The 72,089-nt window shown below is 37.6% G+C and overlaps 2 protein-coding genes, 1 long non-coding RNA gene, 2 other non-coding genes and 1 pseudogene across 9 annotated transcripts; 5 read left to right on the top strand and 1 right to left on the bottom strand.

Moving 5' to 3' along the window:
• The first annotated feature begins 948 nt into the window (after window positions 1-948).
• LOC133290174 (small nucleolar RNA R71) lies at window positions 949-1,055 on the top strand. The gene has a single exon (XR_009748612.1). It is a non-coding gene; the product is annotated as a small nucleolar RNA R71 (small nucleolar RNA).
• A 1,873-nt stretch (window positions 1,056-2,928) lies between these two features.
• Window positions 2,929-3,035, top strand: LOC133290175 (small nucleolar RNA R71). Its single transcript, XR_009748613.1, has one exon. It is a non-coding gene; the product is annotated as a small nucleolar RNA R71 (small nucleolar RNA).
• A 43,467-nt stretch (window positions 3,036-46,502) lies between these two features.
• Window positions 46,503-47,217, top strand: LOC133290171 (thaumatin-like protein 1b; annotated as a pseudogene).
• Window positions 47,218-51,731: 4,514 nt separating this feature from the next.
• On the bottom strand, window positions 51,732-55,915 carry LOC133290170 (uncharacterized). 5 transcript variants are annotated; one of them, XR_009748609.1, is made up of 6 exons: window positions 55,814-55,915; window positions 55,006-55,300; window positions 53,895-54,476; window positions 53,683-53,738; window positions 52,458-52,556; window positions 51,732-51,973 (listed from the first exon to the last, which is right to left on the bottom strand). It is a non-coding gene; the product is annotated as an uncharacterized LOC133290170 (long non-coding RNA). The 5 variants fall into 5 exon arrangements; XR_009748608.1 differs by lacking the exon at window positions 53,683-53,738 and having other exon boundaries at window positions 53,895-54,293; window positions 54,368-54,476; XR_009748607.1 differs by lacking the exon at window positions 53,683-53,738 and having other exon boundaries at window positions 53,895-54,284; window positions 54,368-54,476.
• A 579-nt stretch (window positions 55,916-56,494) lies between these two features.
• On the top strand, window positions 56,495-57,691 carry LOC133290169 (thaumatin-like protein 1b). Its single transcript, XM_061488227.1, has 2 exons — window positions 56,495-56,546; window positions 57,014-57,691. Exons 1-2 carry the CDS (start codon window positions 56,495-56,497, stop codon window positions 57,688-57,690), a joined length of 729 nt encoding a protein of 242 aa, XP_061344211.1. The 3' UTR covers window position 57,691.
• Window positions 57,692-61,545: 3,854 nt separating this feature from the next.
• Window positions 61,546-62,133, top strand: LOC133290168 (thaumatin-like protein 1a). Its single transcript, XM_061488226.1, has one exon. It carries the CDS (start codon window positions 61,546-61,548, stop codon window positions 62,131-62,133), a length of 588 nt encoding a protein of 195 aa, XP_061344210.1.
• The last annotated feature ends 9,956 nt before the right edge of the window (window positions 62,134-72,089 follow it).

The following is a 72,089-nucleotide window of genomic DNA, read 5'->3' as shown; positions in this document are numbered from 1 at the left end:
CAAACGTTCCTTACTGTCTTGACAACGTTCCTCATGAACAGTAGGTTCAATCTGATGGTAAACAGTTGCTCGCTGCGTTCTGTATGTGGTCCTTCCTGTTTAGAAGAAGGTGAGATAATAACCATTGGAGTTTTTATAAGTACTAAATAAAATGAAATAAAACTACTAATCATTGGTTGAGGGGACGTCAGTGTCCCCTGGTAGTGATCCTGGTGTTATGGTCTGAAGGTTGGCAGCAATCTGCCCCAGATGGGACTCAATGTTCCTGACCACTGCATCATTCCTGGTGACATATTCCTTGACATAATTTTCCAGGGTGTTGATGCGTTGGTCATCTCTGTGGAACGGAACGTAGTTGTTTTTTCTTTTTTCAAATGTTCCACTGCTACTACCTTGCTGATACTGCTGCTGATTGTTGTTGAATGGTCTCTGGTTAATGGGTGGCCTCCATTGGGTGTTGTGGTTCTGATCCTTAATGATAGTTCCTCCAGGGCTTGAATGTGTATTTTGTCCTGCTTGTTGATTATCTCTGGTAAAGTTCCTATTGCCAAAATTTCTGCATAACACACCAATGCAGTGGATGGGCAGTCTGTTGAGTCATGAAGGACACCACAGGCTGAGCATGGATCTGTTTCAGTTGCTGTGAGTTGTAAGACTTCCATCCTTGGTGCTGCTTGGTCAGTTTTCAAGTTCTTCACTTCATTCTTGAGTGATGCCAGTTGGGCTTCCATGGCTGTTTGTCTATCCAGTTCTAGCATGCTTGGCTTCCTCACTGGGCTCACTCTGTCTATTGGCCATTGGAGACATCATTCAGCAGTCCCTTCTATGATTTCGTACCTTGATTCAAGTGTTCCTGTAAAGAAATATCCTTCTACAGCAAAATCTAAGTGAGATTGAGAAGTATGGTCAAGTCCCTTATAGAAAGATTGTAACACTCCCCAACTCTCTACCCCATGGTTTGGACATTTTCTTATGATGTCCTTGTATCTCTCCCATGCTTCATAGAGATTTTCTCCATAAAACATTCTGAAGTTAGAGATTTCAGCTCTAACATCAGCTTGTCGAGACATTTGGAGAAACCTCTCTATGAACTTGTTAGAGAGTTCTTCCCATGTGTGGATTTATCCAGGGGTGAGAGTTTTCATCTATGTTTTAGCTTTTAAGCCCAAGGAGTGAGGGAACAACCTCATTCTCATGCTCTCCTCTGTTACACCCTCAGCTTTAAAATTATCACAAATATCTTGGAATGTTGTGAGGTGTGTGTAAGGATCTTCTGCAGGGAATCCATTGAAGACCCCTGCTTCCCTAATCATGTGGAACATGATAGGTTTTAGTTCAAAATTTGGTGCTATAGGGGGAAGGATTACTCCCTTATCTGGTCTGTTCCTGAAAGGAGCAGCCAAAGTTCTGAAGTTCTGTTCAGGGGGAACCTCTTCATTGTTATTATTGTGATCAGCCATGTTTTCAGGAAATTCTTCCATGAGGTTCTTTCTTCTCCTATGCAGTGTATGTTCTGGCTCAGGATCAGAGAGAAACTCAGGTACTTCAATGGAGTGGTCAGAGTCTGTTTCAAACTCTTCACTCATAAAGCAATAGCACAGGGTATATATATGCACAACAAATTCAGTGATAAAGAGAAAAAAATTTAAAAGTAACGTCAGATATACAGTATATGTGTTAGAAAACAATGATAAGAACAACAATTAGTGTTTCTATCCCCGGCAACGGCGCCAAAAACTTGTTGGGTGGTTTGCTGATGGTGGAAAAATATAAGTTCTGATAGGGGAGGTTCCTTTGTTCTTGCAGAACACAGATTCGTCCCTTAGTTCTAACCCAAGTGCGCAAGTGCACGCATCAAGTAATAAAGGGAGTATTAATGCCCAATTTATCGTTCTCACGATGATAGAGTGCTAATTATTGTTTTATCACTGTTTATAAAGAATGAAAATGAGAAGAAAAGTTAGTAAATGAACTGTCTGGTCAAATGTTCCCTACTGTCTTGACAACGTTCCTCATGAACAGTAGGTTCAATCTGATGGTAAACAGTTGCTCGCTGCGTTCTGTATGTGGTCCTTCTTGTTTAGAAGAAGGTGAGATAATAACCATTGGAGTTTTTATAAGTACTAAATAAAATGAAATAAAACTACTAATCATTGGTTGAGGGGACGTCAGTGTCCCCTGGTAGTGATCCTGGTGTTCTGGTCTGAAGGTGGGCAGCAATCTGCCCCAGATGGGACTCAATGTTCCTGACCACTGCATCATTCCTGGTGACATATTCCTTGACATAATTTTCCAGGGTGTTGATGCGTTGGTCATCTCTGTGGAACGGAACGTAGTTGTTTCTTCTTTGTTCAAACGTTCCACTGCTGCTACATTGCTGATACTGCTGCTGATTGTTGTTGAATGGTCTCTGGTTAATGGGTGGCCTCCATTGGGTGTTGTGGTTCTGATCCTTAATGATAGTTCTTCCAGGGCTTGAATGTGTATTTCGTCCTGCTTGTTGATTATCTTGGTGAAGTTCCTATTGCCAAAATTTCTGCATAACACACCAATGCAGTGGATGGGCAGTCTGTTGAGTCATGAAGGACACCACAGGCTGAGCATGGTTCTGTTTCAGTTGCTGTGAGTTGTAAGACTTCCATCATTGGTGCTGCTTGGTCAGTTTTCAAGTTCTTCACTTCATTCTTGAGTGATTTCAGCTGGGCTTCCATGGCTGTTTGTCTATCCAGTTCTAGCATGCCTGGCTTCCTCACTGGGCTCACTCTGTCTATTGGCCATTGGAGTCATCTTTCAGCAGTCCTTTCTATGATTTCGTACCTTGATTCAAGTGTTCCTGTAAAGAAATATCCTCCTGCAGCAAAATCTAAGTGAGATTGAGAAGTATGGTCAAGTCCCTTATAGAAAGATTGTAACACTCCCCAACTCTCTACCCCATGGTTTGGACATTTTCTTATGATGTCCTTGTATCTCTCTCATGCTTCATAGAGATTTTCTCCATAAAACATTCTGAAGTTAGAGATTTCAGCTCTAACATCAGCTTGTCGAGACATTGGGAGAAACCTCTCTATGAACTTGTTAGAGAGTTCTTCCCATGTGTGGATTGATATATGGGTGAGAGTTTTCATCCATGTTTTAGCTTTTAAGCCCAAAAAGTGAGGGAACAACCTCATTCTCTTGCTCTCCTCTATTAGACCCTCAGCTTTAAAATTATCACAAATATCTTGGAATGTTGTGAGGTGTGTGTAAGGATCTTCTGCAGGGAGTCCATTGAAGACCCCTGCTTCCCTAATCATGTGGAACATGATAGGTTTTAGTTCAAAATTTGGTGCTACAGGGGGAAGGATTACTCCCCTATCTGGTCTGTTCCTGAAAGGAGCAGCCAAAGTTCTGAAGTTCTGTTCAGGGGGAACCTCTTCATTGTTATTATTGTGATCAACCATGTTTTCAGAAAATTCTTCCATGAGGTTCCTTCTTCTCCTATGGAGTGTATGTTCTGGCTCAGGATCAGAGAGAAACTCAGGAAACTTCAATGGAGTGGTCAGAGTCTGTTTCAAACTCTTCACTCATAATCCAATAGCACAGGGTATATATATGCATAACAAATTCAGTAATAAAGAGAAAAAAATATAAAAGTAACGTCAGATATACAGTATATGTGTTAGAAAACAATGATAAGAACAACATTTAGTGTTTCTATCCCCGGCAACGGCGCCAAAAACTTGTTGGGTGGTTTGCTGATGGTGGAAAAATATAAGTTTTGATAGGGGAGGTTCCTTTGTTCTTGCAGAACACAGATTCGTCCCTTAGTTCTAACCCAAGTGCGCAAGTGCACGCATCAAGTGATAAAGGGAGTATTAATGCCCAAATTATCGTTCTCACGAGGATAGAGTGCTAATTATTGTTTTATCACTGTTTATAAAGAATGAAAATGAGAAGAAAAATTAGTAAATGAACTGTCTGGTCAAACGTTCCCTACTGTCTTGACAACGTTCCTCATGAACAATAGGTTCAATCTGATGGTAAACAGTTGCTCGCTGCGTTATGTATGTGATCCTTCCTGTTTAGAAGAAGGTGAGATAATAATCATTGGATTTTTTATAGGTACTAAATAAAATAAAATAACAACTACTAAAACAGAAATAACTATAATCAAGAGACAACAGGGTGGTGATTAAAACAGTTTAACAGAAGGAACAAATTTATTGTTTCACTTTTAAAGGGGCTGTTTTCTCTGCTCAAAACTTAGTACCTTTTGGCTTTGTCCCAGTTTCTTTGCCTGCCAACTCTGATTCCTCAGCTTATGGTCTAGATGGCTCACAAGTTTCCATATTCCTATGGCTCCCTTGACTCCAACAGGTACTTAGTTTAGAACCTTAAAATGGACGAGTTGGCCCCTTATTCCTAAGGTGACCAGTAGCGTTTTTGCCATGACATCTACCTTCCCCCAATGGCTAAGCTGTCTGAAATCCCTTCCTTATGGAAGTTCCTTTCTCAGTATGTACCCAATTTCCATTGGCGCACAATGAATATAGCTTACTTAGCCAAAGAAATACAAAAAGCTTCGGTCAAGAGTTTTGAAAACAGTTCTTTAAGAGTTTCACAGTTTACCCGTTCCACAGATAGTTCAGCTCATGGCTGATAGTTTAAACATAATATTCTTAACAAAGATCACATAGACCCGAGATTCAGTCAAGAGATAATGATTGGAACGAAGAGAAAATCACTTATATTAATTTCAAAGACAGTTTATAAAAAGAAACAGAAAATGGAGAAAGATGGGTATTTGCTCGTGAGGAGTCTTGATGGTTGTTTACAGAGAAGAGAAGAGGGGTTGTCACTTAACTACAGTTACAACTTAAAATTAAACTAAGTTACTAACTACTACTAAGTGATCTCTTCCTTTCGGACTGCAAACCCTCCAGGATTCGATGATGTTTTTGTGTGAGGGTGGTTTTATTTATAGCTGGAAGAGGAGTGACAAGACTGTAATTCCTTTGAGCTAGTTGCTTGAATGAGGAGACGGGATTGTGGCAGCAGAGTGTGAAGCTTGCGTGAATTGCTGGATGGAAAAGGGTTTGGTGATGATTAGCCGTTGTTTGCAGACCTTCCCATGCTTTGCTTTCGTTTTCAGCCAATGAGAAGTCTTTAACTCTACGTTACCTGCAAAGTGTACAGAAGCATTAAATGAATGGAGCAGGTGCATTAAATGCGTCTCAGTCTGTTCCCCTTTTAATATATTTTAAAGGAATACGTTACCATTTGTTCCCCCACTGTGTTTTTGTCACAAATGTGTAAAACAAGTGATTTTCATGCTGAAGTTGCTCATCAGATGATGGAACGTATGGTATTTTGCCATCAAAATGGGCTTAGATGGGAATGAATTTACGTCCCATCAACCCTGCATCTCGAAAGCGTGAGAGGTGTTCATCCACCACTCATGGGCATCGCCTTCCAGCATAAAAGTCGCAAACATCAGCTTCTGCGGATCAGTGCACTGCATGATCCGAAAGATCTTGTCCAACGCCTGCAGCCATCTTACTGCAGTAATAGGGTCATAAGACCCATCAAAAGCAGGGGGCTTATGCTTTCTAAAAGCGTTCAGCCTACGGTCAATCACGTCACGGTCCTCAGCAGGCTCCATAAAAGGTTCCATCACCCCAGTGACATGAGTAGCACTATCAATGTGACTCAGGCTCTCATCCTGAACACTAGGTGGAGGCGGCAGCGATGGTGGCGGTGGAGGTGGTGGCGGAGGATACTGACCAACAGCAGGGCCAGCCCTCATCTCCTCCAACATAACCCGCATCAAGGTCATGTTCGCCAGCCGATTTGCCTCAAGAGCATCCTTCGTGGCCTTCTGCCTCGCTTCTCAAGCGGCTTCCATCATTGCCACGTTGGCCAATCTAGTGGCCTCCTGCATCTCAGCCAATGCAGTCAGGACTGGGTCAGGTTGACCCTCAGCAGTCTCGCGGGTTCTCATGGGTATTACCATGACTTTGCACAAGTTACACACATTATGAGTTGATCAGGCCCACGCAATGTGATCACATGTGCATCATCATAAGAACACTCAACGGAGCAAACACACAAGACAGAAATAACCAAGCATCCTAGTTATTGTAATACATACAGGCTTTTCCCTCGAACCATTGCTCTAATACAATAAAATGTAACACCCCGTGTATACCCGGTTTGTTAACATATCATAGTATTAAGCTGCACTTGATTAAAAATGCGGAATATCTTTTTCTTTTCAATTATGACGTCATTATACTTAGCCAAGTTGATTACTTAATCAATTTCTTAAAAACATCGCCTGTATGTAAATTGCAAATAGACATCTAACTGAAATACCTCATTTAAAAATTAATTCTTTAGGGTTCAGAAAATTTGCAGTAAAGTGGAAACCCTAAGTCGTCTCTCAAGGAAATTGTTTTGGTTAAAATCGCTTATGAGAACAGAAAATTAAAAGGGGGGTTTTGGATTTTGATTCAATAATTAAAAAGGCAGAATATAAATTTGGAATAAAAATTCGTAATTAAAAATAACCAACCTAAGGTTTGGGTTCCATGGACGTCTTTCCTCGGATAAGAAGATATCAGAATCGTGATTGATTTGTCGATCGGATCAGAATCCTTATTTCCAATTGACAACCCTCTCTAAGCGATCGCTTAGCATTTGATCAAAGACGATGCTTCTACTCATACAATCGCAGAGTATCAGCCCGCTTGATTTAAGGTCATAGGGTCAATCAACCTAATCATCAAATCTGATGATTAATCCCTTTCCATAATCGCAATCGCGAACCTCAGATTGAATATCCACGATCGCACGATATCAATCTGAGTTGGGAAGGGAAACAAAACTGATTTGAAATAAACGCAGATCCTCAAGACCAATCCATGGAATCCATTACCCTTAGGTTGATTAAAAGGTTCTTAGCCTCGCATGGCTAAGGTAAACATAATTGAAATAAAAAGAAGAAGAAGAAGAAAAAAAAAGATGAAGAACGCAATTGAATAAAAACTCAGAGAGAACTTCTCTGTTGTAAAAACTGACTCCCAAGGGTTTCCTAGAGTCCCCTTTAAATAGCCGTCACGCAGGACGGCTAGGGTTTCATTGCTTCAGCCCAAACATAAAATAAAAAAACCGAATAAAATAAAATGAAACAATAAAACTTGGCTTTGGGCCACTTAAGTAATTGGGTTTTAATTTAAATTACAAGCCCAATAGTCAAACAAAACTTCAGCAAAACGCGTCCAACTTGGTGTCCGAAATCGACCAGCTTCTAGTCCGAATTGGGCTTAGAGCTCTGCATAAGAATTGTAGCTCTCTGTGTTATCTGAAAAACCCAACAAGAACGGAGTCAATCCGACAACTATGGACCGAGATATGGCCAAAATACAGAAGTAACGTAAAGCTGAAAAATTCTGACGAAAATAAATTAAACCCAATTAAAAACTAAAAACCTAAATTAACTCTAACAATCATTATTTTATTCAAATAAATCCTAAAAATACTAATCAAGAGTAACAAATAAGTGTAACAAAATATGTGTTATCAAATTCCCCCACACTTATCTTTTTGCACTCCTGGGCAAAAACTAAAATTGAAAGTAAATACTAAGATCAACCAATCCTTTCTAACAATTACCAAGCATACAGAAAATATACAAAGATCACAAGTCTTCTACAGATAAATCAATCAGGACAGAAATTCCCTAATCTCAAATCACAAGACCTGCTAACTTCAACTGCAACTGCTAACTGCATAAAATGGTTCCTCACAAGATGCTCTCAATTTTTCTCTCAAGTGTATCAGTTAATTCAGTATATCACTCAAATCAACTCAAGAAAATCATCCTACCATAGGCTTGCTCAAGTTCTACTTCTCCACTGCTCATAACACATGCATGCACAAATCAAGAGGGCTTTATGCAGGGTTGTAATGGGGCTGAGGTAAAGGTATGGATGAATATGGAAGAGAAAGCTAAACACCCCAGAATTTTACAAAGAGCAAAAGTTAAGAACTAAACTAAGAACATAAAACAAAGATACTGAAAAGATAAACATTTTTTTTTTTTTTTTTTGTTTTTTTTGTTTTTTTTTTTTTTTTTTTATTTTTTTTTTTTTTTTTTTGTTTTTTTTTTTTTTTTTTTTTTTTTTTTTTTTTTTTTTTTTTTTTTTTTTTTTTTTTTTTTTTTTTTTTTTTTTTTTTGTTTTGAAGAAGTAAAACCACATAGCAGAAATGAATTAGATAGTCACCCCCCACACTAACACAACATCACAATGAAACCAATGCTCAGTAAAACTCCAGGGTGTGGAATTAATTGGTTTTTCACTTAGGCTTGTAATGCGGCTTAAGAAATAAAAGATATAAAGGCTCAAAGGGGCTCACCAAGGGATAATAATATAAGGGACGACTATCTGGCTAAAGTGGGTACAGAAAAGAAAGAATGCCTCAATCATGTTCATTCATGCAAGTGAAAAATGCAGTTTCAAAAAGAATAAGAGCAAGTTCTAGAGGACAACAATCAAGAGCAGAAACACACAAGAAAGAAAGCATGGCCAGAAGATATGCCATGTATGCAGGCTCAAAACCTCACAAGGGTAAACCAAGTCATGCAATCAACAACACAGAATCAATCAACAGGTAGTTGTAATCCAAGAATCGAGATCAAAGCCCAACAGATTTATGCTATCAAACACTGTGATCTATGTCTACTCTATGTACCACTCAATAATTACCAGAAAGAAAAGGAAAATCTACCTACGAAAAAATCATAAACTAAAAGAAAGAAAGGAAAAGAAAAATAAAAATGCAAATAACAGAAAGAAAAGAAAAAGAGGGAAGAAAACTCCCTGAACTCCCTAAGGAGAATAAACAGCATCAAACAGCCTGATTTATGCCTCCCTGGTTTAACACCTTCAAGTAAAATGTGGTGCATGCACGTGGAAGGACTAATTTCTACATTATCTGCTAAAGTCCATCCAATTGCCTTCTTACTTTCTTTCAGCAATGTCAAAAGCTTTTCCTCTTGCTCAGGTAGAAGGTTCTTGGCCACTATCACATGTAACTGTTCATTTTCCTCCAGATATGAATACTTCAGATGGTCAGGCAGAATATTTAACTCCAATTTCGGAGGCTGCTCAATGGATGGAAGAAGTCTAGCGGGTGCAAATTCTGCAAAAAACAAGTCAGCAGGTATGCCTGTAAACAAATTCTCAGAAACAGAATTAGGATCATCAAAAATATCAGCAGGCAATTCAGATAATGCAGATTCGCACTCAGAATCAGATTCATCAATAAGTGCATCGTTAAAACCAGAAAGATGTGATGTTATTTCAGCACACACAATGCACTCTTGACTATCACTACAATCACAGAAATCAGAACCATGAATAGATGAAAAAACAGCAAGGAATTCAGGAGAAAAATCCTCAACAACTTCATCTATCACATCAATGCAGAAAACAGGATGATCAGATGTATCAGTGCTCTGCTTCTTGGAGCTAGTGTCACTTCCCTTAGATGACTCAGCAGCAGTGTGGTTCGGCTCCTCCATATGCTTGCCAGACCGCAGAGTAATAGCACTCACATTTTCGCTTCCTTTTGGATTTGGAACTGTTTGGGATGGAAGGGAGCTGCCACTTGCTTGTTGATTTTGACTTATTGACGTTGCAAGCTGGCCAATCTGTGTTTGCAGATTCTGAAGGGAATACTCAGTAATCTGCTGGAATTGCAGATTGATTGTTGCCATCTGCTTCACTAAATCCTCCAAAGAAGGACCATCGCTACTGGCTTGCTGCTGCATTGGCTGTGGAGGTGCAAATTGTTGAAAATTTTGCCTCTGTTGAGAAGGTGCAAATTGCTGCCTCTGTTGGAATGGTGCACTTTGCTGGTTCTGATTCCAATTGAGATTTGGATGATTTTTCCAGCCATGATTATATGCATTAGAGAAATGATTGTTTTGCTGCTGGAACTGTGACATGCCAGGAAAAACTGCAGCAACAGACTGATCAACTTGGAAACCGCTCTCTGGAAAGAAAGGACAAGCATCTGTAGGGTGAAAAATTGGATACACAGCAAACAGAAGCAAAACTAAATCTACTAAAAATACTAAATGAACTCAGAATGATATGAGACCAACTCTCCTAAACTCTAAATGACCCTACGGACTCAAAAAATCAAATAAAAAATTTTCGAAAAATAAAATAAAATAGTAAACGAAGGAATTTGGGAAAACCAGGGCCTGATTCGTGAGGCAAACCCTCACGACTTTTGACAGGGATGATCGTCTCCTTCAGCTCACAAATTTTCAGAGCGATCAGAGCAAGTTGAACAAGTTCAGAAATACCCGATACGTCCTGCAACGGCAAAGAAACAGAAAAAACGGTTAGTAAACGAAATAATTTTGCAAAAAAAAGGGTCACCTCACACCCTTAAGGGTGTGACTTATGCTCAGAAGGTCGAATTCCTTTGGGGAATAGAACTCCTGGAACCAATCGCTCAAACTGAAGTTTTACCGATTTCCCCAATTTATTTATTTTTTTATTTTATTTTTTTTTATTTTTTTTTCAAAAACGAAAGTTAAAGAAAAAGAAGATGATCAAGAATCAGAAAGCGATTTAGACCGATGCAATTTCCCCGGCAACGACGCCAAATTTGACACAAGCTGTCGAACTCGCGCAAATTAAAAATTAATTCTTTAGGGTTCAGAAAATTTGCAGTAAAGTGGAAACCCTAAGTCGTCTCTCAAGGAAATTGTTTTGGTTAAAATCGCTTATGAGAACAGAAAATTAAAAGGGGGATTTTGGATTTTGATTCAATAATTAAAAAGGCAGAATATAAATTTGGAATAAAAATTCGTAATTAAAAATAACCAACCTAAGGTTTGGGTTCCATGGACGTCTTTCCTCGGATAAGAAGATATCAGAATCGTGATTGATTTGTCGATCGGATCAGAATCCTTATTTCCAATTGACAACCCTCTCTAAGCGATCGCTTAGCATTTGATCAAAGACGATGCTTCTACTCATACAATCGCAGAGTATCAGCCCGCTTGATTTAAGGTCATAGGGTCAATCAACCTAATCATCAAATCTGATGATTAATCCCTTTCCATAATCGCAATCGCGAACCTCAGATTGAATATCCACGATCGCACGATATCAATCTGAGTTGGGAAGGGAAACAAAACTGATTTGAAATAAACGCAGATCCTCAAGACCAATCCATGGAATCCATTACCCTTAGGTTGATTAAAAGGTTCTTAGCCTCGCATGGCTAAAGTAAACATAATTGAAATAAAAAGAAGAAGAAGAAGAAGAAGAAAAAAAGATGAAGAACGCAATTGAATAAAAACTCAGAGAGAACTTCTCTGTTGTAAAAACTGACTCCCAAGGGTTTCCTAGAGTCCCCTTTAAATAGCCGTCACGCAGGACGGCTAGGGTTTCATTGCTTCAGCCCAAACATAAAATAAAAAAACCGAATAAAATAAAATGAAACAATAAAACTTGGCTTTGGGCCACTTAAGTAATTGGGTTTTAATTTAAATTACAAGCCCAATAGTCAAACAAAACTTCAGCAAAACGCGTCCAACTTGGTGTCCGAAATCTACCAGCTTCTAGTCCGAATTGGGCTTAGAGCTCTGCACAAGAATTGTAGCTCTCTGTGTTATCTGAAAAACCCAACAAGAAAGGAGTCAATCCGACAACTATGGACCGAGATATGGCCAAAATACAAAAGTAACGTAAAGCTGAAAAATTCTGACGAAAATAAATTAAACCCAATTAAAAACTAAAAACCTAAATTAACTCTAACAATCATTATTTTATTCAAATAAATCCTAAAAATACTAATCAAGAGTAACAAATAAGTGTAACAAAATATGTGTTATCAATACATTAATACAACTCCAACATAAAACAAGATATAATCAAGTCTATGTGGCATGGACAATCCCCATGCTCACCAAATCAACAGCATAACCAACAGAGTCTCAACAGAGAAATCCATAAACTGAAGCTAAAAGCATAAGACAGTAAATAAGATCCACATCCAATCATAACAGCATATCAGCATACGCAGCATAAATATGTAACATCTATCAGCTAAGCTCTGGCCTCCTGCCACTAGAGGTCTCAACCCCCGCATTTGGACCTGAAATAAGCATTCCCCAAACGTGGGGTGAGATCTCTAAATCAGAAATCTTAGTAAGACAAGCGGTCCTCAAGGATCTTCCACCCCAAGCTCACTTATATGTGCAATATAAGTTCAAAAGTAGTAATTTCCAATATAAGTTCCAAAACTATGCAGTGCAATAGATATTCATGCCATGTGTGTATATACTATACTACTGGCCATAGAAATGCAGGAATACATCTATTACCTACAGATAGTACAAGGAACACTGCTTGCACCTCACCCACAGCCTCACCATATTGTATGTACTACATACTCAGGCTTACCGTATAGGTGGAACACCACATGCATATCATAAAGGCACTAGCATATAACAACTCAATAGCATTTCCAAAACATCAAAAGCATGTAACATAGCATGCATATAACCATACCCCCATGGGACATGGTGGAACCACAACATGGCTAAACCGAGGACACGAAAGCTTACCTTGCAAGCTAGCTATCCAATGCCAAGAGTCCACACAAGCTCAAGGCCCAAAAATAGCACAATCACAATCTGCCCATACCATAATTAATCATCAATAATCATAGTTCAGATTCCACTAAGTGATTAAGGTTTTCTTACTTATTTTAACTCATTTCATGTTGTTTCTGCAGGAGGTATTCGAATACTCCACGAGTAGTATTCGAATACTCCAGCTCTCTAGAAAGTATTCGATTACTTTCATTTAAGTATTCGAATACTACCAAGTATCTGAATACTTTTCCCCCCATTATCCGAATATCACAGTATCCGAATACCAAACCTCACTGTATTCGAATACTTTCCAGTATTCGAATACTTATTCAAAGGTATCTGAATACTTTTCTTCCCAGAAAAGTATTCCAATACTCCTGCCATGAGTATTCGACTACCAGATTAAAACTACCATTGCAACTCTTGACCAAATACTCTAAGATTTTACTATGTTAAACTAGACATCTCAAGCTTTCCAACGACATATCTTATGCCTCAATCGGAGTTGTTTAACTCCGGTTATGATTTTTGCAAAGTTCCTACAACAAACTGAATTTCCAGCAATAGGGTCTCGACTTCAAATATACACTGAGAGAAATCCAATTATCCAATGGATCTGAAAATTTACAGGTTTGTAGCCCTATGTGTTAGCTTCACATAGGTCTAAACCTCCCTCTATTTAGAGCTCTGAGGCTCGAGATATCGCAATTTTACTAAACTAGGTCGTTGTTGTCTCGTGAAGTATTCGATTACTGCCTTTTTCCAGGAAGTATTCGAATACTGCCCGAAAAGTATTCGAATACTTCTTCGACAGAATGCATAAAACTGAGTTTTAAAGGTAAAATCGACCTCCAATGATCCAAACTCGATCTGGAGTCCAAAAACTCCTTAAACAGATGTTTATTAACATGTTATGAACCCAGAAACACCTTCCTTTTATCAAATGGTTCAAGTTACGATTTTTAATTGCTTAAACAAGCTTAAAACATCAAAATACACAAGGGTGATCATGGTATACCTTCCAATGCACCAAAACTCCGAAAATGAGGTAACTTGGAGCTCCAAACTCAGCTCCAAGGTTCTGACTTGGTTCAAAAACGAAAGTGGCACACCAAACTTGGTCCTTTAAGCCAAAAGATCACTTCTTGGCACCACAAATGACATGAACAAAGGTTTAACCCTCACAACTCAGAATCACAGCTCCTTAAGCCCCACAAATACTAAACCTAAACTCAGAAAGAGGTTCCCTACTCACCACCAAGGCCAGCCCTTACTCACTCAAGTGTTTGGGAGAAGATTCAATGAAGAACAAGGAAGAAAAGGCCACTTGGCTCACAAGGTGCAAGGTGACCAGCAATGGAATAGTACCAAAGGGCTGATCAGCCTCCAAAGGTCACGTAGGAATAGAATAACTTAGGGTTTCGAGCCCAAAAGTCATATATATAGCTCACTTAACCTCAAACACACAGTATTAGCAAAAATAGCTACGCCTAGCATTTTAATCCCAAACTTAGGATTCTGAACCTACTCAATTTTACAAGATTTATCATATTTTTCTTATATTTTTCAGAGTACCTTTCTGGTAGGCGCTTTTCATAGCCAGTATCAGTTTCTGGCACCAGTTCTCATTATTTTAACTTGAAACTCGTTTTACAAGTCCTATATATTATTCTAGGAATTATCATGCACTTATTATAATTTTCCGGGATACTTTTTCGGTACACATTTATACCGACTAGCAGAACCGGTATCCACGCTTTTCGTCCGAAAAACGACTTTCAACATTATTACTCACTTACTATAATTATTAGAGCCTCATAATAATTATTAGGGTCAATTATGGAATTATCTCATAATTATCTAATTAATTTTCTTAATTAGCGGTGCGGGTTCTTACATGTCACCTGCCACGGGGCGAGTTTACACATTAGATCGGCAGCAGCCGGACCGAGCTCCCAACCTTGTCAGAGGTACTGTTTCCATTGGTGGAATTGTGGTTGATGTTTTGTTTGATTCTGGGGCTACGCATTCGTTTGTGGCAACCCCGATTGCTTTGGGGCTTGTGTTGCCCATGTTTGTGCTTCTCCACCGTTGCGGGTGACTACCGCCACCGGAGAAAAGTGTGATGCTACCACTGTACATCGAGATGTCGTGTTTCAGTGGGAGGGTCGTGACTTCTCGGTAGATCTGGTATGATTGTCGATGGCTAATTTGGAAATCATCCTTGGCAAGGATTGGTTGTCCAAGTATTGTTTTTTGATTGAATGGTTGTTGTGCAATGGACAGGAAGAACTCCTGAAGAGTGTACCTGGGAGTGAGAGGACGAACTTCTCCGACAGCATCCCGACTTCACAGAAAGGTATATTCTGATTTTGAGGACAAAATCCTTAAAAAGGTGGGGTGAATGTAAGAACCCGCACCGTTAATTAAGGAAATTAATTAATTAATTATGAGAAATTAGGAAATGATTTCATAACTGACCCTAATAATTATTATGAGGCTTAAATAAACATAGTAAGTGGGTAATAATGCTGAAAGTCGCTTTTCGGACGAAAAGCGCAGATACCGGTTCTGCTACTCAGTATAAATGCGTACCAAAAAAGTATCCCGGAAAATTATAAAAAGTACATGATAATTACTAGAATAATATATAGGACTTGGAAAACGAGTTTCAAGTCAAAATAATGAGAACTGATACTGGCTATAGAAAAGCGCGTACCGAAAAGGTGCTCCGAAAAATAAAATAAAAATATGAAAATTCTTAGAAAAATGAGTAGGTTAAGAACCCTGAGTTTGGGATTAAAATGCTAAGCGTAGCTATTTTTACTAATACTGTGTGTTTGATGTTAAGTGAGCTATATATATGACTTTTGGGCTCAAATCCCTAGGTTATTCTTTTCCTACGTGACCTTTGGAGGTTGATCAGCCCTTTGGTACTGTTCCATTGCTGGTCACCTTGCATCTTGTGAGCCAAGTGGCCTTTTCTTCCTTATTCTTCATTGAATCTTCTCCCAAACACTTGAGTGAGTAAGGGCTGGCCTTGGTGGTGAGTAGGGAACCTCTTTCTGAGTTTAGGTTCAGCATTTGTGGGGCTTAAGGAGCTGTGATTCTGAGTTGTGAGGGTTAAACATTTGTTCATGTCATTTGTGGTGCCAAGAAGTGATCTTTTGGCTTAAAGGACCAAGCTTGGTGTGCCACTTTCGTTTTTGAACCAAGTCAGAACCTTGGAGCTGAGTTTTGAGCTCCAAGTTACCTCATTTTTGGAGTCTTGGTGCCTTGGAGGTATTCATGGTCATCCTTTGTGCATTTTAAGGCCTAAAGCTTGTTTAATCAATTAATAAGTGAAACTTTAACTATTTGAGTAAAGGAATGTGTTTTTGGGTTCATAACATGTTGGGGTATATCTGTTTAGGGAGTCATTGGACTCCCAATCGCTTTTGGACCTTTGAATTTGGCATTTTGCAGAAGTTGGCTCGAATTTCTGCATTCTGTTGGAGAAGTATTCGAATACTTTTCATGTAGTATTCAAATACTTGTCCTTGGTAATCGAATACTCCTTGCAGGAGTATTGGAATACTTTTCTGGGAAGAAAAGTATTCGAATACTGGAAAGTATACGAATACAACAAGGTTTGGTATTCGGATACTGAGGTATTCGAATACTGGGGGGGTAAAAGTATTCGGATACTTGGTAGTATTCGAATACTTTCTGGAGAGCTGGAGTATTCGAATACTACTCGTGGAGTATTCGAATACTTCATGCAGAAACAGCATGTAATGAGTTAAAATGAGTAAGAAAAACTTAATCAGTTAATGTAATCTGAACTATGATTATTGATGATTATTTATGGTATGAACAGATTGTGATTGTGCTGTTTGTGGGCTTGAGCTTTTGTGGACTCTTGGCATTGGATAGTTAGCTTGCAAGGTAAGCTTTCGTGTCCTCGGTTTAGCCACTGTTTGGTTCCACCATTTTCCCATGGGGAGTTGGTTGTATGCATGATGTGTTTTCATGTACTGTTTTCGTGAAATGCTAATGAGCTATTAAGTGCAATTGCTTATGATATGTATGTGGTGTTACGGGTGCAGCGAATGGCTAGTACCGTGTGGGTTTAGATGGATTCCTACACTCTCTGATCAGTAGAAATGTTATAACACACATGTCATGATTATATGCTGCATTGCACTATTTTGAGAACTTATACTGTTAAACTGCTTTTGAACTTATATTGCACATGTAAGTGAGCTTGGGGTGGAAGATCCTTGAGGACCCCTTGTCTTACTGAGATTTCTGTTTAGAGATCTCACCCCACGTTTGGGGCACATATTTCAGGTTCAGGTAATGCGGGGGTTGATTCCTCTAGCGGCAGGAGGCCGGAGCTGAGTTAGATTATGTTGTTATCATACTATCATGTTGTATGCTGCCATGACTGGTTATGGAGTGCTGTTTATGTTTTCTGTTATTTATGATTATTGAGTTGAGACTTATGTTGGGCATGTAGCCTCATTTGGTGAGCATGGAGATTGTCCATGCCACTTTGATTTCCTTTATGTTTGAGTTTATCGGTATTGTATAAACTATTAGATTGTCCGGTCTACGTGTTGTAGTTCTGTGACTAGAGACATACTTATGTTATTTAATTAAGGAGGTATTTCAGTTAGATGTCTTTGCAATACTTATATACAAGCGATGTTTTTATGAAAATGATTAAGTAATCAAGTTGGTAATGATAATGACGTCATAATTGAAAAGAAAAAGATATTCCGCATTTTTTTTAAATTAAGTGTGGCTTAATACGATGACATGTTAACAAACCGGGTTAACACGGGGTGTTACAGCAGACATGCGTAAATTATGTGTTCTCTGGCCAAAATACTTGTTAGCACACATGCATGATATATATACATATATATATATATATATATATATATATATGGAAGGATATTGTGACAACCAAGTTGTGTTACTACCAATCAATCTCACCGTTAGATGGATTATGTTGATCCAACGATTATATTTATTTCCATCTTTGTATGGTCATGATTTCCCATATTTAATAATTTATATTTATTTTCACCTTTGTATGATTATGATTTCCCATATTTAATGCTTTCACTTTAAATATGGGGAATCATGACCATACAAAGATGGAAATAAATATAACCGTTGGATCAATATAATCGATCTAACGGTGAGATTGATTGGTAGTCACTTGGTAGTAACACAACTTGGTTGTCACAATATCCTTCCCCTATATATATATCTGTGTGTGTGTGTGTGTGTGTGTGTGTGTGTGTGTGTGTTGTTGCATCACATGGATATTATTACTGTTAAATTGTAATTTTTGAACTATTATACTGAAGTGAGCTTGGGGCAGAGGAACTTTTCGAGAACCATTGCTTACTGAGATCTCTGTTAGAGATTTCACCCCTTATGGGGCACATTTTCAGGTACAGATGTCCATAAGATGGATGCTTTCTGAAAGAACCCGCACCATTAAATTAGAAATTTAAATAATTTAATTATGAGTTTAAGAAATAATTCCATAATTAACTTTGGATAAATATAGAAAAATTAGAATAATTATCGAGAAGGTCAAATAACGCTTAAATATCTTTTCTGAGGAAAAGTGCGGATACCGATTCTGCTTCATGGTATAAATGCGTACCGGTGAAGTATTCCGAAAAATTATAATAAAAATATAAATATTCCTAGAAAATATCTAGGTCAAGGATAACAAGTTTGGATTAAAAATAATGAGCGATGATGTCAGAACTAATACAGGCTATGTATAAAATGTCTACCGATAAAGTGTTTTGAAAAATTATAATAAAAATATGATAATTCCTAGAAAAATATCAAGGTTAAGAATATAAAATTTTAGAGTTAAACGAAGAGCGAGAATAATTAAACTAATACTGTTAGTTTAAGGGAGTGCACCTAGATATAGCTAAAGGCACTAAACCCTAGGTCATTTTTCAGACTCCAATGCTGATCTTCATGGCTGCCATGTTGGGTTCTTCATTGTGCCACTGTCTTCCTTCCAAAAGCTTGTGACTTTCTCACTAAATACTATCAAGTCTTCATCTTTCTTTATTCCTATTGCATAGAATCATCATCAATCATTTTTAAGCTTCAGTTTTGTTGAAGAAAAACACCAGTTGTGCAGTTTAATTTCTGTTTTCGGACAAGGGTAGAGAGCCACCATCTTTCTTTTTGGTTGAGAGCTATTTTCCACACTTGGGAGCTTCAAGGAACCAAACTTGAAGAGAAAGAACCACCCTTTCCTTGTGATTTTCGTGCACTATTTGGGCAGTGGCTTGGAGCATCTTCAAAGCCCTCAAAGTTCCCTCATTTATCTATTTTTGAAAGCCCTAAGGTAACCTATCATCATTTCCTTTGTAATTTCATGAACAAAGCTTGTTTTGAGTCTTTTAAAAAGGAAAACTTTGATTATTCAAGTAAAAGGTTGTTAAATTAAGTGTAATATGGTAGTTTGAACTTCTGTTTGTGGGTAAATCGAAGGTGGAAACCTTGGGAGGCCATTGGAGCTCGAATTATGCAGAAAAATCTGCATTTTCGCGTTCTGCACAGGTGGTAATCGATTATCTTATAGTGGTAATCGGTTACCCCCTGTATGGTAATCGATTACCTAGTGCAATTGTGACAGCAATGCACTAGTTTGGTAAAATCGCGATATCTCGAGCTACAGAGCTCCAAATTGATTGATGTTTGAACCTATGTGAAGCTAACACATAGGGATAAAACTCTGTAAAATTTCGTAGCCATTGGATAAGTGGATTGATCGCAGTTTCAGTTTGAAGTTTCATCTTGGTTGCTGGAAATTCAATTTGCAGCAGTCACTTTGCGAAAATCATAACCGGAGTTATACAACTCCGATTGAGACATAAAATATGTCGTTGGAAAGCTGGAGATGTCTAATTTAACATATTAAAATCTTAGAATTTTTGTTAAAGAGTTGCAACTAAAGTTTTAAAAATGGTAAAGACAGTTTGTGCTTAGGGGCTTTGGGAGAGGCACGCAGTACGCTAAATGAGAAAGAAAACGTATTTCTTTTGACTTGAAATTACAGAGCATGAGTGTTGGTGATATTTAGGTTATGAAAAGACCTTGATCCTGCTGTTTTATGATCTGAGAGCTACTATTTGGATTTTGAGCTTGATTATACTACTTGACAGGTAAGTTTCGTGTTCTCAGGGTTAATCCCCATTTGTTCCACCATTTTCCAAGAGGGGGATGGTAGTTTTATATGTGCTTATCTGTTATTTGAGATAATGAAATGATGTACTCTTATATATGTATGTTATGTGGTGTATTACACACAAGATGGTAACTGTAACACCCCGTATATATCCGGTATGTTATCATATCATCGTATTAAGCGGTGCTTAATTAAAATTGCGGAATATCTTTTTCTTTTCAATTATGATGTCATTAATCATTACCAACTTGCTTATTAATCAATTAATAAAACATCGCCAGTATGCAATTGCAATAAAACAGCTAACTGAAATACCTCATTACTAAAAACAACATAATGTATGGCTCTAGTCACAGAACTACAACACGTAGACCGGACCAACTAACAGTTTATACAACTCAACTCAAAAGTACTAACAGCATAGTGGCATGGACAACTCCCATGCTCACCCAAATAAGGCAACAAAGCCCAACATAAGTCTCAACTCAAAACATAAAGAGCGGAAAACATAAACAGCATCCAGTCCAGTCATGCTAGCAAATAAGCAGTAAAATCATAATCAGCTAAGCTCTGGCCTCCTGCCGCCAGAGGCATCAGTCACCATACTACCTGAACCTGAAATAAGCATTCCCCAAACGTGGGGTGAGATCTCTAAACAAGAAATCTCAGTAAGGCAAGGGGTCCTCAAGGATGTTTCACCCCAAGCTCACTTACATGTGCAATATAAGTTTAAAAGCAGTTTATCATCATCAGTTCTAAAATAGTGCAATGCAGCAGATAGTCATGTCATGTGTGTCAATACTATTCTACTGATCAGAGAAATGCAGGAATACGTCTATTACCCACACAATATGCAAGACGCTACTTGCACCCACCCACGGACTCACCATCTTGTATGACGCTACATACTCAGGCTTACCGACTAAGTGGAAACAACACATGCATATTAAAAGCCATTACACATAAAGCTCAACAGCATTTCAAATATTCAAAGCATGTGACACAACATGCATATAACCACACCCCCATGGGACATGGTGGAACCACAACATGGCTAAACCGAGGACACGAAAGCTTACCTTGCAAGCTAACTCCCAAAGCCAAGAGTCCACAGCTCAAAGTCCAAACACAGCAGATTCACAATCTGTTATGGACCAATAATACATCAACAATCATACTCTACAAGTATACAACATAAAGACAACGCCTTTTCATTACGTTTTACGTCTTAAGGCTTCTCACCAAGTCATAAGCCCTTAATCACATGATTCTGACTTACATTAATTAATTACAGAAGTTCAACTTCCTCAAACTAGGGTCCACAAACCCATAGATCAGTTCTGGATGAACAGTACGCTACTGTTCCTCGCAAACCCAAAATATTCAGATATTCCTCGGGGACATATTCGGATATGCAATATCCGGATATCTCACAGGCAATATTCGGATATCCAATAGCCGGATATCACTCTGGCAATATCCGGATATCAATATCCGGATATCAATATCCGGATATTCCACGGGCAAATATCCGGATATTTCGCGACAGAATGCAGTTTCTGCATTTCGCGAAGATATCCTTCCAAGGTTCCATTTTTAACACTTCAGAAGCTTAAACATGCATCTTAAGGTTCAATGATGTTCATATGACAGTTAGTTACTTGTTTAATTCATTAAACATGTCATGACTTCATCTTTAAGCAACAAAACTCAAGAACAAGGTTGGTACAACTTACCACAGTTAAAACTCAGCAAAATGGTTGCTCTTGGAGCTCACACAACAGCTCCAAGGTTCTGACTTGAACACCAAACGAAAATGCTACCAAAGCTTGGCCCTTTCCTCACAAAGGAAGCTTCTTGAAGCTTCACAAGCCAAGAACAAGATGGCTCTCACCCAAACTCCAAACTCAGCACTCAAACTGACCTCACCCAGTGGCCAACAACCTAGAAGATGCACTCTCACACCCTCACAATGATAGCCCTCAAGTGTTTACCAAGTAAAAGAGGAAGAAACCAAGTGAAAGATGACCACTTGGCTCACAAATGGAGAAGAAGGGGTGGCTAAGGGTGGCTGACTTCAAGCTCAGCAAAAACTCACGTAGGAGGCATAACATGGCCTAGGGTTTAGTGCCCACTAAGGCTTATATAGGCGGTTTAACACTTAAACACACAGTATTAACTTCAATTGCTACGCTTAGCATTTTAATCCCAAACTTTGGATTCTTAACCTACTCAATTTTACAAGAATTATCATAATTTTCTTATAATTTTCGGAGCACCTTTCCGGTACGCGCTTTTCATAGCCAGTACCAGTTTCTGGCACTAGTTCTCATTATTTTGACTTGAAACTAGTTTTACAAGTCCTACATATTATTCTAGTAATTATCATGCACTTATTATAATTTTCCGGGATTCTTTTTCGGTACGCATTTATACCGACTAGCAGAACCGGTATCTGCACTTTTCTTCCGAAAAGCGACTTTCAGCATTCTTAATCACTTACTATAATTATTAGAGCCTCATAATAATTATTAGGGTCAATTATGGAATTATTTCCTAATTTCACATAATTAATTAATTAACTTCCTTAATTAACGGTGCGGGTTCTTACTGTAACCCCTGAATGTAGTGTGGAGCTGCACAAGATGGTAATCCCTAAGTGTGGGTATAAGGTAGATGCCTTATGCTTCTTATGCATGTAGCAGACGTGCTTAAACCATGTGTTCTCTGGCCAGTAGACTTGTTAGCAACCATGCATGATATATATATATGTTGCTGCATCATGTGATTATGCTATTACTGTTGAACTGTTATACCGAAGTGAGCTTGGGGCAGAGGAACTCTTCGAGAACCCTTGCTTACTGAGATTTCTGTTTAGAGATCTCACCCCGTGTGGGGCACATTTTCAGGTACAGATGTCCATGAGATGGATGCTTCCTGAGGCAAGAGGTCGGAGTAGAGTTTATTTGAGATGCATGTTTTATTAAGAGTATTATGGATATGATTGTTGTACCGTGACATGATTATTATGACGTTATGTTTTACCAGACTATGTATGTTTTATTTGTTTGTGAGCATGAGGGTTGTCCATGCCTTAGATTTATTTGTGTTATTGTTGAACATGTGTACTTTGTTACGCCATGAGATATGGACGTTGGTCATGACTACGCGATGTAGCTTCATGACTTAGTATATATTTATGATATTGGAGGCATTTCAGGAACTCTAGTTTGATTTTGCAATTACATAAGGATATAGATGGTTTTTAAATTGCCATGTTAATAAAGAAAAAATGATCTTGCATGTCTGCACTTAATTTATTTTAGCTTCCGCATTTAATTGAGCTGCGCTTAATACCGTAATATGATAACAAATCCGGATGCATATGGGGTGTTACATTTTCCGAGGCAAGAGGCCGGAGTAGATAGATTACATGTAGACCTGCTTGGATTATTATATGATTTATGCTTATATTGCTGAGACATGATTATTATGACTTTACGTTGTTACCAGACTATGTAAGTTTATTTGGTCTGAGTATGGGGTTTGTCCATGACTATTTGTATATTTGGATATTTTGTTATTAAAGACAGTTTTGTATACACCATAAGATGTGGACGTTGGTCATGACTACGTGATGTAGCTTCATGACTTAGTGTTTATTTATGATATTAAGGCATTTCAGGAATTCTATTGTGGTTTTACAATTACATAAGGATGTAGATGAATTTTTATATTGTTATGTTAATAAAGAAAAAAAAGCAATCTTGCATGTCTAATAACTTGATTTATTTTAGCTTCCGCATTTAATTGAGCTGCGCTTAATACCGTAATAAGATAACAAATCCGGATGCATACGGGTGTTACACATGGGGTGTGTGTTTTAAAAAGGGAAAATTAATCACGCGCAACTTGCAGCACGGGTCAATGTGCAAGTGCGCGCTAGCTCCAGTACACAGTGAACGTATTACTCACAAGTCGCTACTTGGTCCTTAAATGTGTGTTTAAGAGTGCTCATGTGGGTGATATAAAGAGACACAAGTTGTACTAGGTGGGTATGCATTTTTAAGGAAAGCATGGAGTTTATATGCCACTTACAAAGCGTGTCGTGGTGGATGTGTGTGTTCAAGCGCGCATGTGGGTGAGCGTAATACCCAGAAGTTAAAATATAATCAATATTATGCAATATAAATCCGGATGATCTTTAATAGAAAGCTGGATGATTTTCAGTAAGAGTCTGGATAAATCTTAGTATAGACCCGGATAATTCTTGAAATAGTTACATCCAAGTAGCCCGGACTTCCAGACTACCGGACTGGGAGACAACTATTATGGACTCATGTATGAGGCCCATTTAATATACAGCCCAATAAGGGGCAATCCAAATAAGAATCTGATATAATCAAAGGAGAATATTAATCCAAGATATTAACCCTAATACAATAACATCAAATATGGGCTTGGGCTGCTAGAAGAGGCACAAAAGGTCCATAATTCCAATATCCATAGGTATACCCTATAAATAAGAGATAAAAACTACAAGTATGAGAGATTCTCTCTTTATTAATTGTTATGCTATTACTGTGCACACACAACATCTCTTTGGCGAAAATTGTTCTTTACTTACTTGTGCACAGTGAGCTGCTATGCTCAAGTGTTATATATATATATAGATGCCTTAGAGAGAGCACCTCGATCCAAGATAAACACACTAGTCTTTTGGGCTAGACATCTCTATCTTTAAGACGGAACACGAATATTTTTTTCTTATACATAAAAAGCCACCACAGTTTACCAAAAAAAAAAAAAAACGAGGATAAGGTTAAATCATGTTTGAATATAAACCTAATTGATTAGCATGTTGAGGTGATTTTTCATTAATTAATATGTTGAAACTTTCAAGATTTACGGGTATATATATATATATATATGCCACTTGGAGGTGTTTATATATCTTTCTACAGGATAAACAGTTAATGTTATTAGAAGAAAATCACGTCCTAATGTTGATATAAATTTTTTTTTGGGTAACCAATGTTGATATAATTTTATTTGAAGAAAACCGTATTCCTTTAAAATTTAAACAAATAATTATTTTTTTTTTGGTGAAGGAAATTTAAACAAATATTAACTACCTTAAAAAAGCATAAAACATTAGTTTTTTGAATTTAAATTATATATTAATATAATAATTACTGAATCAACGAGGGGGAAGATACTTCCCAACCGAATAAATTTTTAATCATCAATTTTTAATCACCAAACTAAATATTAAAATTTGTTTTCAAATTATTTGTCCCCCTTGCATGTTGTGACGGCGGTAGTTTTTATGGGGATTAATGTATTAAAATTGAGTAATTGGCGGGATCTTTTAGCAGCCTACAGTTTGTGTATTCCCAATTCCACATTAGACAGCGAACAAACTTTACGTGTGATATCGGTGACGGGAGAAAAATAGAAACTTACGTATGTTTTTTTGGTCTTATCCCACTTCTTGCTACCCCTCCCAATTTGGCATTGGGATGTAAATTAATAGCATGTCTGGTTTTTATCATATTTGATAAACAAATTTTTAAGTTTTTCAGTAAACTTTTTATTATAAGCTATATTGAATATATATTGAATTTTCATTTGATTGAGTTAGCATTATATATTAATAAATTTTTATTAAATGGGTAGTCTCTACTATTTTATTTTATTTTATTCAATCAACAACTATTCTTAACTCTTAACAAATTGTGACTAAATTCCGTCATGATTATTCTTACTGTATTAGCCGTTACATTTTGTTTTTAGTTCTTGACAATTAATTTGTTTAAATCTCTAGTAGTTTGTATTAACTAATTTTTAATTTATTTTATTATTAAAATTATTTAAATAATTATTTTATTTAAAATAAATAATATAATACAAGCTGGTATGTAAACTTATAGACCAGACATTGTAAAAGAAAGTCTATAACCTATTTTCTAAATACCGATTTGTTAAAGACCAGAGTATTTGTATTTTATTAGATATAATTGGCCAAGTATGGCTTGATGTAGGGTGGACCGTAAGCCTCTAATTGACCGCCTGATCCATTTACATCCGTGTCCAGATAAAGAAAATAAGATGGAAGAATATTATATCCAACATGGATTTCTTGCAAGAATGTAATCAAGCTACAAACAAGTATGTCTTATTCATTTTAACATATATCATATGACAAATATTGACAATAAAAGTTCACTAATTTAGTTGCAGAGGTCGAATATCGTAAAATAAAAATTCTAATAAAATTCGATAGTTAATTAAAGAGTAAACACCTTTTTTAATTCCAATCTTCTCTAACGCCGCAAAAAAAGTTTTTTTCAACTCCCAAATATGTAGTCGATAGTTAATTAAAATTTGATATTAGATATAAGTTAAACAAAATTTGATTACTAAAATTAGTAGAGATTGTTGAAAAGTTTCCACAATTATGAAACACTATAATTTTGATGCATTGCTAGTAATTTTTTTTTTTTTTTGGTAACTTGAAGGAGAAAAAAACCCCACAGGAACAAGACTAATCAGGCCAAATACACCGAGTTTCACTGAAACCACCTAAATCAGCTAAATACAAAAAGCAAATCCCAGAAGGGGGAGAGTGGAAAATACTTGAATCCTCTACATCCGGATTTAATAAAGGAAAATTAGACAGCCAATCCGCACAACAGTTTCTTTCGTTATACGTGTGCTTGATAACCACAGACCCCTCTTTATTCATCCATGCCCGTATACGAGTAACAATATGAGACTCACAAGCTGGTTTACTCTTAGCAGTAAGCCATGTGACCGCTGTTGAAGAGTCACTTTCAATAACTAACTTCCTCCAACCATTATCCCAAGCCAGTTGGACATCTTTTAAGATACCCCATAATTCTGCCATAATAGCAGTACGATGGCCGATTCTATAGGAAAAACCAGAGAGCCATCGCCCAGCATTGTCTCTAAAAATACCTCCACACGCAGCCGGTCCTGGATTACCTTTGATTGCTTCATCAGTATTTAACTTCACCCATCCTTCGTCCGGAAACTTCCAAGCGATGGGGATCTCCTCCTTTCCAAAGCAAGACACAATAGAATTTTTTTTTCTGGACACATTCCAGATTTCCATCGCTTGATTTTGTGGATTGATTTTATGTTGAACACTCATAATTTAATTAATTTGATTATGTTAACAATTATATGAAATATCAAATTAGTTATATAATAGTATATTATATTATTAAATATAAAAAATTTATTTTCAATAATACTACATCAAAATTAAATTTAAAATAAGAACATATTACTTTTTTTTTTTGTAATAAAGAACATATTACTTTTAATTAGGGTTCTATTAGTCTCATGTAACATAAGATAGTTATCATATGTTGTAGAGAGAAAATATATGGGTCTCACCATTACAAGAAAAAAGGAAAAAAAAGAAAAAGGTGGGATACGGAAATTGAAGTGAGAGAAAATGTGAGATGATATCTCATGTGAAAGGTGAGTAATATTTCTCTTACTTTTATTACATTGAGCACTCTTAAAAATAAAGGAAATGCATGCTTGTATAACTGTCTTACATTTAACCGTGTTAACTATATGAATGCCTCTAATTTACAAAATATTAAGAAATAAATTAGTTTATACATGTGTGATGATTATATTTTAATTTTTTAATTTAAATATTTAGAAACATATATTTAACATGATTAAGTCCCACGGGGTCATGGTAGAGGATAATAACAATTAACTCAATTAATCAACACAGCGAACCGTAGCAGATACGGATCATTGAATATTCAAGCCTCAATGCCTATATAATAGCTACGCACGTTAAAACCCATAATTCACAAGCAACCTCTGTAAACAAGAACTCATCACTATTCACCAACAATGACGATCCCCCGTGTTGCTCTCTGCCTTTGCTTTGCATTCCTCTTCTATGGTATATTTCAATTACATTTTCCATTCCCTTATTCTCTTTATCATAGACATTAAGTTATAATATGCATTTATATATGTAACAAAATATATACATTCCTCATGTTAATGGTACACGAGTATGGAAATAGATTTTCTAATGTGTTATTTGATATCAGCATGTTATGTAACAAGATCCTGTGATAAGAGAGAGTCTCTTATTGAAGAACCAAATCGATTATATGAATGAAAAATACCCAGTTACAATGCTTGAGTTCCTATTTATACTCAACTAACTAACCAATCGGTTGCAAGTAACTAACTACTTCCTATTACAAGTAGCTAACTGTTTAACAAACTCAATGGGCCTGAAAATCCACAGCCCAACTTGGAGCACCAGCCATCCTCTTGGGCCTAGCTGATCCATCTACAATTGCAGCTTGCCTTGCTGTGCTTGCAGTTCCAGTAGTCACGTTCGTATCACTAGTCCCTCCATCAAAAGGGACCTTGACCACAAGGTCCAGGTCAGGATAAAAACGACGAAGGTCTGCTTCATCCTCCCATGTTGTGTCTTCAAGCAGGGAATTAGACCATTGCACCAGGCATTGGGTAGTAGGTGTTCCCTGGAATTGCAGAACTCGAGTCTGCAGAACAGCCAAAGGATGCTGAACTGGTTTATTCTCACAATAGGTAGCAGGCAAATCAAGGGGAGGAACATTGGAATTTCCGTGGAAAGCTTTCAACACAGAGATATGAAAAGAAGGGTGAATGTGTGACTCAGGAGGTAATTCCAATTGATACGCTACAGCACTAAGCACCCTCTTGACAGGAAACGGGCCATAGTACCTCTTAGCAAGTTTCTGGTTCCCTCTTCGTGCAACAGAGATCTGTCGATACGGTTGGAGCTTCACCAAAACTAAATCTCCAACTTGAAATTCTTTTTCCTTGCGATGCTTATCAGCTGTGACCTTCATGCGATTTTGGGCAGCTTGAAAATGGCTCTTGAGACTAGCCAGCAATTCATTCCTTGTAGTCAGCAAGGTGTCAATAGCAGCAAATCTGACTGAACCTGGATTATAAGTTGGAATCAGAGTTGGTTGTTTCCCATATAAGGCCTGGAAGGGTGACATCCCAATTGAAGAATGGCTTGCTGTATTGTAGTGCAGTTCAGCCCATCCCAAGTATAAGGACCACTTCCCATTTTGATCATGACAAAAAGCTCTCAGATATTGTTCAAGATACCGATTGGTAACCTCAGTTTGGCCATCGATTTGGGGATGGTAAGCTGAGCTCATTTTGAGGGTGGTACCACTCATCTTAAACAAGGAAGACCAGAAATGACTAATGAAAATCCGATCTCGGTCTGATACTAAACTTTTGGGAAAACCATGCAGCTTAACCACCAAATCACAGAACAGTCTAGCTACTGATGTTGTTGTGTAATTGGTTGGAAGACCCCCAAAGTGGGCATATTTAGTTAACCTATCCACTGTTACCAATATGGTAGTCCATCCAACAGAGAGTGGTAATCCTGTGTTAAAATCTAGATTGAGATCCTCAAAGACGCCCTCGGGTATTGGCAAAGGATGCAGGAGTCCCAAAGGGGGAGAGGTGGTTGTCTTGACATACTGACAAGTATGACACTGCCTCACAAAGTCAGCAATTTGCGCATATGAGGCCAGTAGAAAGTAGCTGTTAACCGCAAAAAAGTGCGAGCAATGCCAGCATGCCCTCCAACGGGAGAAGAATGAGCTTCTATGAGTAATGTTTGTCGAATGCTAGAAGTTAGACTGATCAAATATCTTCCTTTATGGAACAAAATTCCATCCTTAACAGTAATTGCTTCATCCAAGCAGCTGCTATCACCAAGTTGCTAGTGTAACTCCAACAAGTAACTGTCACTGATATTTTCAGCACGTATCTGATCAACCAACTCATACCTGGGTGAGGAAACTTGTTGTAACAGAGAAGCATCAGTAGTAGGACCATCATCCAAGCTCCTAGACAAAGCATCTGCAACAAGATTAGAAGAACCACACTTGTATTCGATAGTGAAATCAAAACCAAGCAACTTGCAAACATATTTCTATTGTTCAGGAGTGGAAATTGTTTGTGTCAATAGCTCTTTAAGACTTCTATGATCAGTCTTAATAATGAATTTTGATCCCAAAAGGTAGTGCCTCCAACGTGTCACTGCCTCTGTTACTGCATAGAGCTCTCTCACATAGGTAGAGGCTTCCTTCATTCTAGTCCATAGCTTCTTGCTAAAATAGGATATAGGTTTACCTTCCTGAAGTAACACTGCACCTACACCATAGTTGGATGCATCTGACTCAATAGTGAATGGCAACGTGAAATTGGGCAATCGAAGGACTGGAGTTTCACTCATGACAGTCTTCAACTTCTCAAAAGCTTCTGCTGCATCAAAAGACCACTCGAAAGGATCACTCTTAAGCATGTCAGTGAGAGGTGCAGCCAATGATGCATACTGCTGGACAAATCTTCTATAATAGCCAGTCAACCCCAAAAAGCCTCTAAGTTGCTTAAGTGTGCGAGGAGAAGGCCATTGGAGCATAGCCGATATTTTCTTAGGGTCAGCTTTGACACCCTCACCAGATACCAAATGTCCAAGATACTCAATCTCTTCCATTCCAAAGGCACATTTACTCAATTTCACATAAAAACCATTGTCCAGCAAACATTTTAAGGCTGTTTGCAGATGAGTAACATGATCCAACAAGGAAGCACTGTATACAATGATATCATCGAAGAAAACAATGACAAACTTACGCAAGTGAGTTTTAAACATCTGGTTCATAGCAGCTTGGAAGGTGGAAGGTGCATTGGTTAAGCCAAATGGCATGACCAAGAATTCATAGTGACCCTCATGGGTCCTAAAAGCTGTCTTGAAGATGTCTGCATCATGAACTCTTATTTGATGGTATCCACTTCGCAAGTCCAACTTGGTAAACACCCTTGCTCCATACAATTCATCCATTAACTCATCAATAGTGGGAATGGGAAAACGATCCTTAATAGTGATGCTATTGAGCTGCCTATAATCAATACACATTCGCCAAGTTCCATCCCCTTTCTTGACTAACAACACAGGAGAAGAATAGGGACTCCTGCTCTCACAGATGTAGCCAGAGCTCATGAGATCAGTTACCTGTTTCTCGATCTCTGCCTTCTGGTGATAAGCATACCTGTAAGGTGTAAGAACCCGCACCGTTAATTAAGGTATTTAATTAATTAATTATGCAAAAATAGGAAATGATTCCATAATTGACCCTAATTATTATTTATGAGGCTTAATAATCATAATAAGTGATTAAGAATGCTGAAAGTCGCTTTTCGGAAGAAAAGTGCAGATACCGGTTCTGCTAGTCGGTATAAATGCGTGCCGAAAAAGTATCCCGAAAAATTAATGTAAGTGCATGATAATTACTAGAATAATATGTAGGACTTGTAAAACGAGTTTCATGTCCAAATAATGAGAACTGGTGCTAGAAACCGGTACTGGCTTTGAAAAGCGCGTACCGGAAAGGTGCTCAGAAAAATATAAGAAAAATATGTTAAATCTTAGAAAATTATGTAGTTTCATAATTCAAAGTTTGGGATTAAGATGCTAAGCGTAGCAATTAAAGTTAATACTGTGCGCTTAAGTGAGTTTTGGCTATATATATGCATTTTAGCACATAACCCTAGGTATACCATAATTCCTACCTGAAGCACTTGGTGGGCTGAGGGTGGTTCACTGTTCCATTGCCTCCTTTCACCATTTTTGAACTCAAGTTGTCACCTTTACTTGATTTCTTCCCTCTTTGAGCTTGTATACACTTAAGAACATGCATGGTGAGGAAGTGTGAGGGTGTATTCTGAGTTTCCATCCTCTGTGTGTGGGTGAGGGTGCTGGTTTTGGGTGATTTGGGTGTTGAAAGCCATAGTCATGGCATTTTGAGGTCCAAGTGGTGACCTTTGGTGATAAAGAACCAACCTTTGTGAAGCCATTTTCGTCCATCTTCCTTGAGTCAGACTTGAGGGGCTGTGTTGAGCTCCAAGAGCATCTCCCTCTGCTGTTTTTGAGCTGTGGTATGATCACCAACCTTTAACTTGAGTTTTAAGGCTTAAAAATGGTACCTTGATGCATCTAATGACTTAAAGATGATAACTTGTTGTTGGGTAATATTGAACACGCCTAGAAATGCATGATTAGGTGTTTAAAATCGGTAGAAGGGAACCTTTTTGGGATATCTTCACGAAAATGCAGAAACTGCATTCTGTCGTGAAATATCCGGATATCTGCCCGTGTAATATCCGGATATGTTATCCGGATATGTGTATGCGGATATGGGGTTTTAGGATATCTGGATATTGTATATTCGGATATGTGAATCTGTATATCCGGATACTGCATATCCGGATATGGTCCCGAGGAGTATCCGGATATTCTGGGATTTCGCAGAACAGTAGCTGTGTTGTGCATACAGTAGGCTATTGGGGGTTTGTAGACCCTAGATTGATGAAGTTGAACTTCTGTATTTAATAGACTAAGCCAGAATCATGGGATTAAGGGCTTGTGGCTTTGTTAGAAGCTTTAAGACTTGAAAACATAATGAAAAGGCGTTGTCTTTAATTTGTATGAATGTGGTACATGCTATTGATTTATATTTGGTCCATATCAGATTGTGATCTGCTGCGATTGGACTTTGAGCTTGTGGCATTGGATAGCTAGCTTAGAGGTAAGCTTTCGTGTCCTCGGTTTAGCCATGTTGTGGTTCCACCATGTCCCATGGGGAGATGGTATATGCATGCTGTGTTACATGCTTTTGATGTTTTGGAAATGCTGTTGAGCTATTATATGTTAGTGCCTTGTTGATATGCATGGAGGTGTTCCACCTATACGGTAAGCCTGAGTATGTAGAACATACAAGAGGGTGAGGCTGTGGGTGAGGTGCAAGCGGTGTTCCTTGTACTACATGTAGGGAATAGACGTATTCCTACATTTCTCTGGCCAGTAGATAGTGATTACACACATGCCATAGATATCTGTTGCACTACATAGTTTTGGAACTGATAATGATATAAATGCTTTTTGAACTTATATTGCACATGTAAGTGAGCTTGGGGTGGAAGATCCTTGAGGACCCCTTGTCTTACTGAGATTTCTAGTTTAGAGATCTCACCCCACGTTTGGGGAATGCTTATTTCAGGGTCAGGTAATGTTGAGACCTCAGGCGGCAGGAGGCCGGAGCTGAGTTAGATTGCTGTTATACTATGCTGCCTTGATTGGATGTTGGATTTGCATGCTGCATTTATGCTTATAGCTTCAGTTTATGTATTGGAGTTTTATGTTGAGACTTGTTGGTTACTATGTTTATTTGGTGAGCATGGGTATTGTCCATGACACATAGTATTGTCATGTCTTGTTTATGTCTTGAGTCTTTTGGAGTTGTAATAATGTACCAGGATATTGTCCGGATTACTTGATGTAATGCCGTGATTTAGATACACACTTTATCTATATATTGAGGTATTTCAGTAGATGTCTTATTGCAATTTACATACAGACGATATTTTATGAAATTGATTAAGTAATCAAGTTGGTAATTGATAATGACGTCATAATTGGAAAGAAAAAGAATATTCCGTATTTTTAATTAAGCACCGCTTAATACGATGTAATGTTAATATTCCGGGTATACACGGGGTGTTACACTTTATGGTATCAGAGCAACGGTTCAAGGAAAAAGCCTGTATGTATTGCAATGATTAGGATGTTTGGTTGTGTCTGTTTTGCGTGTTTGCTCCGTCGAGTATTATTATGATAATGCATATGTGACCATATTGCGTGGGCCTGATCAACTCATAATTTGTGTAACTTGTGCAGAATCATGGTAAGGCCCGGGAGAAACCGCGAGACTTCAGAGGATCGGCCCGATCCTGTCCTGGCTGCATTAGCTGAGATGCAGGCGGCCCGACTAGCCAACCAGGAGGTCATGAGAATGGCAAACCAGGCCATGTTGGACGCCGTCAGAGAGGCAAACAGGAAGGCCACTGAGGACGTGTTGGAGGCCAACCGTCTGGCAAACATGACGATGTTTAGAGTCATGTTGGAGGAGATGAGGAATGGCCCTGATGTTGGTCATGCTCCACCGCCACCCCCTCCACCTCCACCACCACCTCCACCCAGTCTGCAGGATGACTCTCATAGTCAGATGGGAGATGGCAGTCATCTTACGGGGGCCATGCAGACCGTCCCTATTTTTGTTGAGGATCGTGATGAGATCGATCGCCGGCCGGCTGATGCTTTCCGTAAGCATAAGCCACCTGCCTTTGATGGATCTTTTGATCCTGTTGCTGCGGCACGTTGGCTTCAGGCGTTGGACAAGATATTTCGGGTCATGCAGTGCACAGATCCGCAGAAGTTGATGTTCGCTACTTACATGCTGGAGGGCGATGCCCATGAGTGGTGGACAAACCTTTCTCATGTCTACGAGATGCAGGGTCATGTGATGACTTGGCCTATGTTTGAGGACTTCTTCTTGGGTCAGTACTTTCCATATGACGCTCAGGAGAGGCAGCATGGAGAGTTTGACAGATTGGTTCAGGCTCGTTGTCTGTGGACGAGTACCTGGCCAAGTTTAACCAGTTGGTGAAGTTTGCACACTTCAGGATGACGAGGCCTACTCCTACATTTCTGGCTGCTAAGTTCCGCAGGGGACTTAGTGATGATATTGCTGGTTACCTAGCTGGTTTTGCTTCTAGAGACTTTGGGACGCTGGTTCAGCAGTGTCGTGATATTGAAGATTTCTACAGCTCGAGTAAGGCCAAGAAGGCCAAGGTTGCAGAGGCGACGAAGGTTGCAGCTGGTAGTTCCACTTCTTGGCGAGACAGGAAGTTTGGGAACAAGGGCAAGGGTAAACAGTTGGCAGCTCGGCAGGCGCCGAGTCAGTTCAAGAGGACTTCTTCTCAGGGGAGTGCAGCGAGACCTCCTGCTCCCAGGTGTTCGGGATGCGGGAAGACTCATTTTGGGCCGTGCTCTACCGGCCAGTTGATTTGCTTTCAGTGTGGCAAGGAGGGCCACTTCTCCAGAGACTGCCCGTCGGCGATGGCGAGGGCTACTGCAGTGCAGGCAGTGCCACTACAGATGGTTCCCCTTCCACCTACTTCGGCACCGGCAGTGCCACCATCTTCTGGGAGAGTTTATACTCTGGATCGTCAGCAGTCGGATCGAGCTCCGAACCTTGTCAGAGGTACTGTTACGATTGGTTCATCAGCTGTTGATGTGTTGTTTGACTCTGGGGCTACGCATTCTTTTGTTGCTACCCCGATTGCTGTGGGGCTTGAGTTGCCCAGTGATGTGCTTTCTCCACCAATGCGGGTGACCACCGCCACCGGAGAAAGATGTGATGCTACCACTGTTCATCGCGATGTGGCGTTTCAGTGGGATGGTCGTGAGTTCTCGGTAGATCTGATAAGATTGCCGATGGCCAACTTGGAGGTTATTCTGGGCATGGATTGGCTGTCCAGAAACTGTGCGATGATTGATTGTTGTGCCAAGCGTGTAGTGTTGTCTCCGTGTGATTCCACAGCCAGTTCCTCGCTGTACATTTTGTTGCTGCAGGCTAGGAGAGCCTTGAGAGCAGGGGCATTTGGTTATGTCATATTGGGAGGTTTGGTGAGTGGTACACAGGAGGATATCACTGGCATTCCTGTGGTGAGGGAGTTCCTCGAGGTGTTTCCTGAATTTCCGCCACAGAGGGAGATAGAGTTCTCCATAGATCTGTTGCCTGGTGTGGGGCCGATTTCTTTAGCTCCATACCGGATGTCGCCACCGGAGTTGGCAGAGCTGAAGAGGAATATTGAGGATTTTTCAGCGAAAGACTTCATTAGACCGAGTGTGTCTCCTTGGGGAGCACCGGTTATCTTTGTGAAGAAGAAGGACGGGACAATGCGATTGTGCACCGACTACAGGCAGCTGAACAAGGTGACAATCAAGAACAAGTATCCCCTTCCTCGGACTGATGATCTGTTGGATCAGCTCAGGGGTGCTTGTGTGTATTCCAAGATTGATCTCCGGTCCGGATACCATCAGATTCGGGTGAAGCCGGAGGATGTCCCGAAGACCGCATTTCGCTCGAGATATGGTCATTTTGAGTACTTGGAGATTCCGTTCGGTCTCACCAATGCACTTGCTGTGTTCATGGATTACATGAACCGGATTTTCCAGCCGTACCTGGATCAGTTTGTGATCGTCTTCATTGACGACATTTTGATTTACTCCAAGACAGAGGAGGTGCATGTGGAGCATTTGAGAACTGTTCTGCAAGTGCTGAAAGAGAAGAAGCTGTATGTGAAGCCTTCCAAATGTGAGTTCTGGCTCAAGTCTGTGAAGTTCCTTGGGCATGTTATTTCTGCTGAGGGAGTTGCAGTGGATCCGAACAAGATTGAGGCCGTACTGGATTGGGAGAGACCCAGGACAATTACGAAAGTGAGGAGCTTTCTGGGTTTGGCAGGTTACTATCGGAGGTTCATCAAGGGATTCTCCACCATGGTGTTGCCATTGACTCGCCTTACTCGGAAGGAGACTCCTTTTGTGTGGACTCACGAGTGTGACGTCTGTTTTCAGGAGTTGAAGGAGAGACTGACTATTGCTCCTGTGTTGGTCCTTCCTGATCCTGCGCTTGAGATTGAGCTTTACACCGACGCCTCCGGGAAGGGGCTAGGTTGTGTGTTGATGCAGTTGGGCAAAGTGATCGCCTATGCTTCGAGGCAATTGAAACCTCATGAGGAGAACTACCCTACTCATGACTTGGAGTTGGCTGCTATTGTGTTTGCTTTCAAGATTTGGAGGCATTATCTTTTTGGTTTGAGATTTGTGGTGTTCAGTGACCACAAGAGTTTGAAGTACCTGTTCGACCAGAAGGAGTTGAACATGAGGCAGAGGAGATGGATGGAGTTCATAAAGGACTATGACTTCGAGCTAAGGTATCATCCTGGCAAGGCCAATGTGGTGGCTGATGCTTTGAGTCGGAAATCCAGTAGTTCATCCAGTTTGTTACTTGGTAACTTCGATGTGGTTGAGAAGTTCCGCAACTTGGCAGTGATCGCTCCGTGTGAGAGTGTACTTCTCGGATTGGAAGCATCTGATGTGGTGAACGAGCTGCTTGAAAAGATTAAAAAGGCACAAGTTCAGAAAGAGTGTCTGGATTATGTGAAGAACCAAGACGGTGTGTCTTGGAATGATGATGGATTGTTTTTGTTTCAGCAGAGGATTGTAGTTCCTCGAGGCCCGTTGACAAAGGAGGTTATGGCAGAAGGCCATAAGGGTCAGTTTTCCATCCACCCTGGTGCTACTAAGATGTATCAAGACTTGAAGAAGAACTTCTGGTGGCCGGGCATGAAGAAAGATGTTGCTATCTTTGTGTCCAAGTGTTTGGTTTGCCAGAAGGTGAAGATTAAGCATTAGAGACCGTTTGGTGAACTTCAACCTCTTGAAGTACCACAGTGGAAGTGGGAAGGTATTTCCATGGACTTCGTGGTGGGATTGCCGAAGACTCAGGCGGGTTGTGACTCTATTTGGGTCATTGTGGACAGACTGACGAAGTCTGCCTATTTTCTTCCAGTGAAGGTGAGCTTCACTACAGAGCAGTTGGCCAAGCTTTATGTCCGCGAGATTGTGAGGCTTCACGAGGTGCCCGAGAGTATCATTAGTGATAGGGACCCGAAGTTCACATCTCGGTTCTGGGAGGCGTTGCAGGAGGCTTTTGGTACGCAGTTGAGATTGAGTACCGCCTATCACCCTCAGACTGATGGAAAGACTGAGAGGACCATCCAGATCTTGGAGGATATGTTGCGAGCTTGCACGTTGGAGCAGGGCTCGGCATGGGATAGGTACCTTCCGTTGGTTGAGTTTTCTTACAACAACAGCTTTCATGCTAGCCTGGGCATGGCGCCTTACGAAGCACTGTATGGTAGGAGGTGTCGGACTCCTACTTGTTGGTCTGAGGTTGGGGATAAGGAGATTTTGGGCTTGGATTTTGTCCAAGATACCACCTTGCAGATCCAGATGATCCATGAAATGTTGAAGAAGGCGCAGAATCGTCAGAAAAGCTACTACAATGTCAAGCATCGACCACTGGAGTTCAGTGAGGGTGAGCACGTGTTTGTGAGACTTTCACCTGTCACCGGTGTTAGACGGGCACTCGGAGTGAGGAAGCTGAGCCCGCGCTTTATTGGGCCATACCAGATTCTTGGTAGAGTAGGACCTGTTGCCTACCGGCTTGCCTTGCCTCCGAACCTGGCCAACATCCACGACGTGTTTCACGTGTCTCAGCTTCGGAAGTACATAGCTGATCCGTCGCACGTGGTGCAACCGGATGATGTGGAGGTTCAGGAGAACCTAAAGACTCCCGTCGGACCACTCAAAATTCTCGATCGTGGCGAGAAGCAGCTGAGGAGCAAGATCATTCCAATGGTCAAGGTGCAGTGGACCGGAAGAACTCCTGAGGAGTGTACTTGGGCGCGTGAGGACGAGCTTCTCCGGCAGTACCCCGAGTTTCGACCAGGTATGTTTGTGATTTTGAGGTCAAAATCCTAAAAAGGTGGGGTGAATGTAAGAACCTGCACCGTTAATTAAGGTATTTAATTAATTAATTATGCAAAATAGGAAATGATTCCATAATTGACCCTAATTATTATTTATGAGGCTTAATAATCATAATAAGTGATTAAGAATGCTGAAAGTCGCTTTTCGGAAGAAAAGTGCAGATACCGGTTCTGCTAGTCGGTATAAATGCGTTCCGAAAAAGTATCCCGGAAAATTAATGTAAGTGCATGATAATTACTAGAATAATATGTAGGACTTGTAAAACGAGTTTCAAGTCCAAATAATGAGAACTGGTGCTAGAAACCGGTACTGGCTTTGAAAAGCGCGTACCGGAAAGATGCTCAGAAAAATATGTTAAATCTTAGAAAATTATGTAGTTTCATAATCCAAAGTTTGGGATTAAGATACTAAGCGTAGCAATTAAAGTTAATACTGTGCGCTTAAGTGAGTTTTGGCTATATATATGCATTTTAGCACATAACCCTAGGCATACCAGAATTCCTACGTGAAGCACTTGGTGGGCTGAGGGTGGTTCACTGTTCCATTGCCTCCTTTCACCATTTTTGAACTCAAGTTGTCACCTTTACTTGATTTCTTCCCTCTTTGAGCTTGTATACACTTAAGAACATGCATGGTGAGGAAGTGTGAGGGTGTATTCTGAGTTTCCATCCTCTGTGTGTGGGTGAGGGTGCTGGTTTTGGGTGATTTGGGTGTTGAAAGCCATAGTCATGGCATTTTGAGGTCCAAGTGGTGACCTTTGGTGATAAAGAACCAACCTTTGTGAAGCCATTTTCGTCCATCTTCCTTGAGTCAGACTTGAGGGGCTGTGTTGAGCTCCAAGAGCATCTCCCTCTGCTGTTTTTGAGCTGTGGTATGATCACCAACCTTTAACTTGAGTTTTAAGGCTTAAAAATGGTACCTTGATGCATCTAATGACTTAAAGATGATAACTTGTTGTTGGGTAATGTTGAACACGCCTAGAAATGCATGATTAGGTGTTTAAAATCGGTAAAAGGGAACCTTTTTGGGATATCTTCACGAAAATGCAGAAACTGCATTCTGTCGTGAAATATACGGATATCTGCCCGTCTAATATCCGGATATGATATCCGGATATGTGTATTCGGATATGGGGTTTTAGGATATCTGGATATTGTATATTCGGATATGTGAATCTGTATATCCGGATATTGCATATCCGGATATGGTCCCGAGGAGTATCCGGATATTCTAGGATTTCGCAGAACAGTAGCTGTGCTGTGCATACAGTAGGCTATTGGGGGGTTTGTAGACCCTAGATTGATGAAGTTGAACTTCTGTATTTAATGGACTAAGCCAGAATCATGGGATTAAGGGCTTGTGGCTTTGTTAGAAGCTTTAAGACTTGAAAACATAATGAAAAGGCGTTGTCTTTAATTTGTATGCATGTGGTACATGCTATTGATTTATATTTGGTCCATATCAGATTGTGATCTGCTGCGATTGGACTTTGAGCTTGTGGCATTGGATAGCTAGCTTAGAGGTAAGCTTTCGTGTCCTCGGTTTAGCCATGTTGTGGTTCCACCATGTCCCATGGGGATATGGTATATGCATGCTGTGTTACATGCTTTTGATGTTTTGGAAATGTTGTTGAGCTATTATATGTTAGTGCCTTGTTGATATGCATGGAGGTGTTCCACCTATACGGTAAGCCTGAGTATGTAGAACATACAAGAGGGTGAGGCTGTGGGTTAGGTGCAAGCGGTGTTCCTTGTACTACATGAAGAGAATAGACGTATTCCTACATTTCTCTGGCCAGTAGATAGTGATTACACACATGCCATAGATATCTGTTGCACAACATAGTTTTGGAACTGATAATGATATAAATGCTTTTTGAACTTATATTGCACATGTAAGTAAGCTTGGGGTGGAAGATCCTTGAGGACCCCTTGTCTTACTGAGATTTCTAGTTTAGAGATCTCACCCCACGTTTGGGGAATGCTTATTTCAGGGTCAGGTAATGTTGAGACCTCAGGCGGCAGGAGGCCGGAGCTGAGTTAGATTGCTGTTATACTATGTTGCCTTGATTGGATGTTGGATTTGCATGTTGCTTTTATGCTTATTGCTTCAGTTTATGTATTGGAGTTTTATGTTGAGACTCGTTGGTTACTATGTTTATTTGGTGAGCATGGGGATTGTCCATGACACATAGTATTGTCATGTCTTGTTTATGTAATATTCCGGGTATACACGGGGTGTTACATAAGGTCTAACCGATACTGGTTGAGCACCTGGAACCAGATGGATGGTATGGTCACAACTTCTAGGAGGGGGCAGCACAACAGGAATAGTGAAGACATCCTGGTATTCGACCAATACTTTCCAAATCCCTGGAGAAATCTTCGATTGCAAAGACTCCAAATCCTTGAAGCCAGGCTGCTGCTGCAAGTGGTGCAACATCAAGGAAGGTTTCTGTTTATGTGCATAAATTCCTTGCAACACCACTCTTTTCTTGCCCACTTGAAACTCCATAGTCATAGCATTATAATCATGCAAGACCCTACCCAATATGGCTAACCACCCAATGCCAAGGATTATTTCCAACTCATGAAGATCAATTATCCATAGGTCCACCACAATGTTATGTCCTTGGATCTCGAGTGATACACCAGTACTTTTCCTGTCACAATGCATAATATTCCCATTGCCCAAATGAACCCTCATTCGATTGGTCTTCATCATTGGTAAGCTAAGTTGCTTAGCTAATTCATGATTAATAAAATTGTGAGAACTGCCTGAATCGACCAACACAACTACCGATTCACCCTTGATTTCCGTGGAAAACTGCAAAGCTCTAGGATTAGTGTCATCCACCATAGAATGCAATGCAGCATCACCCCCATCCAGTGGTACAAAATTCGGTTGCCAGACAATCTGTTCCTCTGTCTCTTGATCCCCATCCTCAAATTCTCCAATCATCAGCAACATTCTGGCCTTGCAATTGTGACGAGAGGTCCACTTCTCCTCACAATAATAGCAAAGGCCCTTCTCCCTGCGTTTCTGCATTTCTTCATGGGATATCTTCTTATATGAAGAAGAAGGAGCAGGTAATGCTGGATAGACAGGGGATGGTGTAATCTTGGAAACCGGAGTTATTGGCAGTACTGAAGTATTACTCGCAATTGGACGAACAGTGGTCTTCGAAGTGGTAGTAAATGAAGTGCGCAACTCCTCATGATGAGCTGCATAAGCTAATGCCAACTGCATTGCTTGGTGAAGAGAAGTAGGTTTGTGAAACTGGATTGCACGTCGAAGATTAGCTTGCAGACCAGAGAGAAAGAAACTGGCAAGCACCTCATCAGAAAATTCAGTTACTTGGTTAATCAAGGATTCAAAATCGCGAATATAATCACTCAAGGTTCCAGTTTGAGATAATTTGGACAAAACACCCCGTAGATCCATGTAAGCCTCAGCTCCAAAATGCTGATGCAAGGCAACCTTAAGATCTCCCCAAGACTTCAAGGTACCACCCTTGTAAAGCCACTGGTACCATGGACCAGCAATTCCCTCCATTTTCAACCCAGCAAGTTGAATTTTATACTCCTCCGGTACTTGTTGAAGTGCATACAACATTTCAGTTTTAAAAATCCAACCATTAGGATCCGTGCCAGTAAACGATGGAAACTCCATACGAACGAATTTAAAGAATGAACGTGGATCATTGTGATCACCATATTGATTACCACTACGAACAGTATGAGTGGAGGAATGAACTGCATCCGAAGAATGCTTAGGGTTACGGTCCGAACCTGAATCATGCGCACGAGTTTCCATACCCATAACCGCAGCGTGAATTTGCTGGAGTTGAGTGTTGAAAGTTGCTATCTGTGACTGATTCTCATCCAAACGTTGCTCCATGCGAAGTTTGAACGTCTCGAACTCTTCTGCAAGTTCCTGCACCTTCATGGTTGCACGAAAATGGAGAAGCCGTGAAAGCACCAAATGATAAGAGAGAGTCTCTTATTGAAGAACCAAATCGATTATATGAATGAAAAATACCCAGTTACAATGCTTGAGTTCCTATTTATACTCAACTAACTAACCAACCGGTTGCAAGTAACTAACTACTTCCTATTACAAGTAGCTAACTGTTTAACTAACTCAATGGGCCTGAAAATCCACAGCCCAACTTGGAGCACCAGCCATCCTCTTGGGCCTAGCTGATCCATCTACAATTGCAGCTTGCCTTGCTGTGCTTGCAGTTCCAGTAGTCACGTTCGTATCATCCTACTGTTGATTTGCCCATAAATAATTATAATACTATCACACGACATGGTCGTGTTAAATAACACATGAGATGATTTATTCCCTAAGGGCATGTTTGGTGCATAGTATAAGATTAGACCTGATAGTATAAGGCCTGATAGTATAAGCCCTGATTAGATTTTAATACTATCCAACGTTTGGCATGACATTGTATAAGATAATGTATTGTATAAAATAATATTATCCAGGGTTTGGTAATGCACTGTATAATACTAGATAGGATAAAAAAAATATTTTTGACAAAGATACCCTTTAATAATTTTTTTTATATAATTCTTCTATATATGTCATATGATATTAATTTAGTATGTCTAAAAAATAAATAAATTTTGTAGACATAAAAATTAATATTTTAACAAAAAACTATTATTGGGAGACTGAATCAGGTTGAGGAATTTCATCAAACACACAGTGTGCAGCTTCCATGTCGCCCCTTTAGCATAATCGGAGAAAATGGTGTTCAAAGAGAACGAGGTCTTAAGGGGCATTTCACCGAACACTTAGTGAACATCAGAGAAGGAACCAATTTTAGCATAGAAATTGAGGAGGTTGTTCATCAAGAAAACACCCATGCGAAAGCCCTATTTGATGATTCGAGCATGAATAGATCTTACGATGAATGCGTCTCTGGATTTGATTACAGATTGTAGAAGATAAATGCATAAATTAGAATGGGAGGCAAGTTTTGGGATCTCCGTCAATACAAACACAATGTGTTAAAATGGGGACAATGTTTCCCTCCCAAGCTGGCACTAGCATCAAGGTTTCGTTGTTATTATTGTAACAATTTGAAAAATCAGAATTCAATTTTGTTACAACTTTCTACACTCATGTGATTTGAGAAGAAGAAGAAATGGGGAAGAAGAAGAAATGAGGTTACAGCGGGGTGGGGAAGAAGGGGGTTAAGGGTAAAAGGTTACAATGGGAAAGAGAAGAATGGGATGGGATTAGGCTAATACATCAATTCCTTATCAGGTCTAATCCCACCTATCTAGGCTTGATTAAGTTATACATCATTTTGATGTATTAGGGGGTCTGCTGTATAAGCTTATACTATACAATGGTTACACCAAACAACTGAAAATTCATTAATGTATAGTATAAGCTTATACTATCAGGCCTTATACATCACACCAAACAGGCCCTAAGTGTAGGTTAATGTTTACTCAAATTACTTTATAAGGTATAAAATTTGTCTTTTTTGAAATCCATACACGACTTGATTCATCAAATCCCAACGTATAGCTTATGATTTTTGTAACACCCCGTATATATCCGGTAATGTTATCATACTATCGTATTAAGCAGCGCTTAATTAAAATGCGGAATATCTTTTTCTTTTCAATTATGAAGTCATAAACATTACCAACTTGCTTATTAATCAATTAATAAAACATCGCCTGTATGTAATTGTAATAAAACAGCTAACTGAAATACCTCATAACATAGATAATATAAGTGTGTCTCTAGAAATCACGGAACTACCACAAGTAGGCCGGACCAACTAGCATGTTATACAACTCCAATCTAAAAGTACTAACAGAAAGTGTCATGGACAATCCCCATGCTCACTCAAATAAGGCAACAAGCCCAACATCAGTCTCAACAACAACATAATCATAAATAGCGGAAAACATAAACAGCATCCAAATCCAGTCATGGCAGCAATACAGCATAAATATCATAGTCAGCTAAGCTCTGGCCTCCTGCCGCCAGAGGCATCAGTCACCATACTACCTGAACCTGAAATAAGCATTCCCCAAACGTGGGGTGAGATCTCTAAACAAGAAATCTCAGTAAGACAAGGGGTCCTCAAGGATCTTCCACCCCAAGCTCACTTACATGTGCAATATAAGTTTAAAAGCAGTTCATCAATATCATTTCTAAAACAGTGCAATGCAGCAGATAATCATGTCATGTGTGTCAATTCTATTCTACTGGCCAGAGAAATGAAGGAATAAGTATACGTCTATTACCCACAATTAGTGCAAGACGCCACTTGCATTCACCCCGGATCACCATATCGTATGACGCCATATACTCAGGCTTACCGTCAAGATGAAACAACACATGCATATTAAAAGCCATTACACATAAAGCTCAACAGCATTTCAAATATTCAAAGCATGTGACACAGCATGCATATAACCACACCCCCATGGGACATGGTGGAACCACAACATGGCTAAACCGAGGACACGAAAGCTTACCTTGCAAGCTAACACCCAAAGCCAAGAGTCCACAGCTCAAAGTCCAAACACAACAGATTCACAATCTGTTATGGACCAACAATATATCAATAACATGCACCGCAAGCATACAATATTAAGACAACGCCTTTCCATTACGTTTTACGTCTTGAGGCTTCTCACCAAGCCATAAGCCCTTAATCATACGATTCTGACTTACATTAAATAATTACAGAAGTTCAACTTCCTCAACTAGGGTCCACAAACCCATAGATCAGTTCTGGATGAACAGTACGCTATTGTTCCTCGCAAACCCAGAATATCCGGATATTCCTCGGGGACATATCCGGATATGCAATATCCGGATATCTCACAGCCAATATCCGGATATCCAATATCCGGATATCACTCTGGCAATATCTGGATATCCAATATCCGGATATCCAGATCCCCATATTCGGATACCAATATCCGGATATCCATATCCGGATATCAATATCCGGATATTCCACGACAAATATCCGGATACTTCGCGACAGAATGCAGTTTCTGCATTTTGCAAAGATATCCTTCCAAGGTTCCATTTTTAACACTTTCAAACGTTAAAGCATGCATCTTAAGGTTCATATGACAGTTGGTTACTTGTTTAATCCATTAAACACACCAAGACATCAACTTTAACCCAAGGAAACTCATGACCAAGGTTGGTACAACTTACCAAAGCTCAAAACAGAGCAACACAGGCTCTTGGAGCTCACCACACTGCCTCTACAGGTCTGACCTTCAAGGCACACGAAAAAGGTGATCAAAGGTTGGTTCTTTCTTCACAAAGGTTGACACTTTGAAGCTCACAAGCCAAGGAGAAAGCTCCAACACCACAAACCACCAACTCAGCCCCTTCACAACCACAAAACAGCCCCCCACACTCAGAAGCAAGGCCACCAACACTCTCCCAAGGTCACTCTCACTCACACCAAGTGTTTAAGAGAAGAGAAATGAAAGGAAATGGCTTCAAACCTCAAGAATGGATAAGAGAAGCCAAAAACAGTGTTTGGAAAATTTGGTCAGCCACCCTCCACGCATAGGAGTCTGTTTTCTAGGGTTTTGTGCCCTCACATAAGGCTTATATAGGCGGTTAAGTCACTAACACACAGTATTAACTTTAATTGCTACGCTTAGCATTTTAATCCCAAACTTTGGATTCTTAACCTACTCAATTTTACAAGAATTATCATATTTTTCTTATAATTTTCGGAGCACCTTTTCGGTACGCGCTTTTCATAGCCAGTACCAGTTTCTGGCACCAGTTCTCATTATTTGGACTTGAAACTCGTTTTACAAGTCCTACATATTATTCTAGTAATTATCATGCACTTATTATAATTTTCCAGGATACTTCTTCGGTACGCATTTATATCGACTAGCAGAACCGGTATCTGCACTTTTCATCCGAAAAGCGACTTTCAGCATTCTTAATCACTTACTATAATTATTAAGGTCTCATAATAATTATTAGGGTCAATTATGGAATTATTTCCTATTTTCTCATAATTTATTAATTAAATTCCTTAATTAACGGTGCGGGTTCTTACAATTTTGGTTTTGCATACAGTGGCTCAAGGAGCCAAGTTTACTTTCAGAAACAATTGCCCATAAACAGTATGGCCAGGAACCTTAACTGGCGACCAGAAGCCTCAGTTGTCAACAACAGGTTTCGAGTTGGCAACGGGAGCATCCAACTCCGTAGACCTCCCCTCCCCATGGTCAGGTAGGTTTTGGGCTAGGACGGGGTGTTCGAACAACAACGGAAAGTTCAGTTGTGCCACCGCCGATTGTGCGTCCGGTCAAGTGGCATGCAACGGTGCCGGTGCAATCCCACCAGCAACTTTGGTAGAAATTACAATAGCATCAGATGGAGGTCAAGATTTCTACGATGTAAGCAACGTGGACGGGTTCAACGTGCCCATTTCAGTGACCCCACAAGGTGGGAGCGGTGAATGCAAAACCTCAAGCTGCCCTAACAACATCAACAAGGTGTGCCCTGCAGAGCTCCAAATGAAAGGTTCTGATGGAAGCGCAATTGCTTGCAAGAGTGCTTGTTTGGCTTTAAACCAGCCTCAGTATTGTTGCACTGGTGATTTTAACACAGCAGAGAAATGTCCTCCAACAAAATACTCTGACATTTTCAAGCAGCAATGTCCTGATGCTTATAGCTACGCATATGATGACAAGACTAGCACCTTTACTTGCTTCTCCAAACCTGACTATGCCATCACATTCTGCCCTTGAAGTCCTCCGTCGCTACATAATAGACTTTGTCAAGCCTCACAAAAAAATTAATGTGTATTTCAATATATGATACAATTATGAGCCACACAATATGAATAAAAAAATCACGTGCTTTCGGTGATTGTATTGAATCATCATCCAATAAAGTTTTATTTTTATACTTCTTTTTGTCTGTGATTAAATTGGAGTGGTGTGTTTGTTTTTGCTCTTTACCTTCATAATATGCCACTTGGAGGTTTTTATACTTCTTTCATTGTGATCTTATTCGTACCCTCTCCAAATGACTGACATATCCAAGGCAAGAGCTGCAAATTATTTAATTTGTGGTGAGAAAAAGAAGTAGAGAAACATTTAAAATTCCTCCTATGGTTTCTTTTCGAATCGCTAACCCCTAATGATTTTTACAATTCAATCCACCTTCTAACTCTGTTACAAATTAAATTAAATGCTTCATTTTACGCTTATAAAAAGAATCGTTGTAGAGATAGGAATTATATACCACAATGTTAGTTTTTTTCGTCCAACTCTAATTGTTTTCTAAGATTTATATCAAACTGTCAAAAACTTTTCATCCCAACAATGTCGAGAGAAAAATTACAATGAAAATTATAAGTTAGGAACTAATTTTAATCTTTCAATAAGATAATATTCAGCACATTATATAAAGACTTCCATGATGCATTGAAGAATATTACCATATATAGCAGTATGGGTGATATGAATTTTCTTGCGGGAATATGCTTTGTTATGCTTTTCTTTACACAAATTGGCATTTTTGAAGATATCAAATTGAAATTTATAGCAAACCGTCTATAAAAAGGAGTAAAACTGTAATCCTAATATGAAAGGATTTGGCTACTCTTCCCAAATTCGATGATGGGATGAGTTGTGCAACAGGCTTTGTTCTAAGGCATTTAAAAGGTATATGCTCATATAACATATGTATGTATAATACGAAATATATTGTCCAATATTGATTGGAACAATTGTTTATAGGGAGTAGGGGTGTAAATGGGCTGGGCTGGGCTAGGCTTTGGCCTTCATGGCCTAAGCCTACGTAAAAAAATATTCAGCCTATCTGGCATACTAAAGACTTTATTTATAGGTCAAGCCTGACTTATTTTTAAAAATTAGAGAGCCTGATATGGCCTACAGGCCTTGTAGGCCTCCCTTGTGATATATTTTTAAAAAATTAAAAAAAATTAACAATTTTTAAAATATTCGCTTGACATTACAAGTCATTAACGTGTTCATAAATTGCTGCATTTTTTTGCACGATATATAAATTTCACTAGTGAGCATTAAAAATTTTACAATAGTAAAAAAGATAACTAAAAAAATATACTAGGCAAAGTTTCATTCATGCATGCAATAGTACTTCTCATAAGAAATAAAAAATGACAAACAAGAAAGAGTCAACATAATACCCCAACTCTATAATATATATAAGAGAGGAATAGAGTCAAAGAAATGGGGAAAATAAAAAAAATACAATTATTAGGTCAACCAAAGCTGAAATAAAGTCTACAAGAGAATATCATTCATTGAAATATCTTTAAACCACCATCAAGACAAGGGTTGGTACTAATTGTCACCTAAAATAAATATATTAATTAATTTAATTTTTAAAAATTAAATAGGCCAGCCTACAAGGCTTTAGGTCAGGCTTGACAAAATTGGCCTACGGCCTATTTGTTAAAAAGGCTTTCTTATAAGCCTAAGCCTATTCTACTTTTCAACGTAGGCCGAGCGAGGCAAGGCTCAACGTAGGCTGGGCTGTAGGCTAGGCCAGGCCAGCCTAGCTTATTTACACCCCTATTAGGGAGTGTGTTTTTGCCACGCCATTAGGACTAATAGATTTTTGCATTTTTTTTATGGATTAATTCATTAAAAATAAAATTACATATTGAAAATAATGAAAAGTTATCCCAGAGTGTAGTCTTTTCTAAATTGACTCCCCCTATATAAAGTGTAATAATAATAATAATAATTATTAGTTAGCCACATGTAATTTTGTTTCAACGGAAATGAATATTTTCAGTTAAATTAAATGGAAGTTAATTAACCACCTGAGAGTTACAACCAAATTTTAAGGAGTTAAGAAATAAAGAAAATTTTTACGGGTTCATTTTTTCTAAAGTTACTTTAGATAACTTTGTCTAATATTCACCGAAATGACGTTATTTTGGGGCGAAAATAATAGTGTGTTTGTAATTTTAATTTATTTCAGAATTATAATACTCTTTATCATTCTAATTTTTTAATTTTTCAATGCCAAAACAACGTCGTTTTGGTGAACATTAGACAAAGTTGTTTAAAGTAACATTAGATACTTTTTTTTTTCAATTTTTATTTATGCACATACCGTTATTTTATTTGATTTAATTGAAAATGGAAGAAGGTACAATTAAGTAGTGAGTTACCTACTTTCCCTCCCTTTGTTATAATTTGTTAGAAATTTAGAATACTTATGAATTGGTGTTTATATTGTTTAAAGACGGCTTATTATTTTGTATTTTTTTATAGGGTTCGCTTTTTCTGCTGTTACTGCAGATAAGTTATCTGCAGTAAGCCTAATACGACGTCATTTTGGGGCGGAAATCATGGTATTTTTGTAATTTTAATTTATTTCAGAATTATTATAGTCTTTATAATTATAATTATTTAATTTTTCTATCCCAAAACGACGTCGTTTTGGGAGTAAATGCAGATAACTTATCTGCAGTAACTGCACAAATATTATTCTATTTTTTATATGTGATAAATTCATTTTGTTTTGGTGACTTTCATTTGCATTTATACTGAATTACTTTATAATTTTCTTTTAGCTAATTGTATTTATGTGTAATTATTTAATAACTTATTTTCATCTACGTACAAGTTTAATATTTGATGGTTTATGTTTCTCGTCTTAACAGAATCAATGATGTTGTGGATTGTTCTTAACTTATTTTATTCCAATATTTTGTGGCATTTTAATTTATCTTATTTAGTTGTTTTTTTTTTTTTTCCATACAGATGTGATTGGTCCTACCTAACTCAAATCGTACTAATTGTATAATAGATAGGATCCAAAAAAAAATAAAAATAGTATGAAGTTTATTTTCTTCAAGGGGAAGTCTCAAAGTGTAATAGATGAATTGATGAATAAATAATAAAAAAATTAATTTATTTTAGAGTCTAAGCTTTTTTATTTAACTTTTTACGAAAAATAAAAAATAAATTTTTTTCTAAAATAAGATGTTAGCAAACATGTTATAAATAATTTAAAAAATATTTTTGGGAAATAATTGAGAAGTATTGTTCTAAGTCAAATCCATACCTGGATTAAGCCAAAGCAAACTAAAACGAGTCGGGGATCAGAATCCCTAAACTCGAGAAGAAGGATTTTTAGTCCAAGCCAAACTCTGAGGTAACTCTCCTAGAAATACATAATGCACACTACTCAAACACCCTAAACTCTCATATGCTCTTCGTACAGACCCCCACACCACAGTTTCAAGCCCTAACATCTTACAACGTCATCATCATTACTAGCTAACCGACAGATCCAATATCAAATACGAACCCTTCTGATCAAGTACTACATTTCATTCTACTGAAGTAAAATAAATTTTTTCTAATTAACTTAAAATCATAAGAAGCAATTTGTTAAAGAATTAGAAGTAAACACAAGAATTTATATTTTAACGAAACATTCTAATATGACCGATAGTAAAATGAAAATTGCTCTTCGATTTAATTAACCAAAATGTGATTAATAAAATTTTGAATTTTTTTCCACAATTATGAAACAGTTTAACTTTGATGCATTGCTAGTATTTTTGTATAATTGTGGATTGATTTTTTGTTGACAAATCATTAAAGAATTTGATTATGCTAATAACGGTATGAAATTTCAAATTGGTTATATAAGATAATATTAAATTAAGTATAATTTTTTTCAATGATATTACATCAAGATTAAATTTAATATAAGAACAGATTACTTTTATTCCACTGAGCACTCCTTAAAAATAAAGGAAATGTATGCTTGTAATATTGTCTTACATTTAACCGTGTTAACTACCACTACAAACAAAATGCCGATTAGCCACATTTAAAAATGTGGCAAACATTGATAAAAAATGTGGCTAACATAATTTACCACATTTTGATTAAATGTGGCTAGAAGTGGTGTTGCAATAATTTAGCCACATTATTTTATTCACTTTGTCACATTTTGACTGAGTGTGGTAGCCTTTTTTTAGCCACATTTATTGTTTTTTTAGCCACTTTATAAATGTGGTTAAACTGTTTTGTTTGCCACAATAGAAAAATGTGGCTGATTGTTCCTAAAACTTTTTTTAGCCACATTCATGAATGTGGCTAAATATACGAAATTTCTTTTTAAAATTAAAAATATTAACTCGATAAATTACAATAATAAGAAAAATAATGTTGAAAACAGCTCAAACGATTTAGTGAACACATTAAAATGTGAACCAAGCACTAAACATTATATTCTATTATCGCTGACGAATTTGTACAAGCCATCATGTTTTCAATTTATACAAGCTAACGAAGCTTTCTACCAATATCATAGAGGGAAAAAAATGCCAAATATAACTAATAAAAAGTTTACTTATGGGACAGCTATACAAAAAAATATCTTCTCAATTCCATAAAAAAATATGGTAGTACAAATTTTCCTTATATTTAGGATTTGTTCTTGTATGCCATCCTAGTCCTTTGAAATGCCATCTACCATATCATACCTGCACAAATCAATTTCATATTATGTTAATATACTATTAATTAGCTATTATGATAACCAACCTCAAAACACCAATGTACAAAATCCTAAGATCAGTCTCTGCCGCTTAGCTGTTGAAACAGTCAATGTCATTCATGTCCCAATAATCAACCAAGAACTCAGGCAAGTTTAAGCAATAAGCTGCAAACGAAACATAGTCTATACGATACTAATAAATCATGGGAAATACTACTCTCATTTTACATGAGGTAGTTATCTTATGTTGTCTCACATCGAAAATCTCATCCAATTTTTTTCTTTTTTCTTTTTTATCTTTTAATGATGGATCTCACATGATTTATCTCTGTAACATGAGAGAGCTACTCTCATGTAAAATGAGAGTAGCATTTCCCATAAATCATATATAACAATTACAATAGAATAACGCAATATTAGATAATGGAAAAATCAACAAAACGGAAAAAGGTAGCTACAGAAATACAAACCTTCAAATGTGCAGCGGCCTTTTCCTTATCTGTGAAAACTCTAGTGGACTCAACAATAATTTCAGCTCCAGTCTCAGTCCAAGGGATCTCCTCTGGTTCCTGAGTCACACAGTACAGACAAATGAATAAAAAACAGAAATTCTTGGAAATATTACCACTCATTAAACACCAACTTTTATAATAATAATATATCAATATTTTTTTTTGTTACACCCAATTCTTCCAAATCCTGTGAGTAACAAAAATAATATTAAAAAAAAGCTTATTTAGACCTTTTCTTATTTTTTATTTACACAAAGGTTCTATATATTTATACCAATATTTTACTTATTTACTAGCTAGTTATATAGGTTTTATTAAAGTGAAAGATTACTATTTAGGATTTACTGGGGTTTGGTGCCGCTCACTTGCATTGGGGTATTAAATTTTAGAATTAATGAATGCTACTAATTTGGCGAGGTCAATTCCAGACCAAATGATAGTACATGGTTCAGTGAGGGTCTACGAGGTGCATGATTGATTATTTGATCCGATCCCAAATGCACCATTTGCCAATGTGACCAGAGCTACTGTATTGGTTAATTAGTGTAAGAAATCAAAGCCGTTAATATAACTTCAATTAAAAAAAAAAGGTGTTAGTGAGGTGTGGTTAGCATAACATTCCACTTCTCGGGCTGAGTGTTGAGAGCGTCGTCCCAAGGTTCAAGCCTCCACACCATAAAAAAAAAAAGTTTCAAACCTAAAATTAAATTAATTGAGAAAGTAGATGAGTATATATGCTGTAAATTTTTTATATAAATATAAACATAAAATCAATATAAAGTGGTTTAGGATACTTTTTTTTAAAAATAATGAAAGTATGGTGGAGGGTTAAACATATATTTTTATTTCATTTTATTTTATTTTATTATTTTATTTGTGTATTTTTATTTATTTATTTATTTATTTATTTTTTATTTTTTATTTTTTTTTACTTTTTTTCAACCGTTTTGTATCTTTCATGTGGGTTCATCTACCACCGACCTCAATTAATTTGGGATAAAGGTGTTGTTGATGTTGTTGATGAATGAAAGTTCTACTTTTGAACACAGAAAGCGGTTTAGGATACACACCTCACTGGGCAGACCTCACTATTGAAATTAAACGTTAGGGTTATGTGTATGTTGCTAACATTTAATACATTCTCGTGGTTCCAATTGTAAGGGTAGCAAGTTAGGGTGCTTACCTTTTAAAAAGGGACATCATAGCAATGTCTTTTGCACCAAGAGATACACATCAAAACTTGATCGCAAAACAATAGAAAGGAACCGCATAATTGATAAGAGTATGTGTTGAGATAAGATCCTCATTCAAAAATAAGGAGCAGAAATCCTTCAAACCTAACAACATTGATAAGGTTGTTGTTAAAAAAACACCGCTATGGAATAAAAGAGTCACCTGGGATCAGCCCAAAAGGATGCTTTAGTTGTAATAGCAACCATGTCACATATCTGTAAAAGAGTAGGACTATAAGCGTGACATTCAAATATCTTGCAATAGCAACCATGTCACATATCTGTAAAAATTATTTTAGAGAATCAAAAAAGAAAATGGAACAAAAAATTATTGGGGATCTATAACCTACGAGAAATCTTATACTATATGGTTACTGAAGTAGCCTGGGAATAACAAATCAAAAAAGACATAAGAGAATTTTCTGCAGGCTTTTACTCCTTCATACTTGCTCCAAGGAGGCATCCCTGTGAACATTTCAATGATTATACAACCCAAACTCCAAATATTAATAGCAAAAGCTAGATCAGAGCTGTTATCCTTTTGCATCACAGCCTGCAAAAGCTAAATGAGAATTTAAGTGTTACTAAGTAATTAATGTATGAGACAGCACAGAGTAATGTAGAGTAAGAATGTACCTCTGGAGCCATCCAGTATGGACTTCCTTTCAAAGAAAGATTAGCTTCATATCCAGTTAGCCTCGGAACATAGAGATTCCAAGTTATTCTACCCGAATGTAAGGATTATCTGATCAAATCAAGAGTATCACAATGGCAACAAATAACCACTAGCAATACAATCATGGTAGTGAAATAAAAAAATGAAAAAAAAAATTTAAATCTAGACACACAAATAATTCTATGCCACCACGCATTCAAATCGATGTTCAGATTAAACTTAAAGAAGCACCTCATTTCAACAGCACATAATAAGCACCACAACCTAAAGATACATATTCAAGTAATGAAAACGGATGAAATGCCTGATGTTATGCAAGAACCTTATTTAGAAACAACGGAATGATATGCTTTAAGGGTTAATAAAATTGCTGATCTCAACCAAGAGAAAATAATTTTGATAACTACAAGTTTGAGCCTTTCAATTAAACCTGCATTTTTAAAGCCATTTTTTTCCGGGAATTTTTCAACAGTAAATAGCTAATCATTAACAACTAGAAATACAAAGAATCAATGAAATGACAGAACCATTCTTTGCATGAAACAAGGACTAAGACCACAAAAAAAGTAAATTACAGAGGGGGAGACTTAGAACTCACATGCTTAGCCATCCCAAAATCAGCAAGCTTAACAAGACCAGCAGAATCGACAAGCAAATTGGCCCCTGTGATGTCCCTATACACAAACATGAAAAGGGGAAAAAAATATGACCCAAAGCTCCAAATCTGAACTTAAACAAATCCAAATCCGGCCAGGTTAATAGTATCTTGGTTTACTCTCTTTGTTGAAACTCTATAGAAATTGTCGTTCATCAACCATGGCAGAACTCCTTGATTCTCAACTTAACTCATAAATACCTCCGCATTCTTGGTTTCAATTAGTTTTCCTTATAGCCTGCAAAAACCAAATCAAATACATAATTTTAAAAAGAAAAGAAAAACAGAGAACCAACTTAACTAATAAAAATGGTGATTCCAATCAACTAGTACCATTCCAGCCAAAATGAAAAAATCATTTCATGATAAATTTGGGAAAAGAGAGCTAGAGAGAAGCAGATAGTGAAAATTTCATGCACAATAACGAGTGAAAAAAATTGAAAAAGTCGCGCAGACGATGACATTGTTAGGGCTGAAGACACATCGATCGGAGGAAATGCAAGATTCCTCGGAATCCTTATTCTCAGCATAAGAATTGTGCACACCCAAGCAGGAAAGTCATCATTATTTCAAATCAACAACAAAAATGAAACAATTAAAATGGAGGAATTCTATAATTAACGAAAACAAAAAGAAATAGGGGAAAGATCAAGTAGAGATTGATCCAAGCATAAGCCCTAGATCAAGTGAAAATGTTTGATCGAAGAAAATGGAAGTATATGAAACCCTAAGAAAGAATCCAATTCAAAACCTGAATGCATAGCAGAACCACGCATGAGTAACGTGCTCCAAAACCCTTCCTCCTTTACTTTAGCGCTTGGAGAAACAGATAAAAAGCCTACTTAAATCCATTTTCAATTTTTCACAGCCCAATATCGAAGGGCCCATTCTCATTTCTCAATGTGTTTCCTTGTATGCTCAATAAAAATGCGTCTTAATTCATCTCAAGAGTAATTTTGCGACATTGACCGTTCGTATGGCTAAATCATTGTAGCTAAACAGCGAATTTCTTGTAGTGTACGAATACGTCTAATTTATAAAATATTAAGAATTAAATTAGTTTATACATGTGCGATGATTAAATTTTTTATTTAAACTTTTAGAAACATATATTTAACATCATTAAGTCCCACTGGGTTCTCTACCAAAAGAAAAAAAGTCCCACTGGGTTATGTATAAAAAAAAAAAAAAAGTCCCACTAGGTTATGGTAGAGGATATTAACAATTAACTCAATTAATCAAAACAGCGAACCGTAGCAGCCCCTTGACGACGAACTCAGTCATAAATGGCTAAATTCCCCATACTTGCTTTACGTGACAGCTACGGATCATTGAATATTCAAGCCTCAATGCCTATATATAGCTACGCAAGTTAAAACCCATACTTCACAAGCAACCTCTGAAAACAAGAACTCATCACTATTCACCAACAATGACGATCACCCGTGTTGCTCTCTGCCTTTGCTTTGCATTCCTCTTCAATGGTATATTTCAATTACATTTTCCATTCCCTTATTCTCTTTATCATAGACATTAACGCATTATAAGTTATCACATGTATTTATATATGTAACAAAATATATACATTCCTCATGTTAATGGTACACAAGTATGGGAATAGATTTTGTCTTATTTGATGTGACCATGTTATGTAACAAGATCCTAACCATTCATGAGCATATTAGTCAATAGTAATGAGAAATGAAGAAAGAAATAATATCGGAATGTAACATGATGAAATCATCAATGTTGATTTGGCCATAAATAATTATAATACTATCACACGACATGGTCGTGTTAAATAACATATGAGATGATTTATTCCTTAAGTGTAGGTTAATGTTTACTCACATTACTTTATAAGGTGTAAAATTTGTCAATTTTGAAATCTATACATGACTTGATTCATCAAATCCCAACGCACATTTTATCATTTTGGTTTTGCATACAGTGGCTCAAGGAGCCAAGGTTACATTCAGAAACAATTGCCCATACACAGTATGGCCAGGAACCCTAACCGGCGACCAGAAGCCTCAACTATCAACAACAGGTTTCGAGTTGGCAACGGGAGCATCCAACTCCGTGGACCTCCCCTCACCATGGTCAGGTAGGTTTTGGGCTAGGACGGGATGTTCGAACAACAACGGAAAGTTCAGTTGTGCCACTGCCGATTGTGCCTCCGGTCGAGTAGCATGCAATGGTGCCGGTGCAATCCCTCCAGCAACTTTGGTAGAAATTACAGTAGCATCAAATGGAGGTCAAGATTTCTATGACGTGAGTAACGTGGACGGGTTCAACGTGCCCATGTCGGTGACCCCACAAGGTGGGAGCGGTGAATGCAAAACCTCAAGCTGCCCTAACAACATCAACAATGTGTGCCCTGCGGAGCTCCAAATGAAAGGTTTTGATGGAAGCGCGATTGCTTGCAAGAGTGCTTGTTTGGCTTTAAACCAACCTCAGTATTGTTGCACTGGTGCTTTCAACACACCAGAGAAATGTCCATCAACAAAATACTCTGACATTTTCAAGCAGCAATGTCCTGATGCTTATAGCTACGCATATGATGACAAGACTAGCACCTTTACTTGCTTCTCCAAACCTGACTATGCCATCACATTCTGCCCTTGAAGTCCTCCATCGATGCATAATAGACTTTGTCGTGCCTCACAAAAAAATAAATGCGTATTTCAATATATAATACTATTATGAGCCACACAATATGAATAAAAAAATCACGTGCTTTCAGTGATTGTATTGAATCATTATCCAATAAAGTTTTATTATTTTACTTTTTTTGTCTGTGATTAAATTGGAGTGGTGTGTTTGTTTTTGCTCTTTACCTTCATTACTCTTTCATATATTATGATCTTATACCCTCTCCAAATGACTGACATATCCAAGGCAAGAGCTGCAAATTATTTAATTTGATGGTCTCGGTGACCAACATTGCAGCTAGTAGTAACTATTCAAATTATAATTCATGCTGAGAAAAAGAATTAAGTAAAACAAATGTAGAGAAAAGTTTAAAAATCGCCCTATGGTTTTTTTTTTAGAGTCACTTACCCCCGTATGGTTTTTTTTATCATGGTTTTTTCAATGCAATCCATCTTTTAACTATGTTAAAAATTAAATTAAACCCTACTTTTTTCCTTGTAAAAAGAGTCATTGTAAAGATAAGAATTTTACACTACAATGTTATTTTTTTCATCCAACTCTAATTGCTTTCGAAAATTTATATCAAAATATCAAAAAAAAATTCATCCCAACAATGTTGAGAGAAAAATTACAATGAAAGTTATAAGTTACTAACTAATTTCGATTTTCCAATAAAATAATATTCATAAAAACTGTTAGCAAGAATGAACAATCAATTTAGAACTATTATTTTTATTCTCACGAATTTATGTATCTTTAATAAAATTAACTTGACTTGACTTGATTTTGATAAATGTATTAGTATCTTAAATTTAGATAAAATAAAATACTATTTAAGTAATCAATTTATATGTAAATATAATTTTATTCAGGGTTCAAAAATTAAAATGAAAAAAAAGTGAGCCAGAGATAGGTAACATAGAAAATAACAATGTTGGAAAATGCTAATATATTAAGGATTAGATTGGTTTATTGACATACAGTACTCGTTAACGCTATACTCAAAGCTATGAGTAAATACGCATAAATGAAAAGCGAAATTGATCACAAATAAAACAGAAAAATCTGAAATAATTCAAATAAATAAGGATCATATGAAGTTAAACGAGAGAGTTCAATTTAATTTAAATAATTATACATATTTTAAATGGAGTTAAGGGTTTGAACATGTAATATTGTATGTCTTAGTATTATAATAAAGGGAAAAGTGTGTATAATTTTGAAGGATGTAAAGTTGTGTCATTTTATGGTTTAAAGTTGTGGGTCCCACCTCTTTGTGAGAGTGAAAGGATGTAAGTTGTGTAATTTAAAAGTATAGACACTTTTCCCTATAATAAAATACCATGGTTTTTTTCCAAGATCAGGGTAAATATTATGGGACCCACCAATATTTATAACAAAAATGTCTTGAATTACAACATGTTGGATTTGTGCCATCATGTCACGCATGGTGTAAGAAAACGCACTACTAAATTAGGAATTTAAAGAGTTAAATACGATGTTAATAAATAATTACATAATTGACATAGGAAAATTAAGAGAAAATAATAATAATAATTAAGATTAGGTCATTTTTCGAAAGAAAAGTGCAAATATTGGGTATTTCATGGCATAAATGCGTACTGGTGAAGTGTCTCGAAAAATAAAAATAAAAATATGATAATTCTTACAAAAATTTCTAAGTTAAGAATATAAAATTTGAAAGAAAAATAAAGAAAGGAGCTATTAGAATAAATATTGTCATATTAGTGAGCAGTGTTCTTTAAATGACAATAACCTTATTCCTCCTTTATTTACTAACACTCCTTCATAGACCCATTTCTTTCCCTAAACCTTAGCACACTTTGTTTTCCTCTCCATGCCTTCTTTCTCTCCACCTTGTGAAATCATCAAAAGTATTCACTTTTTTCATCTCTCTTCCATGGAAATCCTTTAAACACTTGGGAGCTTGTGATTAATGTTAGAAAAAACCCATTCTTGGGGTATTCAAGGTTTTGTTATGGGGAGTTGTGGGGCTGTCCTCTTTGGTTTAGGGTAGTCCTCACAATAGCCATTGTTGCAGTGACTAGGAGTATCTTCAAAGCCCTCAAAGTTTTCTATTTTCTCTGTTTTTAAGAGCCTCAAGGTAACCATATACCCTTTTCTTTGCATTTTATTTTATTTTATGAAAATGGCTTGTTTTGAGTAATCAAAAGGGAAACTTTAATTAGAGCTGTCAAAACGGGCCAGCCCGGCCCATTTAGCCCTAGCCCAAGTGGGTTAGGGCCAAAAAGTCCGCAGGGCCAAAAAGCTCACAGTGATATAGATCCATATGGGCCAAAGCCCTATGGGTTAGGGCCAGCCCGCGGGCCTTCTAAATTTTTTATGTATCTTTTACACTACTAAAAAAAATCATATTTTTTATAAAAACTCTACGTTGCCAACGACAAAGAATTTCGTCAAAAAAATATTTTTTCGTTGGAATACTTTTCATTGAAAGGCGGCGGAATTTTCATCCGATGAAATTTTTTGTCAAAATTTTCGACAAAATTTAGTTTCCGTCAAAACTTTTGACTAAAATGATTTTTTAAATATTTTTGATAAAACAAATTCCACCAAAAGTTTTGACGGAAAAAGTAATTTCGTCCAATATTTTCGAGGAAAATTTTCCCAATGAAAATTTCGACGGAAATATTTTCTCAAAATTTTTGAGGGAAATATTTTTGTGAAACTTTCGACGAAATTAGGATTCCGTAAAGAATTTTGACGAAATATTTTTTCCGTCGAATTTTTTTACAGAAATAATTTTTGTCGATTTTGACGGAAATGTGTTTCGTTTGAAAATTTTGATAGAAATATAAATTTGTCGAAATTATTTTCCGTCAAAAATTTTCGATGAAAATGTGTTTCGTAAAAAATTTTGACGGAAATTTTTTTCGTCAAAAAATATGACGAAAATATTTTCGTCAAAAACTTTTGACGGAATTTAGATTCTATAAAGAATTTTGACGAATTTTTTTTTCCGTCAAAATTTTTTACAGAAATATTTTTCGTTAGAACTTTGTACAAAAAAATTTCAATGGAAATGTTTTTCGTTAAAAATTTAAAGGGAAATATTTTTCGTCGAAAATTTTGACAAATATGTTTTTTATCAAATATTTTGACGACATTTAGATTTCGTAAAGTTTTCTGTCAACAATTTACAAAAATATTTTGACAAATGTTTCTGTTGAAAGTTTCAACGGAATTTAGATTTTATCAAGAATTTTGACTGAATTTTTTTTCGAAAAAATTTATGTCAGTGATTATGGCCAAATCTTGTTTCGTCTCTATTTTTGATGTAATGTGATTTTTGTCAAAAAATTCGTCTCTATTTTCGACGATAAATTATGTTACTATTTGACACTTTTCTAATAATGTCACATTTAAAAAAGATTCATATTTATGTAATTTTCATATTTTAATATTAAGGATAGATATGTCACATTTAAAAATGATTCATATTTATGTAAATTGGGTTGAATATTGTAGCCCGCATGGCCAGCCCCAACCCAACCCTATAATGAGAGGGATTTAAGAGGATGGGGTTAAAATGACCCCATACATGTTCAAAATTTTATAGGGCTTAACATAGGGCCAAATGGGCTGGCCCTAGGGCTTGAGCCCTTTTTAAGAGCCTCAAGGTAACCATATACCCTTTTCTTTGCATTTTTTTTATGAAAATGGCTTGTTTTGAGTAATCAAAAGGGAAACTTTAATGATTTGAGTTGAGAGTTTTTAATCTAAATATAATAAAGTTAATTGAACTTCTTTAAGTGGGTATATCAGAGTTAGAACCCTTGGGAAGCCATGGAAATAGGGATTATGCAGAAAAAAATGCAATTTTTCTCCACTGTCGCCGATTCCCAGTCTGGGAGAATCGATTCCGGCTGGGAAAAAATGACAACAACACATTATTTTAGTAAAATCGCGTTATCTCGACCTACAAATGGAGGTCAAGATTTCTACGATGCCAGGGCAATCCCACCAGCAACTTTGGTAGAAATTACGATAGCATCAAATGGAGGTCAAGATTTCTACGATGTAAGCAACGTGGACAGGTTCAACGTGCCCATTTCGGTGACCCCACAAGGTGGGAGTGGTCAATGCAAAACCTCAAGCTGCCCTAACAACATCAACAATGTGTGCCCTGCGGAGCTCCAAATGAAAGGTTCTGATGGAAGCGCGATTGCATGCAAGAGTGCTTGTTTGGCTTTCAACCAGCCTCAGTATTGTTGCACTGGTGATTTCAACACAGCAGAGAAATGTCCACCAACAAAATACTCTGACATTTTCAAGCAGCAATGTCCTGATGCTTATTGCTACGCATATGATGACAAGACTAGCACCTTTACTTGCTTCTCCAATCCTGACTATGCCATCACATTCTACCCTTGAAGTCCTCCATCGCTACATAATAGACTTTGTCAAGCCTCATAAAAAAATAAGTGCATACTGCAATATATAATACTATTATGAGCCACACAATATGAATAAAAAAATCACGTGCTTTCGGTGATTGGGTTGAATCATCATCCAATAAAGTTTTATTTTATACTTCTTTTTGTCTGTGTGATTAAATTTGAGTGGTGTGTTTGTTTTTTCTCTTTACCTTCGTTATTCTTTCATTATGATCTTGTACCCTCTCCAAATGACTGACATATCCAAGGCAAGAGCTGCAAATTATTTAATTTGTGGTGAGAAAAAAAAGTAGAGAAACATTTTTTTTATCATGGTTTTTACAATTCAATCCACCTTCTAAGCATGTTACAAATTAAATTAAATGCTTCATTTTATGCTTATAAAAAGAATCGTTGTAGAGATAAAAATTATATACCGCAATGTTAGTTTTTTTCATCCAACTGTAATTGTTTTCTAAGATTTATATCAAACTGTCATAAGAGAAAAATTACAATGAAAATTATAAGTTAGGAACTAATTATGATCTTTCAAGAAGATAATATTCACAACATTATATAAAGACTTCCATGATGCATTGAAGAATATTACCATAGCTAGCAGTATGGGTGATATGAGTTTTCTTGCTGGAATATGCTTTGTTGTGCTTTTATGAAAATGATATATATGCATTGATATATGCCTGAGATATGTGAATATACATGTTGATGTAATGTATGGATGTGATGTTGGGTACTTACACGATCAGGCAGCAACCATGGTGTGTAGTATACCTGTTGATATAATGTATGGATGTGATGTTAGTACTTGTAGGATCAGGCAGCAACCCTGGTGTGCAAGGCATGAGGCAGTATCCCTCATGTTCGGTAGGTAGCAGACGTTCATAAACCCTATTGTAACATCCCGGAACGGAAGCGGTGTGCAAGGCATGATGCATCTACTTTTCGGTAGCCCGAAACGGAAGAGCTCCGTAGTTAAGCGTGCTTGACTTGGAGCAATTCTAGGATGGGTGACCTCGTGGGAAGTTTTCCCAGGAAGTGTGCGAGTGAGGATAAAGCATGCTGAAAAGTCCAGTGTTAGTGTGTGGGGATAGTCATTGATTCTTGAAGCGACCGGGCGTTACAAGTGGTATCAGTAACACCCCGTGTATATCCGGTTTGTTAACATGTCATCGTATTAAGCCACGCTTAATTAAAAATGCAGAATAACTTTTTACTTTCAATTATGACATCATTATCCTTAGCCAAGTTTATTACTTAATCATTTTCATAAAAACATCGCATCTATGTAAATTGCAAAAGACAGCTATCTACACTGAATAACCTCGTATATAATAAGTGAGTATCTAAGTCACAGAACTACAACACGTAGACCGGACATAATCCTGATACAATTATACAACTCGAATCTAAAAGCATAAAGTCAAGTCAATGTGGCATGGACAATCCCCATACTCACCAAATAAGGCACAAGCCCAACAAGTCTCAACAACAACATCATAATAATGAAGGCAGTAAATCAGAATAACAGCCAGTCATATCAGCATAACATCAAACACCTCAACTCAGCTTCGGCCTCTTGTCACCCGAGGTCTCAACCCCAGGGTTACCTGAACCTGAAAATGGTGCCCTAAACATGGGGTGAGATCTCTAAACAGAAATCTCAGTAAGGCAAGGGGTCCTCAAGGATCTTCCACCCCAAGCTCACTTATATGTGCAATATAAGTTCCAAAAGCAGTTTAACAGTATAAGTTCCAAAACCAGTGCAATGCAGCAGATAATCATGTCATTTGTGTTATAACTAATCTACTGGCCAGAGAGATGCAAGAATACGTTTATTACCCACGCAGTACACGCCCATGCCGTACCTGCCCTCAGGATCACATCCCGTCTAGGCGAACACCACATACATATCATAAGGCATTTGCACTTAACAGCTCAATAGCATTTCAATAAAATAATACATGAAAACACATCATGCATATAAACCATCCCCCCATGGGATCTGGTGCAACCAACAATGGCTAAACCGAGGACACAAAAGCTTACCTTGCAAGCTAACTATCCAAGCCAAGAGTCCAACCAAGCTCAAAGTCTACACACAGCACGATCACAATCTGTTTGGACCAATAATAATATCAATATACATGCTCTACAAGAAAACGACATAAAGACAACGCATTTCCTTTACGTTTCATGTCTTTAGGCTTCTCACAAAGCCATAAGCCCTTAATCACTTAGATTCTGACTTAGGTTATTTATTACAGAAGTCCACATTAACTAATCATGGGTCCACAAACCCAAAATAGCATTATGTATGAACAGTACCGTTACTGTTCTCGAAAACCCAAAATATCTGAATATTTATCGAGGCCATATCTGGATATCATATCCGGATATCCATATTCGGATATCAATAAAACCCCATATGCGGATATCATATCCGGATATTTTGCGAGATATCCCTTCCAAGGTTCTATTTTTAACACTTCTAAACGTTAAAGCATGCATCTTTGAACCCCTCTAGGTCAGTTATCATGTTGGTTACTTGTTTATCTTATTAAACATGTCAAGACTCCACTTTTACCCATTAAAACTCATGATCAAAGTGATGGTGCTTACCACCAAGACTCAAAAAAAAAATGGGATGGCTCTTGGAGCTCACAAGTCAGCTCCAACTTCTGACTTCAAGTGTTCACGAAAATAGCACCCCAAGATGGGTCCTTTCTCTTCAAAGGTCACTCCTTGAAGCTTCTACAACCAAGAAATGACTCCCACTGCTCAACTCAAGAAATCAGCCCCCAACACTCACTCAAACAGAGGTAAAACAACTCAGAAGGCACCCTCCTCTCCCTTACAACCACTCTACCAAGTGTTTACAATGTCTAAAAGAGAAGAATCAATGGAAAAAAAGATGACTTGGGAGTTTTTCAAGCAAGAGTGGCCATGGAGAAGGTGACAAGCATGAAGACACACACGCACACAGCAGCCAAACCCACGCATAAAGGCTGGAGGATAAGCCTAGGGTTGTGTGAAAAAGTCTATTTATAGGCCACTTAATTTAATTACACAGTATTAGCATAATATCTACGCTTAGCATTTTAATCCCAAACTTATGATTCTGAACCTACTCATTTTTCTAAGATTTGTCATATTTTTATTTTATTTTTCGCAGCACCTTTCCGGTATGCGCCTTTACATAGCCAGTATCAGTTCTGGCAACAGTTGTCATTATTTTGACTTAAAACTTGTTATGCCAGTCCTATATATTTTTCTAGTAACATATATACTTTTCATAATTTTTTGGGTTATTTCATCGGTACGCATTTATACCGTGGAGCAGAACCGGTATCTACACTTTTCGTCAGAAAAACGACTTTCAATATTATTTCACACTTACTATAATTATTTAAGTCTTCTCATAATTATTAGGGTCAACTATGAAACTATTTTCTAATTCTCATATTTATTTAATTAATTTCCTAAATTAACGGTGTTGGTCCTTACATTCACCCCACCTTTTTAAGGATTTTGTCCTCAAAATCAGAAACATACCTGCCTCGGAAGTTAGGGTACTGCCGAAGAAGCTCGTCCTCTCGCTCCTAGGTACACTCCTCAGGAGTTCTTCCAATTCAGTGCACTTTGACCATCAGAATGATCTTGCTCCTCAGCTGCTTATCGCCACGATCGAGAATCTTGAGTTGTCCGGCGAGAGTCTTTAGGTTCTCCCGAATCTCAACATCATTTGGTTGCACCACGTGCGAAGGATCTGCTATGTACTTACGAAGCTAAGACACGTGAAACACGTCGTGGAAGTTAATTTATTAATTATTAGAAATTTGAAAATGATTCCATAATTGAACCTAATAATTATGATAAGGCTTAAATAATAGAGGGAGGATATTCTTACTACCAAAATTTTCTACTACTAACTTTCTACCTATGTAATCACCATTGAATCAAAGAGAAAAATGCTAAAAAGTTTTTGAAAAAAGAGAAAATGTTGATCCAATGATGATTAGATAGGTAGTGAGTTGGTAGTAAAAAAATTTGGTAGTAAGAATATCCCTCCTCTAAATAATATTGGTAAGTGAGTAATAATACTGAAAGCCGCTTTTCTGACAAAAAGTGCAGATACAGGTTCTGCTACTCGGTATAAATGCGTACCGATGAAGTATCCTGGAAAATTATTATAAGTGCATGAATATTCCTAGAATAATAAGTAGGACTGTGATTTCAAGTTTCAAGTCGAAATAATGAGAACTGATACTGGCTATGTAAAAGCGCGTACCAGAAAGTTGCTGCGAAAAATAAAATAAAAATATGAAAAATCTTATAAAAATGAGTAGGTTCAGAATCTTGAGTTTGGGATTAAAATGCTAAGCGTAGCCATTAGTGCTAATATAGTGTGATTAAAACTTAATGAGGCTATATATATAGGAGTGGCACATGATCCTAGGTCAGCCTCCCTCTCCATTATACGTGAGTTTTCTAAGTTTGTGACCAGCCATCTTACCACCTTCTTCCCTCTCCATTTAAGACATCAAGAGACCTCATTTCCTCTTGGTTTCTTCACAAAAACTCCATGGGTGAGTGCATTCAAGCTTTGGGAAGTGAAAAGGGGATGCTTTTCTGAGTTGGTGGGCTGTTCTTGAGTCTTTCTTGGGCTGACTTCACTGTTTGTGGGGAAAGATCCTTTGTTCCTTGTTTGTGTGGCTTCAAGAAGCCACCTTTAGAGAGAAAGGACCTTGCTTTGTGGTCATTTTCGTTTTCTTGAGAAGTCAGAACTTAGGGAGCTTCAAGTGAGCTCCAAGAGCACATTTTGCTTCTGTTTTGAAGCCTTGGGTATGTTCCTTAACTTGATCATGTGTTTTAATGGGTTAAAGCTTGAGACTTGGCATGTAATATGTTAAAATAAAGTAACCAACATAAACATGAATCTGAAAGTCTATAAAAATGTATGCTTGGACGTTGGAATGGGTTAAAAACCCAACATTTGGAGTGATATCTCGTGAAATGCATAAACTGCATTTTGTCGCGAAATATTCGGATATTGGTATCCGGGTATGGGGTCTGCAAATATTAGAATATGGATATCTGGATATGATATCCGGATATGGGATATCCGGATATGCCCCTGTAACATCCCGCATAATTAGGGACTTCTATAAATTATAATTAAGAAGGTGTAGCAAACTTGAAATTCGAATAAAACATAGGTTTAGAGTGGAATTTATTTAAGCCAGGAAATTTATTTGATTTGCATGTACGCGTGAGTGGATATATACATATATACTTTGAGAAATCAAGGCTCTAGTTAAAAGAATAGGATTAATTTAATATAGCCTAGGAAAATTCTAGATAATGCTTAGAAGGACTATGAAATGATAATTAATAAATGTCAGTGAGCAATGCTCATTAAGAGATGATAGTGGGGCCCTTTAGTAACCTCTAACCTATCTTAAAGAAAATCTTGATTACTTGTGTAAGTATCCAAAGAAAAATCAAATCAGCCCTTGTACCATCCTATACGCCTAGTAGAGGGCTGGGAGATCAACATGTATCTGTTTGATTAGATGAAAATAATCACCTTGCATGTAATTCCATTGGTCAATGGTATGTAATCTTATTGATCTATGACAACCCTCATTTATCTTATATATATCTTGTTTCCCCTCCATGTGCGCAAAGGGTAAGAAATAATTCTGATCTCCAGGCATTAGAAGCCAATGCATGTCCTTGAGGTGTCAAGCTCAATCTTTCCAATCTCTTACATGAAGGCCACCTTTCGCCCATGGCATTGCATGAATGCCACTTGTCTCATCTTTGGACACTTGGATGATTTCTCCTACATGTTTCGGCCAACTCCCTCTTGACCACGGGATTTCATTCTATTAGTCTAAAAGTCTGATCCTCATTTAGTTTCCTCTATGCGTATGAGAGATCACCGAAGCCAAACCATCCACACATTCTGAACATAGCTAGCTAATTCCCCATTAAATCGTAAGAATAGAAAACCAACTATTGAGACATACTTCCTTTCTTCTCACTAGTCGGCCATGTACCAAGGAGTCAAGAGGTATAGTGTCCTATCCACTTCCTTGTTCACCTCCTTCTCTCAACGGTTAATAAAGATCTTCCACTGCATGCAGTTACTTTGAGCCACTCTCCATTCCTTCCCTTGTTTCGGCCGAGACCCCTCAAAGAGGTGTGGTATCCCTTCACTGCTTCTTGTTTCTTTTGCGGATCAGTTCCGAGTCAAAGTTCCATTGAATGTACTTGCTTCAGCTGTGAATGAATCAGCTTTTCCCTTGCGTGCCGTTGGAACCGTCCTCCTGAAGCATCGGAAAGGTGCAGGATTGTCTACTGTTCGAGTGGGGATTCGTTATGCACATATGAGTAGGTAAACAATTTCAAACTCTCCTTCCTTTTTCCCTCACTGTTTTGGTCGTGGCATACATATTGAGAAGAGAAAATTTTGTTTTATCATTCCTACACTTTCTGTCCGGTTAGCATAGGTTTCATAGGAGGATAAATTTCCCAACTTCCCTCATCTGTTTCTGTTGTATGAGTGTCCTAGGAAATCAAACTCTGTTATCACTACCTCTTTGTTTCTGCTCACTGTACAGCTTTGATATTAAGGCATACAAGTCAAAAAAATAAAATGAATTATGAACTTGTAAGAGAGCATTTTCGTGCCTTAGGACCGTTTCTTTGGACCACAATGGTAATATAGACTTGCATGTGATAAATCTGTATGGACCGTAGGTTTAAAGGCCTCCTTCTCACACCCTAGCCTTGAAGAGAAAAATATGTAATTGAAAATGTTTAAGTCACTAGTTAATAACATCAAAAACCGAATATGAATGCTAATGGAACTTTGGATTCTTCATTGATTATAATGGAATAAATTCTGTTTTGGGGAACCTTGATATGTACTAAGTTTTATATAAATTAAATAAACAGCATGATATATAGGCTTTCTTTTGCGCACCATAGGAGTGGGAAGTAGAAATTGTATGATTGAAACCTTGAGAATTTTCTGTATGTAAAACCGATGCTGTTTGGGATTGGAAATCTTAGAATTATTCGCTGTTACGCGTCTGAAAAAAATTATTATGGAATCCGAATATGGTTAGGAACAGCATCCTAAAAACCGATTAGGAATTTAAGGAAAATGGGCTAAAAACATATGCTGTATGTAGGAAATTTGTGACGTACGATTCTGACTTGAAACCTTGTCGCTTAGGTGCGCATAACTCGTGAATAGGGATTACTTCGCTGTTGTTTGATAAATTGTTGTGGCACACGAGGTATGTGTAGGCGGTATTACCTTCTGTGACTATTGGCTAGTGTATGGAATTGTGATGTGTTGCTCACATTTGTTCTATGTATGTTACGATGATGATGAGCCAATGGTAAGAATATGAAAGGATGATATGATATATGCATGCATTTTACATCATAATACATTTTTCTGTTGGGTGCGATTGCATAACATGGCATGTATACTTGATTCATGAAATCTTGAATATATATATATTTGTATTGAGGACATGTGACTGAGCATGCATCATATAGGCATGCCTGGTACCAGGAGAGGGGACACTTGGCTTCAGTCCGCATAGGTCACAGTGGGATTCACCTTCATGGGAGCCATTAGGAATACCCACTGTGATGCTACGCGCACGACGGTGCTATGAGCGTAAAGGAAAAAGGGCGTTATATATGCGTTATGATATATGATGAAAAAGGATTAAATGTTTGAAGTGACTATTTATGATTTTGTGCCTAGTTAATACTGTTGCATTTGGTTTTGTTGCCACACTACTGGGTTTATTCTCACCCCTTTGGGGCTGCAATTTTTAAATTGCAGGAGGACGTAAAAGCATTTGAGGACTTGAATGTTGAACTCTGTTATATTTTTGCTGCTGTCTGGATTTATTCACTGTTGACTGTTTTAAGCTTGGGATGATTGTATTATGTGGTACTTGATGATTTTTGGATGACTGTAAAACTATGACTTATTTCTGCTTTAAGTCTTTTTATGAACAGCGGCTGCTTTAAGAAATCTGAAATGTTTTGCGAAAAGGGACTTTCTTAACGTTTATCAAATGCTGAATTTTTAACGATTTATGGACAACTTACGAGTTATGTTTCGAGGGGCAAATGAACTCCGATTTACTATTATTTTATATGCACGCGAAGCCCCAAGCGTCTACTTTCAGATTCTGGAACACGTACAAAAATATTTTGAAAACTCGATTTGATATTGATTTTGTACACGACCTGTTTTTGGGAAAATTCCAACTTTGCAAACAGCAAGGTTTTTACAAAGTTTTATCAAGAAAATCTTATTAGCTTTCCACTTTCATCACTCAAAGGTATTTTAAAAGAAAAACTTCGCTACAGAATTCCGCAATTCTAATAAAGATTAGCAAACGACTCTCTTGGATGCATACAAGGGAGGGTGTTACACTAATTGGTATCAGAGCAGTTTTGATTCAAGGTGTCTGTATTTGATGAAATATCTGTTGTTTGTACTTGATTGCTGAATGGTCAATGTCTGAATTTATTGATTATTTGTGTTTGTTCATTGCATTGTTGTTGTTTGAACTTCGCTGTGAATGAGTTACTAGTTAAAATTGTCATGTATTTGAGGAGTGATGATACTGGTAGGACACGGTGTTAAGCATGGTTGTGCCCATCCCCTTTGCTAGGTGGTGAGCCTGATCAACTCACTGTCCCGCAAGTTATGTGTGCACAATCATGGTTATCACGGGGTACACTTGTGTCTGAGCACTAGGTTTGAAATAGTGAACTGCTACTTGAATTAATGGTTAATATTTTGGTGACATTCTGAGCAGTGGATGATAATAAGTTATCTTTAAATAGTGATTGCTACTACATATTTTTTTTTCTGATTTGTGACTTTTCTTGTGTGTTGTGATTGTAGCGTATAACCGGGTAATAGAAACTGTTATTCTTTTTCACTAATCCTGTTGGGTCTTATAACTGAGTAAGGGTAGCACTGATATAAACATGACAATTGATGTAGTTATTTAAGCCTTACGAAGGACTTGTGATTTGACCTGAAAACGTATGTAGACAAACTTATGTAGGGATAGATTATTTATCAAAGTGGATCCTGTTAATACCCTTAGGAAGTAGAAGTTGGAACTAATTAAGTCTTAGACATGCGGGTTTGTTGTCTTTATAAATTTTCTAATGGTGGATTGGCACTAGACATAATTCTTGAGAAAGAAGTTGTTAAACAAAGTGGTGATGTGTAGGGTAGGGTACTTGACTCCTGTCTATGTGTCTTTCTTGTGAGGGATATTTATTACTTTAATTCATACATACTGAATTGCTTTGTGTGAATTTGACCACTTTTAGACTTGCATGTGAACTTATTGCCTCTGATTATGACAACAAATTTTATATGGTGATTGCTTGAAATTGTTAGTCTAGATTTTGACATTTCATTGGAACTGAGTGCCTAATTAAAGAAAGGTTATCTGAACTGAATTTAAAATATAGTGAACTGAACAGGTAAATTTTAATTACATGAAGCTACACTGTATTCGGCTTGCCTTATTATTTTGGTTAAATGAATTGAAAGTTGCTTGTTATCGGCTTTGACTGCCTTAAGTACATACTGGGTAGTTCCTAATCGTGGATTCAGAAATCTGATGTCTACTGGTAAACAGGATTTTAAGTTTGGGTTATTTTAGGAGCACTATAATATTAACTTGGTCAAATCAGTTCGCGGCGTCTAGTGAATATCTACATTTAAATCATTTAACACTGGTCACATGTAAAAAAAAAAAAAAAAAAAAAAAAAATTTGCTGCGTGATTCGGTTTTTCTGCTGAAAGAATTATAACTGAACTTGTTGAACAGTGCATTATGCTTGGTCCGCGATTTAATCTGTTCT

Source organism: Gastrolobium bilobum, unplaced genomic scaffold (genome assembly GCF_033153095.1).
Source record: "Gastrolobium bilobum isolate Gb01-03AN ecotype WA unplaced genomic scaffold, APGP_CSIRO_Gbil_v1 utg10618, whole genome shotgun sequence".
In the NCBI taxonomy this organism is placed as follows: domain Eukaryota; kingdom Viridiplantae; phylum Streptophyta; class Magnoliopsida; order Fabales; family Fabaceae; genus Gastrolobium; species Gastrolobium bilobum.
The sequence above is the reverse complement of the archived record's forward strand: the minus strand, read 5'-3'. Positions and strand labels throughout refer to the sequence as shown.

Coding starts and splice junctions, on each gene's coding strand:
- LOC133290169 (XM_061488227.1), top strand. CDS start 56,495: ATGACGATCACCCGTGTTGCTCTCTGCCTTTGCTTTGCATTCCTCTTC. Junction 56,547..57,013: donor CTTTGCATTCCTCTTCAATG/GTATATTTCAAT, acceptor TTTTGCATACAG/TGGCTCAAGGAGCCAAGGTT.
- LOC133290168 (XM_061488226.1), top strand. CDS start 61,546: ATGGAAATAGGGATTATGCAGAAAAAAATGCAATTTTTCTCCACTGTC.